Consider the following 72,089-nt stretch of genomic DNA (forward strand, 5'->3'; position numbering starts at 1 on the left):
CGTCATCAGTTTGACAGTCGATCATTATAACCGCCTCAGCGGCAGGACACTGGAGAGACAGCAGCCATGAGGAGGATCGCTTCAGGATCTGAACACCGGCCTTTGCTTTTCTACAACTGTGTCCAGCAGGCAAATATTTTGCAGTCATTGAACCATAAAACAACCCAAAACAGAGTAAAGCCTAGTCGGTGTGAAAAACCGACATTACATTCACAGAGGAAATGCTTATGACTGTTGTAGTCAGATCGGTTTTTCATGTAATGTATGCAAAATCACCCTCAAAGATTATGGGAACCAAGGCACATTTGAAATAATTCATGACCATATGCAAATATTTTTCATAAAGTGCTGGATATGGAGGGAAGTGAACTCATTAAATTAAAATTAAAGTGCAAATGTGGAAGATGAGAAGTGACTCTAAAATTAGCACAGGATTTTCTGTCCAGTGCTTTATCTGTGCAGTGAATGAACCTTTGTCGCCGCAAGAGAGCTCGTAACTAGATTTGAAGAAAGCAATATTAACAGTAGACTAGGTTATGCTCATCATAATCATGGTCTCACACGCCTCTCATTTTTACTGTAATTAGTTAAAATGGCTCTATTATGGTTTATCAGTTATCCTTTTTTAACATCCAGTGTCAATAGCGTAACACTGGCTTACAAGTTATCATCCAGTGTAGTTAAAATACATTTTTTGTAAAAATTAATAAATGAATTCGTAAATAAATAAACCTTGAAAATGTAAAAACGACAGAATAATAATATAATAATAATAATAATAAACATGTAAATCCATTTTTAATAAAACAAATAAAATACGGCACAGTATACATTCCTATATGCAAAAATATGCAGTTCAAAACTGTTGTTTTCACAATGACCTCTTTGCATTTTTCATTTAGTGAGTGGAGTGCCATTCATTTATCTTCAAAATAAATGTTATTTTTGTTAAATCGATTCTGTTAAAATATCAACTTCTAAGTTGATAAGATTTTGTATATATCACAAGCACATCTGTTTATTCCATGCATAAAGACACACTGCGTAATACTGCAAAATATATAAAAAGCACAAAAAGTCTAGTACGGTATATTCCGAGCAAACCCTAAGTAATTAGCATATACAGTAAGAGTACTTCAGCTGCCTGCTTCCTCTGTAATGAACTCAAAGTGAGTGTGCTGATGCACTTCCTGACTCACAGCAGGGCTAATGCATGTGTGTGTACGTCCTGCCGTGTTTGAGACTGCAGCTCAGAGCCCCCGTTACACAACAGGCTCACTAGGCTATTCACACTTGTGTTGCAGTGCTGGAGTCTGCACGCCATCGACCCCGTTGTGTCCTAGCTTAACCGCTACTGAGGGAGAGCTGGTCTGTCTGCGTCTCACTAACACTGCTGCTATTGAATCTGTTGGATATCAGGCATTAGTCTCTAAATATGGCCATGATGATATCTGAATCTTTAAAAAATGTTCACATCTTCAGTGACCTTGTACACCTCAAGTTACTGCGTGATTCTCATTATCTCAATTTGATGTTTGTCTCAAAGTGAAGTCTTAAGAATGTCGCATAAACTCCTGGTCTAAATGTATACATGCATATATAGCATAGTACAGTATTTTCCTCCTTTGAGACGCTAGGATCCACCTTAGTTCCTAAACTCCTGAATACTGCTAATGAAATGTCACAATAGCCTCTTTGACCTTTCCATGTTCAGTAACACTAGACATTAGAGCAAACATGCCCTTTAATTCTGCTGTGAAACTACCATCCCTTGTTTAACATTAAGATTTTGATGGAAGAATCCTGGAAATGATTTCACTAGGGCTGCTACTCTTTGAGTAGGTACTTTTTTGAATATGCAAATTTTTCACGATAAAAAGTTCTGTATAATATGAACGTGTGTGGTGATGAAGTGCATTTGTCAGGTTGTTGTTGTCATGTGACCTACCAGCATCAGTTGCGCTGCTTCTCTGTTATATTCTCCCACGAGGCCTCATGGGATTGTAAAGTGTCCATTAGATGCACACTTCAGAATATCGCCGGAAACAGTAGATCATTCGGGAACTTTTTGCCCGCAGTTCAGCATTCAGACACACTTCTCTTTTCACATACTAATTTTCCTGCTATATTCAATAGTAAGGAAGTATGTGATTTTGGATACGACCCACCTTTCTATCTTTCAGGAACAGGAAGAGAAGCTGAATGTACTGTCAGGAGCATCTCTCTTTCTCTTTTCCAAAGGGAGTGTGCTGTTCCTGGAAGCCCCCTTTCAGCGGGGGCAGACAGAGTCAGCGACATGTCCATCATAACGCATCAGCCTCGAGTCCCAGTATCCCAACATCCCCTGTGCTCTCATTCACTCTCTCACTGTCTGCCAGCGAGCTACACTTCACTGCGTGCTCAAACACGCTGTTTTTCCCCCTGAAACTCACCATTTTATATGTGTACTTGTATAGCTGCCGTGTGAATATTATGTGGCCGTAAAAAGCAGCTAAAATGCAGCATTACATTATTTACACTAATAAAAGCCTGCAACGCTTCTGATTAAACTCGTAGATCAGGTTCGGTTCTCTCTATTCATACTGGTTTTCCCGCTCTCTTTGCACTCGTTAATTAGAATATTAGCAAAGCTTCAACAATAAAGGCTCGTTCTCCGCAACAGCAGCCGTTTAGCGACAGGGCTCTTGTTCCATTACAAAAGAATAATAGATTCACAAGGACACATTTCCTCCAACATATTCAAGATTCAAGCCCCTAGGAATGTATACACGTGAGAAACCCAGACAACAGACATCTGGTGCCATAGACATCCCAAGGCGTTCCTTATCAGCCGTATACAAATGGTAAAGCACTCCTCTTCGGCTGTTGAGAATCTGGTTTGTGACTTGCTTCGAATTTCTGAATATCAGTTTTTTTCATATTCTGTCATTAAATTCCTGACAAATACACATTGTTATTCAAAGCATAGGTGTTTATATTTAGTGTTTTGCATACTGGTATGTCGGTGTCCCTACAAAGCTTCTCAAACAGCAGTCTCCCAGTATGTGAAAACCAGCATTGTTGCTGGTGAACAGCATGGCTGTACTGGTTCATAAATTGCAGAATTTCACCAGCTGTGACATTATATAGTGATATATACAATACAGTTATATATTTCAGTGTTTTTCAAGGAGATGAACCCAATGTAACTCATTCTCACGCTCAATATAACTCACTCTCAAATGTGTATTGAGGGTTACAGTATGGATATTATTCACAGTCTATATTCTGACATTTGCCTGGTCTCCTTCATCCATAACCATATTTATCAGTTGTGGATGGAAAATGTGAGCTTGCATAAAAATGGAGCCACTAAAATATCTGTCTGAACTACTATTAGTTATATCTTTTGTTTGTTAATCTATTCCTACTCCTGCTCCAAGAATTGGGATTTAGGTGGTGCAATGTTTTGTAACATTATGTGAGTCTGGCATACAGCAGGTTATGTAATTCTAGGGCATTTGCAGATGGGTTGGACCACAGAGAAAGATGCTGAATTTGTGTACTTCGTGTTTAATGCTCAGAATTATGGAAACAGTATGTTTTTGCTAGGATAGGCAATGGTGTGTAGTTTACCATGGCTATGAATGCAAAATCACCAAAGCCACCATATACTTGCATGTTTGCATTAAGTATTATTTATTTTCTAGTGTGTGTGTGTGTGTGTGTGTGTGTGTGTGTGTGTGTGTGTGTGTGTGTGTGTGTGTGTGTGTGTGTGTGTGTGTGTGTGTGTGTGTGTGTGTGTGTGTGTGTGTGTGTGTGTGGTGGCAAAAACAGCTGAAGTCTCTGGAGTGATGGACAGAGTAAAGCTCTTTTATGAAATTGAACATATTAATTCAAAGTCAAGGAGATTAAGTTGAGCAGAAAAGCTTTGCTTAACTAGAAAAGGTGCTGTGATTGTCAGTAGTAGAAAGTAAGAATTTGGATAAGAGTCTACCCATCTTGACCATACTCAGGGTGCTCCTCGAATAAGTCTTTACGGCTTGATGTGGTCAGGATCTTAATAAAATAGGATTATCTGAAGCCTACATTTTGGAGACAAAGGTGTGAGTCAAAGCATGTGTTAACCTTGGTTATTTTTCCCCCTAAACGCACCCCATTCTGTCAAAATCTGCCTTTCCCCTCCCCACGGAACATCATTTATGTGCATTTGGATTCTGTCATACACTAATTCATCACTCAGTGGTTCTACTTAGCAGACCTTGACAAGCGTTTTAAAATCCCCCCACGTTTAAATAAAGACACGCATTTCTACAAAGCAGAGCAACCTTGAGTTAGTGAGGAGCATTATCCCTCGTCCATAAAGACATCCTATTCAAACTACTTTTTTCCACACTTTTGTGTTTTAGACTGAAGTACATTGAAGCTGCATGTTCTGGGTGGATTCCAGGAGGATGAAAGTGACAGACAGAGAGCGAGAGAGAAGAGGATGGGTAACTGCATTACCCTTTTTTGTACATACCCTTTTTTATTTATTATTATTATATTTCAAGTATGTTTTCAAACAGTGCCATCAAATGGCCATTTTACTAGTATACTTGCACTTACATGAAGGTGGCTATAATACCATAACATATGTAAAGTAATAATAATATTCACTTTAGTTGATGCTTGTACACATGTGACTAACACAACATTAATTCAGGGATGCAATTATACATTTTCAGTCGGTTATGGTGATGGTTTACTGAAAGCAGTTAGATGTATTTGATCACACAACACCCCTAAACCTACTCCGCTGATAGTTGATGTAGTCAGACAGCGCCATCTGCTGTTTTATAAAGAAAACGTTATACTTTCTCCATGATACAATAGTTTGAGATTCACAAAGCTTAAATGAAACACTTTCTATAAACAAATGACAAAACTCTCTCTTCCTCTGGTTTTCATAATAATGTTGGGGAGATGTCTAAGTCTGGAACCTGGATTTGTCAAAAAAAATGGTTGCATAGGTCACACTGTCTGGTGTCAAAGTTGTCTGTGGAAAGACAAGGCAAATTAACAGCAATAAATAAACAATTTCTGGGCCAAAATGACAACCACATTTGGCAGCACAATAAATTAACACCATTACTTAAATAAATAAATTAAAATAATAGTAATAGGCTCATTTGGACTGTAACTGGTGTATAATATTAACAAATATGTGCACTCACCTCATCTCTTTTATTTATGTTTGTTTTTCCTACAGAAAAAATATATATATATTTCAGAGAGGATGTTCAAATTATATAGTGTTTCACAATCCCTGAAGGGAAAAGTTCTTACCGTATCTGTTTCGTCTGATATTACGGTATATTTCAGGACTGTTTTCTCTGTTTTCCAGTGTGCTGCTGTGCTCTACTGGAAGAAGAAGAAAGCTAGACATTCAAAATACTTTGGAAAGCTTGTGAGCAAAAAAGGCTCCAGTAAGTTTATGACAATTTTCTATATACGTGTGTTTAGTAATCTCAATAAAATAAAAATATGTTGCAGCTATATAAATATATGTAAATATATATATTTAGCTGATTTGAATACCTCTGTCATTCCTCATTTGGCTGATATTGATGTAGACTGGTTCAGACTCCTGAGGGTCAGAATGCACTGAAATAGTTGCAATAGCAGGAGTAAGTAAGAAAGAAAGAAATCATTCACTGTGAAAGATTATTAAAAGACAAAAGAATGAAAAGATGAATAACTGATAGTATTTTTGTACTTGACTTTCGTTTCTTGTAACAGTAACACAAGAGAACTCCAAGTAGAATCCCGGTAAACAGAGCTAAAACACAGGATGTTGTAGCCTTTGCATGATTGTTGGTTGCTGAAAGAAAATACAGACTTTATTAGTAAACTCAAAGTGTTAATTAACTTCATATGTTTGTTTGGTTGTTTGTTTTGTATCTTGGACATTCTTAGCATTTTCATCTACATTATGAGCCTATAATATTTTTTTTTCGCGTTAAATGCACTTTATATTAATGGTTATAAATATCATGTAAATAAATATTATTCTCAGTTAAGGTGAAAATACTGTATATTAACGGTTCAGAGATATTACCTTTGTTTGTTACATTCAAATTTTCTGTGGACATACTTGGAGCATTTGTAGTTGATAAGGTAAGGCTGCTTGTTATAGAGGCCAGAGCTCTGAGAGTATTCTCAGTAAAAACTGCACACTGCCAGTTCATCGGGTCTGTTTCATAGCTGGATAGATTAATTGTGAGTTGTAACTTGTTCTTTTTCTCAGTCATTATTTGCTGTTTGACTAGAACTCCTCTGTTCCTCTCCATCCTGAGCCAGACCAACCTTACTGTCTCAGTTACTTCAGAAAGCTCACAGGTAAGAACCACTGACTGCTTCCTCAACACACCATCAGGGGGCTCCACTGAGACTGAAACCAACAACATGAATGACAACACATTTACAAAACAGTAATTCTTTAAGTCTCTGATAATCAAATGTAGATGAAAAATCTATGTATTTATCACAGATTGATTTTAGAGAATTAACTGATACATTTATTGACTGATTGACTTTTTGCAAACCTCTGATGGTGTGTAGTGTTATTGTTGTGTAGGCTCTAGCTTCTGTAAAACAGCTGTATGTTCCTCTGTAATTGAAGTACACAGGTGAGATGTGAAAGATTAAAACTTGACCGTTGTATTCAGTTGAAGAACATCTCCCTGGTGGGATTGGTCCTTTTAACTGATTTTGTCTTCCTTTTTCAGAGACTATCAGATCAATCTGTGAATTAGGCCTCGGCTCCCAGGTCCACTTCAAGCTCTCAAAAATAGTCCTGTTATTTTTGCAGATGAGTAATAAATCACTATTATTGGAGCTTTGTCTGTAAATGAAATGTTTTCTTAATTTTAGATTTTGGGTAGAAGTATCTGGAAAGAAAATTGATAACCTGGTGAATTTCAGTGAATATGTCTCAGTTAAAACATTTCATTTTTTATCCATAAAGACAACACAAGACAACTCAAGAAGTACATTCTACATAATTATTAATAGAAAAAAAATTATAGATCATTAAGATGATGGCATACAACTCAGAACTAACTATATATATATATATACATACACTTACGTGAAGTGACATTAAGTGTGTGAATCCTAACGGTTTCTACTCTTCCATCTTCCATCAATCTACAGTAATATTTGCCTTCACTGTGTTCATCAACAGTGTGTAAGATGATGTAGGCAGAGTTGTTGTAGATCAGTGTGGTGTTGGATATTTGTCCTCCGTCTTTCTCCCAGAGCAATGTGGAGGATTCACTCAGGAGAGGAACGTCACATCGCAAAGATACATCAGATCCACGAACGACTTTGAGAGATGAGAACGGAGTGTCAGAATCTGTGTAGATTTCTTCTAAAAAATAATGTTTATTAATACTTTAAAACATTTTTTTTTTATTATTCTACAGAAATTCAACCAACCTTCATTTTGGCTCTTAACAGTTTGAACTGGTGGATGTTCTGTACAGAATGAATAACATTTACAACAATTACAATAACAAACTTTGCAGGACAAACCAAGCTGCTATCAGCTGAGGACCTGAACTAAAGAATGTATTTACCAGCATTTTCTAAAACATTTGAACAAACAGAGGCTGCATGTTTTGTAAATAAACCTTTCTTTCTCTCTCTCTCTCTCTAGTGATTGGTAATCACTGACACAAGGCATGTTTACATTCTTTTATTTTGACACTTAATTTGAATTTGATAAAAATAGAGACTGTGAAAACTCCATATTAGTGCATTATATAAATGTTCTTGAATTAATTTTAATTCTATAATTTATCAATTAAGATTAAAATCAACAAACACCAATAGAGGGAAGAATTAAACAATATGTTGTTTATGTATCTTGACAGAAGAATCTCCCTCTTAATAGACTCACCGATAGCATGAAATCGGGAACATAATCCACTCATCAGAATAAAGATTTGAATATGTGTAAGCGGCATGATTCTTCTTTGTGCCTCAGATTAAGTGAAGCACTCTGAAGAGTTTAAAGAAAGAACTAGACAGCAGATTTACTGGGCGGTGCAATATTCAGAAATCTGCCGTCATAGAAAACAATCAGCTTATGAAACAAAATGACCATGATAGATACTGTACTAAAACTAACACATTTTTCAGTGTTATAATGTTAAATCACATTTAGAAGTATTAACAAATACCCTTAAAAATATTCACAGTAAAACCAAAAAAGAAAAGAAAAGAAAAGAAAAGAAAAGAAAAAGAAAAAAAGGAAAAAAAGGAAATCCTCTGTTCATATATCTATTGGATAAATAATGAATCTTCTTTCAGTAAAATCAGGCATGTCTGAACACAAATATTGTTTTTAGACTTGTCTGGTTTGCACATTTAGCTCATTTCCAGAGCAGGAAATGGTTTGCTAAACTGAGCTATCTTGAGGTTTCTCAGTCACCCAAATCTGTGATCTTGATCTAAACTCACAAACGTACTAACTTTATTGAGGAGGTCTATTTTTGAAGCTCAGTCTTTTTGTAGGCACATGCACATCTAAATATTGAAATTTCCTGATCATTGCCCATGAAAAAATATTATATATATATATATATATATATATATATATATATATGTGTGTGTGTGTGTGTGTGTGTGTGTGTGTGTGTGTGTGTGTGTGTGTGTGTGTGTGTGTGTGTGTGTGTGTGTGTGTTTGTGTGTGTGTGTGTATATGTATACATACACACACACACACACACACATATATATATATATATATATATATATATATATATATATATATATATATATGTATGTATGTATATGTTATTTTTTTATGTATTGTTATTTTATGCAATTATCATCATTATAATTTATCAAACAACAAATGTCATTATTTAATATTATCATTGCTATGGTCTTGTTTTTTACATAAAATTTGTTATATTATTTTTATTATTTTTATTATTATTTTAGATTGATTTCAGGCGTCATCTTCATAAGGCCTTTTCAAATGTGTCTGACAACATTGAACATTTAAACATAGTAACAAAACTTTTTAAAAGCTTCAGTGCAAATAAGCAAAGCAATAATTTGACATTTCTTTTAATGAATATCTCATAGTTTAACTTGCTTGAAATGTAAGTTTTTCTCACATATACCAGGAAATACTGTGCTCCATTTAAAACAGTTGTGTGTTATGAAACCACAGTGGGGTTTCTTTCTGGCATGAGAGCATATTGATTCAAGTCTGATTACTCAGAGAAAGTGTTGCATTTATGTTTTCTACTGCAAATAAACCCCAAAGAACCATTGCATACAGACAGTATGGAGAGACACCTGTACAATATCTTTAGAGCATAAAACAAGAATTATCAATCTTAATTCATTCTTAATATACCAAATTAATGAATGAGTTACTTGCTTTTATTAATAACATATTAATTTGATGATTTTAACTCCATCCAATTATATATAATAAAATAAATACAAAAAGGGTTTTAATTTATATTTATTTATTTTACAGACCTTTTATCCAAAGCAACTTACAAATGAGAATTACAAGTGATTCCCACATAAATGGGCAATAAACTCAAATGCTAATACAAAGTTTAAAGGTACAAGACATCAATCTTGACAACAAACACAAGGCAACATTTTTAGCGATGTTGTTTGGCAATGTTGCTGTCAACAGACAGCCAGGTGAGAAACAGGGCCCACACTGATCTAAATTATCCAGATAATAATGAGTTGGCCATTCACAATGGGAAAGTGCCCAAGCAACATCACCCAGCAACATTGTTCAAAAAAGCTGCCCTACAGTATGTATCATTATCTTCAGACATCATTTAAAATCATACAAGCAAGAACAGGAAGGGATAAAGGGAAAGTGAAAGGATATGAATTTTAGTCATTATTTATCTATTTTCTCAGCAGGATGTATTTAAGTTCTAACGGAAGAGACAAATTCAAGCTGTTTCTTGAATCTGCTCTGCACAGGTTCTGTGCTGGTTCCCTGCACTAGTTGAGTAGATGACTGTAGTACTGCAATCCAACACCTGTAAATATTGAAGTGTACAAGCTTAAAGACTGTATTTAGAAATCACAACCATATATAACACATGTATCATTAGCACATCAAAATTACTATTTGAAATGTTTATGATAGAAGGTGTTTCACAGCTAACCTCTGAACTTAAAGACTTGGTTTTAAACCAGCTGTCAGCTCCTGGAAAAATAATCATATAGTCATATATTGGTTTCACTTTATTTTGATGATCCCTTTAACATATTCTATTAACTACAAGTAACATTGCAAGAGTGCACTGAAATGATTGCAATAGCAAGAGTAAGAATGAAATAAACCATTCACTGTTAGAGATTATTAAAAGACAAAAGAGACTATTTTGAAAAGAGGAATAACTGATAGTATTTTTGTACTTGACTTTCGTTTCTTGTAACAGTAACACAAGAGAACTCCAAGCAGAATCACAGTAAACAGAACCAAAACACAGAATACTGTAGCCTTTGCATGATTGTTGGTTGCTGAAAGAAAACACAGACTTTATTAGTAAACTCAAAGTGTTAACTAACTTCATTTTTTTATTTTATTTTTTTTATTGTTTGTTTGTTTGTTTTGTATCTGGAACATTCTAAGCATTTTCATCTACATAATGAGCCTATAGTGTGTATTTTCGCGTCAAATGCACTTTATATTAATGGTTCTAAATATAATGTAAATAAATATTATTCTCAGTTAAGGTGGAAATACTGTATATTAATGGTTCAGAGATATAACCTTTGTTTGTTACATTCAAATTTTCTGTGGACATACTTGGAGCATTTGTAGTTGATAAGGTAAGGCTGCTTGTTATAGAGGCCAGAGCTCTGAGAGTATTCTCAGTAAAAACTGCACACTGCCAGTTCATCGGGTCTGTTTCATAGCTGGATAGATTAATTGTGAGTTGTAACTTGGTATTGTTCTCAGTCACAATTTGCTGTTTGACTAGAACTCCTCTGTTCCTCTCCATCCTGAGCCAGACCAATCTTACTGTCTCAGTTACTTCAGAAAGCTCACAGGTAAGAACCACTGACTGCTTCCTCAACACACCATCAGGGGGCTCCACTGAGACTGAAACCAACAACATGAATGACAACACATTTACAAAACAGTAATTCTTTAAGTCTCTGATAATCAAATGTAGATGAAAAATCTATGTATTTATCACAGATTGATTTTAGAGAATTAACTGATTCATTTATTGACTGATTGACTTTTTGCAAACCTCTGATGGTGTGTAGTGTTATTGTTGTGTAGGCTCTAGCTTCTGTAAAACAGCTGTATGTTCCTCTGTAATTGAAGTACACAGGTGAGATGTGAAAGATTAAAACTTGACCGTTGTATTCGGTTGAAGAACATCTCCCTGGTGGGATTGGTCCTTTTAACTGATTTTGTCTTCCTTTTTCAGAGACTATCAGATCAATCTGTGAATTAGGCCTCGGCTCCCAGGTCCACTTCAAGCTCTCAAAAATAGTCCTGTTATTTTTGCAGATGAGTAATAAATCACTATTATTGGAGCTTTGTCTGTAAATGAAATGTTTTCTTAATTTTAGATTTTGGGTAGAAGTATCTGGAAAGAAAATTGATAACCTGGTGAATTTCAGTGAATATGTCTCAGTTAAAACATTTCATTTTTTATCCATAAAGACAACACAAGACAACTCAAGAAGTACATTCTACATAATTATTAATAGAAAAAAAATTATAGATCATTAAGATGATGGCATACAACTCAGAACTAACTATATATATATATATATATATATATATATATATATATATATATATATATATATATATATATATATATATATATATATATATATATATATATATATATATATATATATATACATACACTTACGTGAAGTGACATTAAGTGTGTGAATCCTAACGGTTTCTACTCTTCCATCTTCCATCAATCTACAGTAATATTTGCCTTCACTGTGTTCATCAACAGTGTGTAAGATGATGTAGGCAGAGTTGTTGTAGATCAGTGTGGTGTTGGATATTTGTCCTCCGTCTTTCTCCCAGAGCAATGTGGAGGATTCACTCAGGAGAGGAACGTCACATCGCAAAGATACATCAGATCCAAGCAAGACTTTGAGAGATGAGAACGGAGTGTCAGAATCTGTGTAGATTTCTTCTAAAAAATAATGTTTATTAATACTTTAAAACATTTTTTTTATTATTCTACAGAAATTCAACCAACCTTCATTTTGGCTCTTAACAGTTTGAACTGGTGGATGTTCTGTACAGAAGGAATAACATTTACAACAATTACAATAACAAACTTTGCAGGACAAACCAAGCTGCTATCAGCAGAGGACCTGAACTAAAGAATGTATTTACCAGCATTTTCTAAAACATTTGAACAAACAGAGGCTGCATGTTTTGTAAATAAACCTTTCTTTCTTTCTCTCTCTCTCTCTAGTGATTGGTAATCACTGACACAAGGCATGTTTACATTCTTTTATTTTGACACTTAATTTGAATTTGATAAAAATAGAGACTGTGAAAACTCCATATTAGTGCATTATATAAATGTTCTTGAATTAATTTTAATTCTATAATTTATCAATTAAGATTAAAATCAACAAACACCAATAGAGGGAAGAATTAAACAATATGTTGTTTATGTATCTTGACAGAAGAATCTCCCTCTTAATAGACTCACCGATAGCATGAAATCGGGAACATAATCCACTCATCAGAATAAAGATTTGAATATGTGTAAGCGGCATGATTCTTCTTTGTGCCTCAGATTAAGTGAAGCACTCTGAAGAGTTTAAAGAAAGAACGAGACAGCAGATTTACTGGGCGGTGCAATATTCAGAAATCAAAAACACTGCCAAAGGCTGTAGAAAATGAGTAAGAGGTTCAACCCTCAAATTGACTTAGAACACAGAAACACTATTATTTACTGTAGTGTGGATGTTAAGTTGAAATAATTTCATCAGGTTCTTAAATCTTATATTAGACCTATAGATAATTCTTCTAACATCCAAACGTGGTTGGTTCTTTACAGAATTGTGTTTTTTTTAATCTTGGAGACATTAGTAATCAGCTATCACAGTGGTCACGGGTGAGTCTTAAACCTTGCAAGACTGTTTTTCATCTGGGTGGCTGTCGATCATATTCCTAAGCACCTGCAAACACTTCTTTAGATAAACAGAGATTCTATCTTATTCCCTTCAAGGTTAAGATACAGCACATCTGCAACAGAACAATACATTCACAAGGAACAAATGTAAGCTGACACATGAACTTCTACTTATGATTCATAGTGAAACTAAATACCCTAGGACTAAAACATCAAACTCTAGATCACTTTGATTCATTTGACTGCATGATTATCAAATTAATTAATAATAAAACAAGTGCATATTTCTTCCCTGGAAACTGGGTTAAATGTTATTGTATACTTGACATGGGTCAAGCCCTCTTCAGTCACTTCTCAGATATCAAATACACTGAAGATAGTCCAGCCAAGACTGAAACGTTTGCTTTGTGTGTGTGTGTGTGTGTGTGTGTGTGTGTGTGTGTGTACAGCAACTTTCTTGTTTGTGCACTTGAGTGTTTGTTGTGATCTCTATGTTAATCTTCCAGAATAAACTCTTGTTCAAAAGAACCATGAACTTTGATTTTTGTTTTGTGTCATATTAAAGAGATAGTTCACCTTAAAAATTAGAATGTTGTCATCATTTACTCACCCTCATGTCAGTCCAAACCTGTATGAGTTTCTTTGTTGAACATAAAATAAGACATTTTGAAGAATGCTGGTAATGGGTAGTTGGCCCCCATTGACTTCCATAGTAGGGAAAGAAATGGGAGTCATTGTTGGCCAAGATGGTGAGGTTCTTCAAAATCATTCAAAATAGTCCAACGCAAGAAACTCAGGCAGGTTTGAAATGACATGAGGATGAGTAAATGATTGCAGAATTTTCAGTTTTAAGGTGAACTATTCCTTTAACTAGCTAATTAACTATTCATTAAAAGAGTATATAGAAATGATGACAAACATCCTTGAAATCTTCTCTTTGTACATATTTTGACTGAAACGGCTCTGATAACCCCATTTTTCTTTTTAATAAATCTTGCTGAAAATAAATATTATTTTTAGACAGGTCTGGTGTGCACGTTTGGCTCATTTCCGGAGCAGGAAATACTAAACTCAAATATCTTGAGGTTTCTCTCAGGCACAAAAAAGGTCTGTGATCTAGAGTGTGATCTAAACTCACAACCTCAACAGCTTCATTGAGGAAGTCTGTTTTTGAAACTGATTTTTAGTATGAGCTACAAACATTAATATCTTGCTCACTCCGAGTATTATAAAGCATTAGTCTTTGTAAAGCCATGCTATATATATATTTATATATATATATATATATATATATATATATATATATATATATATATATATATATATATATATATATATATATATATATATATATATATATATAAAATCTGTAAAGGGCACAATATACTACTTATTCGGAACAATTTTCCCTATTTGTCTTTTATAAGTGTTTTAGGGTTAATGGAAAAGTTAATGCCTTAACATGAAGTTACAAGTACATTTTCTACAGTGTACATTGGAACTATGTTGAATGTAGTGAAAAATTCTATAAATAATGCAAATACAATACCTATTTTTTTAAATACAGTAAAATTAAATATTAATACAGAAAATAAACTGAATACATTCTATTTGAATATAAATTGAAATGTAATTATTTCCTGTGATGCCTAACTTGAGTTTATTGCATCCATTTTTCATTTTCAATGACACATGTTTAATTTATATTTTTTTTCAAGGTGCTTTATTGAAGAAAAAAAAAGTGTAACAGGGCTACATTTATTTCGAATATATTTTTTCTGCAAGATTATTTCTTATTTTCAAGATTATTTATTAACTGTGATTTTTTTTTACCAATTTATGTGTAGTTTCTAGATAAAAGTATTAATTACTTTTAAAAAGTGGTACTGTAAATTTAATTGAACTGACCTGTTGTGATATCCCTCTCTTGACATTAAACAGCCTTCTTTAGGCTTTTCAGGAAAATTTAAGAAGTAAAAAATATACACAATGTAAAAGGTAACAAAAAAAAACATATTTTATTTATTTATAATTTTTGTCCAGTAGTAATATTATTTCATAACTTAGTAGAATAGAATTGAGCCAGAACAAAATATAATGAAGAAGATGAAGAAGTTGAAATGAATGTTAATGTTTGTGTTCTTTGTGCAGATCTGAGGTGACTGTAATTAGACAAGAGATATAAGAAACATTTATTATTATTATTATTATTATTATTATTAGTATTAGTATTAGTATTAGTATTAGTATTAGTATTATTACATTCCTTTAAGCCGGACAAAATTTCATATCTCAAAGTTTGCTATATAAATTACTTTCTATAGGTTTCAGTGTTCATAGAATATTCAGTAATTTTCACATGTATTTTTATCAATACATCATTTTGTATTGTTATTTATTTTATTATTTTAAGTTCTGACTTTTGGTTAGTTGAGACATTTGTTCCAAAACTTAATCATCTTAGCTTCTTCCATTACCGGAAATAGCGTTCTACATTTAACAGTTGTGTGTCATGAAACCACACGGAGGTTTCTTTCTGGTATGTGAGCATACTGATCTAATTAAACTTGTGTTGGTGTTGCATTTATGTTTTCAATGCAAGTTTGCTTACAGACAGAGCACAGTAGTTCATTAGTCTATTGCTTTACTATACCAAAATAATGAATGCGCATTCTATTATTTATACAAAATTCATTCAGTTTTCCATTTTGATAATTCAATAATTAAATCATGTATATGTGACCTTGGACCAAAAAAACAGTCTTACGTGTTTTTTTTTGTTTTTTTGTCATTGAGATCTGAAAGCTGAATAAATATGCTTTCCATTGATTTATGATTTGTTATGATCTCATAATATTTGAGAGATATAATTATTTGAAAGTCTGGAATCTGAGGGAAAAATGCCTTTAAAATTGTCCAAATGAATTCTTAGCAATGCATATTACTAGTGTGTGTGTGTGCTCTTGTTTTTGTTACATATCAGGACACAAGTCTATATAATGACAGGGGTATTCCACAGGTATTACGAGTATCATACAGAATTAGTTTTTTTTTTTTTTTTTTTTTTTTTTTGAGAAAGTAAAAATGCACAAAATTTCCTGTGAGTGTTAGGTGTAGGGCTGGTGAAGGGTTGATGTAGGGCGATAGAATTTACAGTTTGTACAGTATAAAAACAATTACGCCTATGGGATGTCCCCACTTTTCACAAAAACAAACGTGTGTGTGTGTGTGTGTGTGTGTGTGTGGCTCCCAGTGGCAAGGCTCATTTTCTTTAATTTTGTGTGGATGATTAGATTTTCTGTCCAGCACCTGTAGATATTGAGATATACAAGATTGTGCTTACTGTAAATAAATCACAAACATATACTGTAAATACCATCATTGGCAAATCAAATTGACAATCAGATAAATATTGAAATATTTATGAAAGAAGGTGTTTTACAGCAGACCTCTGAACTTGCATGTTACGTTTTAAACCAGCTCTCAGTTCCTGGAAAAATAATTATAGTCATATAGATCAATCCGTGAATTAGACTGTGAATTACTTCAAGCTGTCATATGTTTTGATATATTTGAATACTGGAGCTTTGTCTATAAATGGTATGATTTTACTCTTACCATTTTGTGAATCTAAATTTTGTAATCTGGTGAATTTGAGTAAATACATCTCAGTAAATTATTTTCTAGACATAATATGTGAAAATGCACACCCCCTAGGCATCATGACTTTTTTTTTATTTAATACAGAACAAAAATAACAGAAAAGAATATGCTCACATGAAGTGACATTAAGTGTGTGTGAATCCTAACAGTTTCTACTCTTCCATCTTCCATCAATCTACAGTAATATTTGCCTTCACTGTGTTCATCAACAGTGTGTAAGATGATGTAGACAGAGTTGTTGTAGATCAGTGTGGTGTAAGATATTTGTCCTCCGTCTTTCTCCCAGAGCAATGTGGAGGATTCACTCAGGAGAGGAACGTCACATCGCAAAGATACATCAGATCCACACAGAACTCTAGAAAAGTTCAATCAAAACAGAGTAAACAAATATTTAGTTAATCAATTACATCAGTCACAAACACAATTGTTACTTATATATTAAATAATAATATGATATACATTTTGTAGTTATCTGGCTAGATTTACAATGTCATAAGTACATATCATTGTTAAATGTTTTAGAAAATTGTAAATATCTAAAAAATAATAGATTTTTTCTGGACAAATTAAACTCATTCAACAATAAAAATAAAGCAACATTATGAAAATATAGCTTTTTTGTTGTTGTTATTAGGTTCAGATCGGTAACACTAACCTTGAGATTTGTAACAAAACCCCTCTTTTAACATTGTTATAAAAATATATGATATGCATGGTGTTGTCTGCAGTCTTATTTCTGAGAGCATGATGAAGTATAGCTGAAAGACAAGAAATGAAAGAAACGTGTTTTAGAAATTGACTCAACATCAGACCAAACAGCTACAAACAAATGTGGTATCATGCAGCAGGATAGTCTTCAAATATTGACTTGATTGGTCTTGACTTGAGCAACTACACGACTGTCCTGTTATGCACTGTAAGTGTGCTATTTGTTATGCTTTTTTTCATTGTTGTTCAATGTAATCTAAATTTTTATTATTAAATTTCACCTATTAAAATAATGATAGCATTGTATAGACAAGTTGGTTCAGCTGAGCTATTAAACCATACCTATTGTTTCACCGCTAGATGACTGCTGCCCTCTTCTGGCAATGTTGTAGTTAACAGTTTTTCAAAGAGCACATCTGGAGCTGCAGCTGGAGTTACATTGCTTACACAGTTTAAAAAAGAAGAAAACAATCTATACAATATTATATGTTAGATATTCCTTTTTGTGCATTAATTTGTCTACGGACTCTCTCTCTCACACACATACACACACACAATTGTACAGTCACTCGTTCAATATGACAACTGTGACAATACAGTATCGCCTAGTGCACGAACAAAAAGCCTATTCTCGCGATGTTGTTTCTGACTATATCAAACATGGCGACCTCCGTACCACTGCGAGGTTTTGTTACAGTTTACATGATGTTATTTTAATAAATTAGTTCAGCTGAGGTCCGATTTCTCTCTTTAACCCCAATTTAATGGATATAAGCTTTGAATGTTTTTATTCAGCACTGTATCACGCACTGCCAACAAACTGAGCAGCAGAGACCAGTGAACGACAAACAGCTCACTACTCCGTCCCGTGGGTTACCATGAAAACACATTGTATGACCTGACATAAGTTTCATATCTTTTTATATTTTGAAAACACGCCGTTATATATATATGTGTGTGTGTGTTCACTCTAAAATAGTACAGTGGTTTGTCCTGCCTCTTGGCTGTTTGTAATGTACAGTAATAATTAACTCTTATCATATAGCCCTTGTCGTGCAGACATTTCCTATGAAGATTTGCTCTGAAGTCACGATGACGGAAAGACTGTTTGAAGAGAAACAGCATGCCTCCCTCTATCAAAAATATCGATTTGAACCACCAGATGAGCTAAAAGAGCTTATTCTCCAGTACCTGGACAAAAAGGTAAGATCTGTCGTGTTACTAGAGTTTTGTTCGTCCACGCGTCGTGTTTGTGCACGACTGCTGAATCACTGCATGTTTGTTTGATAACTGTGAGACCCTTCCAATATGGAGCACATGGGCCTACATTATAAAACAATTTTAATATTATTGTGATAATGACAATTAACTTTTATAAGAACATATGCGGTTATAGTTATAGGCTACTACTCAGAGATGTAGAAATATAAATAAAGTACCATTTAAAATTATTTTTGATTGTATAAGATAGCACTTTGGGGTTTATTAGCATTTTACTACGTCTAATATACAGTATATCATGGTAACACTATGGTACTGTGGTGTCGCCAACTGTCCTGTGGGAGGCACTAGTGGGATGTTTAAGGGCAAGAACAAGGAGGTTTTTAGTGTAGTGAAGTGAAGTGAAAGTGACATTCAGCCGAGTATGGTGATACTCAGAATTCGTGCTCTGCATTTAACCCATCCAAAATGCACACACACACTGTGGGCACTTGAGCAGTGGGCAGCCATTTATGCTGTGGCATTCATGATGCCTTGCTCAAGGGCACCTCAGTCGTGGTGTTGAAGGTGGAGAGAGAGCTGTTCATGCACTCCCCCCACCCACAATTCCGTCCGGCCCGACACTAGAACTCACAACCCTTCGATTGGAAGTCCAACCCTCTAACCATTAGGCCACGACTCCCCACTATGTTTGTAAGTTACTTGTGTGCAGTGTTGGGAAGGTTACTTTGGTAATGTAGTAGGTTACAGATTACGAGTTACCTAATTTAATATGTAATATTAGTGTAACTTTTTCAATTACTTTATTAATGTAACTGATTACTTTTTATTACTTTTTGATTACTTTTCAAAATCTTTATTTTCCACTGTTAATCATTTTCAAACATTTACACCATGCAGGGTTAACCTTAAAGTAGTGTTCAACTATGTCAGACTTTCAAAATCTATCATCACTTGAATTAAGATCAAATTTGAACACATCTACCACACAATCAGAGTTTAGTTCTGCCTTTTACTTTGAGATTGATCTGAAGTTTAATGCAGATTTAAAATCATAAGAAATTGTTTAGTGAAACTGTTGTTGAAACCAAATATGTGCATAATTACAGGAAATACTGCTTCTATATAGTAAAAAAAGAATAAATAAAAGTATATACATCAACTCAAATAAGGTTATTTAATAAGCATGTGTCCTATTCTGTGTACTAAACTCCTGAAACACTGCTGTCTCTTTGTATATGATGAAAGTTTTCTCAAAACAAGTTAAATGCTCATGAAGTGATTCAGAGCAGTTCTAGAGATTATATTTATGTGTTCATGTACTCATATTGAGGCGGTAGAGGTTGAAAACACTGCAAGCTTCAGTTGGCCTACGTATGTGTAGTAAGTCTTTGCCATAAATTTCCACGAGGGGTGGATTAGGGAAAAAAATCAGACCAGGAAATCTCAAACTCATATAAACAAATTCATGGACAGCACTATTTTTTTGTATGGACCTGACATAAAAAAAGGTTTAAATCTTTAGTTTGGGGACATGCAAAATAATTAAAAGCTATCTCCTGAATGATCCCGGTTACTTAACTGTAACCTTGTTCCCTGAGAAAGTCTTAGAAACGTCTTAATCGTGACCAGCTGTGAACAATGTGTGAAACACGTCAATAGAATTGAACCGGAGGTAATATAGCCTCTGTTGATGACGTCATCGGAACACGCCTGCACCACGGGGCTATAAATAGATTAGCCACAGGTGCATCAACAGGATATTTTGTCTGAAGAGCAGTCCTGGGACATCTCCAGCACGGAAACGCAGCGCAGCATCTCGTTCCACTTTCTCAGGGATCTAGGTTACAGTTAAGTAACCGGGAACATTCCCTTTCAAAAGCTACAGTCGATGCTGTGCTGTTCAGCGCATTGGGAACGAGAATACCCACACCGCCGTGTTTGAAAATGCTTGGACCCCTGAGGTTGTGCAGGTGTGCTACAAGAAGGCCTCAGACATTAGCTTGTGATGTTGACTCAAGGACATATGAGCCCGGAGTAGAATGAACATCCAAACTATAAAATCTTATGAATGTGTGCAGATAGAACCAACCTGCCGCATCAAAAACCTGCTGTAAGGGGGCACCCCTTGCTAAAGCACTAGAGGACCCGACCCCCCTGGTGGAGTGAGCTCGAAGACCTATAGGCGAAGCTTGACCGCTCGCCTCATAAGCAAGAGCAATAGCATCCCTGACCCAATGAGACATGGTCTGCTTGGTGGCAGCTGCTCCTCTGTTACCCCACCATATTAGGTGAATAGTTGCTCTGACTTACGCAACTGATTAGTGTGGTGGATGTACGTCTGAAGAGCACGCACTGGACACAGTCTAAGATTTCTTCTTCTCCAGCGTTGTGAACGGCAGAGGGCAGAAGGCAGAAGGCCTCTAGAATGACCGGATGTACAGCCGAAAATGAAACCTTAGGCAGGTAATCAGGATGAGGATGCAAAATCACTTTACTATTCCTGGAGCAAAGTCTAAACATGATGGTGAGATGGAAAGAGCCTGTATATCCCCAATTCTCATTAAAGAAGTTATTGCCATGAGAAAAAAAAAACATTTTTAGAGTCAGAAGTTTATTAGTGGCTGATTCTAAAGGTTCAAAGGGGGTTTCAACCAGACCCTTCGAGAACTATAGCTAAGTCCCAAGAAGGCATCTTGGTTTTTGCTGTAGGCCTCAGTCACCTGGCCCCACGAAGAAAGCGAGGTTGCAGAGGGTGGATCCCGAGTGGCACCCCGTCAACCAAGGTGTGGCAAGCCGAATAAACCCTTACGAGTGTCAGGGCATGTGCCTGTTGATAACTTCTCTTGCATGAAGTCCAGAACTGAAGCAATCTGGCAGTTGACTGGATCTACATTGTGTACAACACATATAATGGAGGAAGACTTAGCACTTAGAATGGTGTCAATAACATCCGGCGAAAGCCCGGTGTTTCTCAATTGGTACCCATCAGGGGCCAAATATGAAGATTCCACAGGCCGGGCCTGGGATGGAATATCGTGCCCTCTGCCTGAGACAGAAGGTCCCTCCTCTCCGGAATTGCCCATGGCGAGCCGTCGAGGAGAGATATTATCTCTGAGAACAACACTCTGTTCGGTCAACGTGGTGCCATCAGCAAGAAGCAATACCCTTGTTGGCGAACTCTGGCTAGAACTCCCGGGAGCAGAGAAACTGGAGGAAATGCATATAGGTGCATTTTGGGCCATGTGTGCACCATCGCATCCAGACCCAGGGGGGCTGGGTGACCCAGAGAGAAGTAGAGGGGACATTGCACTGTCTGTTGGGAGGTGAAGAGGTCCACCTCCGCTTTGTAAAAAAAATTCCAAATCTGTTTAACTACTTACAGGTGGAGTTTCCATTCCCCCGTTGGTAGTGTCTGTCTGGACAGTAAATCTGCTCCCACATAGAATGTAAACAGCCCTGATTGACACGAACTTGTCATAGACCCAAAGAAAAGTCTGCCTTGCTATTCTGTTCAGATTGCATGAGCGCAGACCTCCCTGGTAATTTATATAAGAGACTGTCATTGTGTTGTCCACCCATACTAGGACATGACAGCCTCTCAATTGATGGTGAAAATATTTCAGAGCCAGAAATATGGCCATCAGCTCACAGCAAATAATGTGCCAAATGAGCTGTTGACCCTCCCATTCCACTTGAGCTGGATGGCCAACAAAGACCGCTCCCCAGCCCATCAGCGAGGCATCCTTCGTTTGCAGTCTGCGACGACACGGTGCCCCTAGAGTGGGACCCAAGGCAAGGAACTGGGCTCTGAGCCACAGAGATAGTGTACGAAGCCTGAGGCGTGTCACTTTTATTTTCTTTTGAGGATTGGCTCTTGGATGAAATCTTATGGCTTTTAGCCACAACTGAAACAGTCTCATGTGCAACAGCCCCAGAGCAATCACCGTAGATGCTGAAGCCATGAAACCTAACATCATTTGGTACTGATGAGCAGTGCGATCTTGGCCTACCCTGACCTCGCTCATGGTCTGCCAAATAGTCTCAATTCGAGACAGTTTTGCCCACATCGTGATCGAATCCCGGCATAAGTCGTTCTCTGGGCCGGACAAAGAACACTTTTCTTGGTGTTGAGTCTCAACCCTAGAGAAACTATATGAGAAACAGTCTCTGTGTTGTAGTGCCATCTCTTGGGATTGTGCTAGTATTAACCAATCATTGATGTAATTCAAAATGTGAATGCTCTGAGGGGGAGACAGAACCAGGTGGAAAATGACTAGCCAGGACAAAAGGAGGAGCTCCTTCCTAAACGAGGGACTACATCTGTAACATGGATATGCATTTTTAACCACTACAGTTTTAAAACAACGATTTTAAGCCATTGAAAGATGAACAACAGATTGCGTATAATGCGTGCACCATTTCTGTGTGAGAGGAGCGCACTTTATTTATTTATTATAATTTTTTATATTTTATTGGCTTTGAACGTCAAGTACCATCATAAACATAGTGATTTAGGTCTTAAGAGATAGTATTAAACGGATATTTAATAGTATTGGATCCGGACATCAGTCTTAAAGGTGAAGCTGTCCAATATTCCTCCTGTCTTCCATTAATATTAATCAAACAACACTGAGATAATTTTTTTTTAAATAATTTGTCCAGAAAAATAATGTTTTCATCAAAAGCCTTCATTTCTTTTCAACTGAGGAAATAAATAGGTACTGTAAACATCTTGAATGTCATGGGAGGTGAGTAAATTATCAGGAAATTTTCATTTGAGAGTGGACAAATCCTTTAACACCTCTAAAGTCAAGAAACTAATGTTACAAAACCTATGCCAATAAATTATTTATTGTATATTACTTAATATGTGAATAAAAAAAAAGCTATTCTCTCATAAAATGTTTAATAGTAAACACTTGCTTCTCAGAAAGGAAAGCCCCATCAGCTGGCTGTGGATTTGGGCTGTGGAACAGGACAGAACTCTCGTCCCCTGACGGCATATTTTGAGCAGGTAGTGGGTATTGATGTCAGTAAATCTCAGGTGGAGCAGGCAAGAGCAGTGCCAGGGTTCCCTAACCTCACCTACAGGTCAGTAATGCATGGTTCTACCCTTCCTTAAAAAATATTTGATCTGATAATGTAAAAGATATGGAACAATGACCATTAGACTTTTGCATAAGTTTAAAGACCAGATTAGGTTTTTTGAGACAACAGTGTGCAATAAAGTGCTAAAAGATGACTGTGGTCTCGTCCCTATCATGTTTATCATAAAATGACAGAGTAGGCACAGCAGAGGAGCTGCCATTCCCAGACGGCTCAGTGGACCTGCTGACGGCTGCAACTGCAGCTCATTGGTTTGATGCTGAACGTTTCATAAAGGAGGCTACACGTGTCCTGAAGCCACGTGGCTGCTTGGCTCTCTTTGGTGATGGAGACAATATGAAAATACACTATGAATCCTGTGGCAATCACCTTAATAACATATATGAGGAAGTAAGCCTATTCCATATGTTTATATATCAATGAAACAAGAGTATCTAGAGAGCAAGTATAGTAAATTTTTTAATATGTAAATGCCAAAGCTTCAGCTTACTGAATGCATGTTTAGCAACTTTAACTTTTGCAAGACATTTCACTAAAGGTTAAATATGCTCATAATAACTGCTAACTGCATGCTTATATAATTTATCATAGGTAATGCAAATACTGCTGCCTTATACGAGCAGTAAGGTAACTGGAGCCAACCGTAAGCTAAAGGACTTATTTGAAGCCATACCCTTCCCAGATAAAGAGAGGTAAACTGCACTGCACTCAGTGTAAAGAATAATTAGCCATCTGTGTCAATGAGCCTCTACAAAAATCTGCTTGTCACATATTCTTTATTTTGTATAGGTACATGTGTGTGTAAATAAAACATTATATTTTATTATCATGTTATTAAAAGCATTGTATTTTACATGTTTTGTTTTAAATGATGTCATCACTGACATGAGTTGCAATTGTAGATTCTAATAATTGTGTAATAATCTTCTGTCTTTGTAAGGATTGAAATAATTCCAATAAAGAGACAGCTGAGCATCAAGAATGTAATTGGATTTATTCAGACGTTCTCCATGTACCAGGCCTTTCTGAGAGCCGATCCAAGCGCTGCAACCGCACTGCTGGAGAGAACAACATCACGGTAATTACTTCTTTCTGAGAAACGTCTACACTTCAGGCGCTTCTACTGTCATGCAACGTTGACTGTATAACAAAAAATAAGATTGCATTTTTCTTATTAAAGGAAATTATCCTTTTGACATTTATAGATCATGTTGTTTTTCTTGTCACTTATTCTGTTCCAGTATTCTAGAGGAGATGAAAGTGTCATCGACAGAGGCCAAAGTTGACATTATAATGGAGTACTTCTGTGTGCTTGCATGTAAACCTGAGTGACACATGACTCAATCACCTCTACTATCATCCCAAGTGTTTAGCTAGTTCCTACAAAAGGTTTCATCTTACTTTCTTAATTACGTTGTTAGCAAATTCGTGGTCTTACAAACACAGTATTTTTTTTATAATTACACATGAAAGATTCTGAAAATATATTTGCACTATGCATTAAGATGTTTCACAGTGCTAATTAGAATTAATTTCCTCTACAGCATGCAGGCATTGATGTAATGTTGTTTAAAATAACTTTTTTTTTTTTTGCAGTTGTGTAGTTTGTTCACATGAATAGTAAAAAATTCCCTGGATGTCAAATAAATGTTTACTCTTTCTAGGTGTTGTAAACGTTTTATTTAATCTTTCTTAACATCCACACATTCACAAACCTTTTAGTCAATAAGTTTGTTGTTCTTTAGCGTTATCAATATCTACAGATAAGCATTATATCTATACTTTTCATTTTTTTCATGTGCTCTCTTTTAATTTGGTAAGGTTTATCTATTATCATTAACTCTTCTGCTTACATCACTTGTTTCGCAAAAGATCTCATGATTCTAAACTAAACAGAGATTGTCTTTCAAAATCATGCTGAGGTCACATTTTGTTCCATGCCCTGATATTCAGTGACGTGAATGTTTTATATTTTATTAATGTTTTATTCAGCATGACATCTGGTTCGCCTGGAAACCTTTGATCCCTCTCCGGTCATTGAGATGTTTATTAATTTTGAAAGAACTATTGTCCAGAGTGAATGTAAAAAATCTTTGTGTGAGGCTCAAGTCCTCATTAGCAAACTGGGCACATTACAATTGCCTCAAAGGAATGTATTAGCCATGTATAAATTGTATTTGCATGGTTGATACTGTCTCTCAGTGTGGGAAGAAAGAAGCAAAGCGTGAAACCTAAGATGACTCCTCCCCTTTATATCCTCATTAGATTCCCTTAGCCTAGAATGCTGACTGTTTAAAGCAGATGGTCCTCACTGCAGAACACAAGATCCAGGGGGCGTGGTTAGATCCAGATCCAACTCCTCCCACCTTACATACTGTATACCTAAACCTACCCGATTCCACCCCTAAACCTACCAGTCTCTAGCCCCTAAAGATGTGGGTACTGATTTAAATCCCTGCAGCATTCTGACTTGTACAGCTTTCAAAAATGGCTGTACGTTTGTTTGAGGATAAAGAACACGCAAACTCATACTGGAAGTACAGAATTTCTCCTTCTGAAGAGCTCATCGACAAGGTTCTACAGTTCCACAGGAGTAATGTAAGAGTTGAACAGTTTGTTGTTTTTTATTCATCAGTCTGCCATTTGTGTCATTTAATTTACAATTGCATTTATTGTTTACTGCATTTTGTCAGAAAAATTCAGCCAATGACCTGGCAGTAGATGTTGGCTGTGGGTCAGGGCAGGGAACGTTGCTCCTAGCACCACATTTTACTCGTGTGGTCGGGATAGACATCAGTCCTGCTCAGCTGGAGATGGGGAGGAAACATGTAAACGTTTCAAACATCTCTTACAGGTAAGCAAACCTGAATTGCATCTGTGACAGCTTTTGTGTAAATCTTCTGTCGCTGTTTAGCTTTCATCACCCAGACAGTAAGTATACAGTCATTAACACACAGCACTCACATTTAGCAACAGTTCTAATACAAAATTAAATGTTAATCTGAAAAGTTGTGTATCTGAGTATTATGGAATTATGGTATATTCATTCTGGAACTAGGCCATTATGGTACAGTATTTCTTTCATAATAGACATCTGTCATCCTTGCATATGCACACCACATCAAATTAATCAAGGAAAAAGATTTGTTCAGAGTTTCGTTTTTCATATGAATTAAATTTCATTCCTTTATTCCAGAAACATTTATTAAGAAAGACTTAAAAATGATCACGATTCAACAGCTAGAATCTGTGCTGATTTTGGGAGGACAATCTGCAGATTTACACAAAGAAAAAAAATGTTACATGTAATTGAGAGTGCTACCACTATACTCTAAGGTGAAAGTATTTGTCTGAAATTCTAAAAGATTTCATAAAACAATATGTAACGGGCAGGCATCCTATATATTACTATATTAACATCACTAAACTGTAACTTTATTGACATTTAAATGTGTAAATTTTCCAGAGATTTCTGAGTTCTCTGTGTGTGCATGTTTTACTTTAGAGTTGTATTTTTAGAGCAATACATCATTATCATATTTGTTTTATTGCCTTTTTTTATATAAAAAAAGTAAAGTGTGTCCAGACAAAATGAGTCTCATTACTGTATAACAGCAATGACAATCAATAATGTGCCAAAAAAAACGAACAAAACAAAACCTGCATATCAGGCACATAAAATGCATGGACATGAAAATAATGTCTCAATGGGCCTAATGTCAAATATTTCTTGATTTATTCAGATGTGAAATGTGATTATGACCTAGATTTTGTTCTCTTCATGAGTTTCATCCATTGATATGCACATGTTCTGTTTTACTTATTGGAAACACAAAGGGAGAGTCCAGCTGAAGAACTGCCTTTTAAAGATGGATCTGTCGATCTTGTGACCACCATGTCTGCATTCCATTGGTTTGACCATTCACGTTTTCTTCAGGAGGCTCACAGAGTGCTTAAGCCTCATGGGTGCCTTGCAGTTCTCAACTACACCATGGACATGGAGCTGAGCTATGGAGACTGCTCAGAGACTTTAAACCACATCTGTAAAGAGGTGGGAATCATAACACTGGTATTTCTGACATTTCAATGCTTGTCAGCTGTCCAAACGTTTGTGTGTCACACATGAGAACATTTTAGAATTGGAAAAAAGTTGGAAAATGATCAAAAATATCAAAATCTCTGCTCATATATAACCAATAGGTCATAATATTAAATAATTTACTTTAATAACAAACGTTATTCACAGCATTTACTAGACTGATTAAACTTATAGTTCACTGTTTGTTCAGAACATAGTTAATGAAACATGACAAGACATTAAATGTGCATATACGTCTGTTTCATAACAGTTTTATGCAGCCCTGCATCCTTTCCGGAGCCCTTGCCTAGGTTCTTGCCCCTTTGAACTTTACAAGAAAACATACGACTCTCTCCAGTATCCAGTCAAAAAAAGGTAATGTAGTTTTATATAAACTAGCTGTTAAAATATAAATATAGATAAATAAGTAGGTCATGAGAGACAGTTCAAAGTGCAATCAGTTAATTTTTTTTCTTTAAGTTGCATTTGTTATTGCGACTATAACCACAGTTATTACCACATACAGCAACAAGGGCTTGTTATGCCTTGAGGACCTTTTATGTAATGGATGCTACATTATAAAATAAGAAGGATTTCAATTTGAACATTTAAATTTAATTTTATTCATTAAGTGTCCCTGACCTAACTGACTGTTGCTATCTAGGATCAAAAAAAAAAAAAAAACTGTCATTTTATTGTTGTTTATAACATTGGTGGAATATTACATTTACCAATAAGAAGCCGGACTATAACTGTTTTTTTTTTTGTCTCTAGGCAGGACATTTTTTGGGTGAGGAAGCCCGTCCCTGTCTCTGGCTACATCGGCATGGTGGAGACTTTCTCCACTTACCAGACACTCTTAAAAAAAGATCCAGAAGAGGCCAGACGACTCTCACAGGACACTGAACAAAGGTATTAGACTTAGAGTTCTCTTATTTTATTTCTTTGTAAAACATAGGCTACTCCTGTGTGTATCACATCATCTCTCTTTCTCTTTTTCTCACACCATTTTTCCTGTCAAGACTGTTGCGTGCAATGGGTGTGACATCCTCGGAGACAGAAGTTATCGTGGGAATTAAATACTTCTACTTTCTAGCCTGCAAGCCTGCAAATGATTGAGCCAAACATTGTCCCATCCTAACTAACCATACATCAATGGAAAGCTTATGATGTATAAATCGCAATTTAAAAAAAAAAAAAAAATGGACCCTTTTGACTGGTTTTGTGGTCCATGGTCACACATTCGAGAATGATCGACTGTGTTGCTAATTTCCATAGCCACCAAGTTTCATAACATCAAATACAAATTTCCAGACAAATTAGGTTAATCATTTTTCAAAATAAAAATGGAAAAAAAAAAAATAGTTTTTTAAAAATGCATAAATTAGGTAATTCCTTAATGCCTTTACATGTTTGCCTGAATAAACGAACAGACGCAGACAAAAACTGCCCTTTCACTGACCCATGTACAAAGAAGCGATCATTTCAAAGTGTATTTGAAAGAGCGTCCACCAGGGCGCAGTGTTGTCTCGATCATGCAGTAGTATCTGCGCGAGAGAAGCAGGTCTACCAAACATCCACGCAGCTGCCTGTGATGACACGACCAGCAATTCCACGGTACGGTGATTTAACACAGGCTCAATATACAGTTTCAAAACAGAAACAACAGAAACTGAGAGTGACATTTCTGTGTACACTTCAAAATGTTTACTGCAATTCTCCGAAACAGTCCAGTGCTTGCTTGAACCAATGTTTTGAATTAGAATTTTAGCTGTGAGGTTTTAAATCATGCTTATTTCTCTTTTTATTGTATTTGACAGTGATTATAATAGTTCTCTTTTGGGTATGCTTACAAGCCACACCATATATTGTAATAACATGTGTTAGTGGTTTTGGCATTGTGTGCCTTGAGCTAGCCTGCATCATGCAAAAATAGCCCACAAAGGGGAATGGAATAGAATGGATGACAGGATCTGTGTTCAAATCCCTTACCTAGAAAAAGTAATGCACATCAATGAAGCAGCACATGAGATCAGGGGGAATGTAATGAGAATTTAAGTATCTATGCTCATATGTGAGGGCAGTTGATAGTTACACTACACAAACAGTTGACTTTCCTACTTATTCTTATTAATACATCAAGTATTAAATGTGTGATAAATCATAATATCATACATGTATATAATTAGTGTGTGTGTATTTTACTACATACTAAGCTCTGCACAGTTTATCGCCACAATTAAAGGTTAGTTACCAAAACTAAAACTCTGCACTGTCCACCGACCTTCTTCTTCTTCGCCACAAAAAATTATAAAGGTGTTAGTTTCACCAAGTTCTTTCGGAACACTAAAATATTTTGATTAATCTGAGGCTGTTAATCTTAACGTCTTCCACCATTGGAGAGTCTCTTCGAACAAATTAAATATTTTGATTAATTGAGAGCTGTTAAATCTTCGTTCTTCTTCGGAACAAACAAATTAAAATATTTTTGATAAATCTGAGAGCTGTTAAAATCTTAACGTCTTCCACCATTTGGAGAGTACCACGACACATGTGCACGCTTTCCCTAGACCGTAATCCGCATTGTTTACTTTCAGAACAATGTACGCACATAACATAACGTTAATTACATTGATTACGTTCTGGGGAAATACATCATGGTACTCTCCAAAATGTTGGAAGACATTAACTCGGGGAGAAGACTTGTTCAATAAGTTATGATATTTTTGTTTATTTTTCATACAAAAAGTATTCTCGTATTTGCTAAATTTAAGTTGAGACACTGATGTCACATGGACTATTTTTATTGATGTCCTTACTACCTTTCTAGGTCTGGGAACATTTCTGTTGTGTTGCTTCCTATGCAGGGTCAGAGAGCTTAGAGGGTCAGATAACATCAAAAATATCTTAATTTGTGTTCAAAATATGAACGAAGGACTCACAAGGTTTGGAACGACATGCAGGTGAGTAATTAATAACAGAATTTACATTTTCATGTGAACTAACTCTTTAATACTTGATTAACGTGATTCAGTAGTTTTGATATTTCCTAATAGCCAATTCGCTGTCACCCATGGCAACACTATATATTTTATCGGTCCCCTAATTATGGGTAATGGTCCACTGCAGCTAGAGAACTCTGCTCAAAAATGCAAGAGCTCTTCAGCTTTTCAGTGTGTCTGTATAATCTGTGTGAAATCTGAATTAAATATAGTAATATGTAAACAATATGATGAACTAAACCCAGCAGAAACTGGCTTGGATAACTAAAGTGTACTAATTACTGTAAATTGTTGCAGTGTTTTTTTTTTTTTTTTTTTTGCTAGGCTGCTTTGTACGTTGCAATGAACACATTTTTGGTCCCACTTTATATTGAGTGGTCTTAACTACTATGTACTTAAATTTAAATTAATCATTTGGTAATGCACTTACTGAGTACATACAATTAAATTTACACTGTTGATCCATTCCTTACAATTTAACCCATCCTTAACTCTACCCATACCACCAAACCTGTCCCTAAACTCACCCGCATCGCACCTCAATAGCAGCAAAAGTCTTTTGCAATATAATACAATCACAATAAGTACATTGTACTTATTTTTTATATAAGTACATAGTAGATATGGCCACTTAATATAAAGTTGGACCTATTTTCTTCTGTGGCTAAAATAATTATTTAGACAACTTTAAAGAGTGAATAACACATTTTTGAGAAACATTTGATAAAAATATTTATCAAATATATGATTTGCATATTTAAACCATAGATTCCATAGACATACACTGTATATTACTGCAACATTTTTTTCTGAAGACCTGAGTCAATTATTTTTCTATAGTATTGTATGTCACAAATGCTCTCCGTACTATAATATAATAAATTTCTCCCTTTTGTAGGAAGTAAGTTTTCCTCAGTACATACAAAGGAAAACACAATTCTCAAATTCTGCCCTCGTCTGAGTCAATAGGTATAGAATATTATAATTTTCAGTATAGCATGATCAGCAAATAGCAGAATCCTCTTGAAATAAACAGTTTTGCGAAATTAGACACTTCTGGCATATTTTGTTACTCGCCTCCACCCCCTTCTATCTGACATTGAAGCGTCCTAATACACAGTGACCCATCACACCCCACATTCTAATCCATTGTGAAATATTTCATCCTGACTGAGCCGATGGGCCTGAGCTGTTGAATCATCTGCCCCTTCACACACACAGGATCTGAGACCTGGGCTCACCTTTCCTGTCGCTCTCGTATTCTAAATGTGAGCCCTAGTTTCTCATATCAGTGTGAAAAAAGACTAAGTACACTTTTTGCAACACTAAAATTGTTATGAACAGTAAATGGTGAACAGGTTTTTAGAAGAGCACTTTGTTAGATAATGCTTTCATTAAACAAAGGTGATATTTGTGTGGCTCAGTTCCATTTATTGAACATGGATTTTTAATAAAATAGGCAGTGGATACGCATTAGAGCTTATCTATGCCATACACCTTTTAATAAACCCAATGCAGCTATTCTGTTCATAAAGTTAATGAGGTTTTCACTGAAGAATAAACTATGGCTAATTTGCACTGAAATAAGTTTGGGCTGATTTTTTTCAGTGTGAGTGCAATTCTATATGTCTTATGGATATTACTAGAAAATCATATCTTCTAGACAAAATGTGTTGTTTGTTACACAATGTACTCTTTTAAGGTGTACTAATCTCTTCCTATCTGTGTGTTTTCAAATGACAGGATATTGTTTTCTAATAAAAAAATAAAAAAGTTTAAGTTATAATAATGTAATTTCCACCATTCATGCTTCCCTTTCATTCCAAACCCTGTGTGACTTTCTTTCATCCTTGGAATATAAAGGGATATTAAAGACTGTATTGGTCACTCTGTTTCATAGAATTTATAATAAAAGGAAAATCTATTTGAGTCTATTTGCTAGAGCTCTGCCTCATCAGCCCCGACACAATTACATGTGTTACAACAGAAAATCATCTGATTGGCTGGAAGTTTTAAAAGAATGATGACGAAACATGCATAATTGATAAGATAATAGGATTATTCATAAGGAGTGACTCATGATTGCATATCAACAGATGGACCCTAGAAAATCAAATCCACATTCATAATTCATAGTTTAACCTACAGGTGCATATTCATATAAATATGTATTTTCAGTATCTACATGATCTATGAGCTGTGGTTCAAACATTGAAACACATAGTATGCTCATCTATTATTATATAGCATATATGATCAAATCAGTCAGGCTATGGCTGTTGTATATAATTTGCCCAAATATTTAAAGTGTTTTTGATGTGATGATAAAAGTTGTTATTTCTCATTTATCATAGTAAATCCTTTAAAGCATTACATTAGCAGATTTAAAAAAATCATTGTTACTGTGCTTGCAGATTCTAGCATTTTCAGCAGTTCTGCTGCTGGGAATATCATACCACCATATCAGATTAAATGAGAATTGTTTGTGAGGGGCAATAGTCCCCATGGGTAACAGGGCCTCATGTTCATATATCCTGGCAAGGTGTGAAATGAAACACACTACTGAGTTTCTCATAGCGGCTCCACATTAGAGGTAGTTGTGACCTTAGGCTCTGGTTACTACTGACCTGTGATGTACAATTTATTTTACTTGTAATACAGCTCTCACAACAATTCATCATATGTATATATATATATATATATATATATATATATATATATAAACAATAAACACTTGGTACAGACTGCCTCCATTCAAAAGGGAGAACATAACAGAAAAACAAAATGGAGACGGTATGTAATATTGTCTTGTAAGGGTCCTGATATCCAGGACTGGGCATCAGGAGCAGCGAGATAATTCACGAAGGCCTTATGGGATTAGATCATATTTTGAGTTCACAAAACATGTGTGAATTAAGTTTTGTGGAGAAAATGTTTGTCTCACAAAGAAGAAAGTGTTTAGAGCGAACGAAAATCAATTTTGCATTTAAAAAAGTTTTTGAATTTGTGCAAACCTTCAATTTTGCACGTGCAAAGTTTCATTAACTTGCTCACCTGATTCCCGTCCTCAGTGCTCTCTACATGCTAACAGCTTTCTTGCTTAACACAATACAGAGTGTTCCACTTAGTAGCATTTCCTCTGGAAGTCAGGGTCCCAGAGTCTGGAGGAAGAGAGGAAAGGCACACAATCCACGTTGCTTGAGGTCCAGTGTAAAGTTTCCACAGTCGGTGATGGTTTGGGGTGCCATGTCACCTGCTGGTGTTGGGTCACTGTGTTTTCTGAGGTCCAAGGACAACGCAGCCATATACTAGGCTTGAGCACTTCATGCTTCCTGCTGCTGACCAACTTTATGGAGATGCAGATTTCATTTTCCAACAGGACTTGGCACCTGCACGCAGTGCCAAAGCTTTCATTTACATTTATTCATTTAGCTGACACTTTTATCCAAAGCGACTTACAATTGCTATATATATGTCAGAGGTCGCACGCCTCTGGAGCAACTAGGGGTTAAGTGTCTTGCTCAGGGACACATTGGTGTCTCACAGTGGATTTGAACCCAGGTCTCTCCAACCAATGGCATGCGTCTTATCCACTGTGCCACCACCACCCTTTCAGTTCCTGGTTGGCCAGCAAACTCACTTGACCTTAACCCAATAGAAAACCTATGGGGCATTGTGAAGAGGAAGATGCGATATGCCAGACCCAACAATGCAGAAGATATGAAGGCCACTATCAGAGCAACCTGGGCTCTCATAACACCTGAGCAGTGCCACAGACTGATCTGTGACTCCATGCTACGCCACATTGCTGCAGTAATTCAGGCAAAAGGAGCCCCAACTAAGTATTGAGTGCTGTACATGCTCATACTTTACATTTTCATACTTTTAAGTTGGCCAAGATTTCTAAAAATCCTTTCTTTGTATTGGCCTTAAGTAATATTCTAATTTTCTGAGATTTGGGATTTTGCTCAGTTGTCAGTCATCAAAATTAAAAGAAATAAACATTTGAAATATATCAGTCTGTGTGTAATGAATGAATATAATATACAAGTTTCACTTTTTGAATGGAATTAATGAAATAAATCAACTTTTTGATGATATTCTAATTATATGACCAGCACCTGTAATTATTATGCAAGTTGATGTTCTGATCATATTTTTTCCCAAGCAAATTTTACCAATTCCAAACGACATCGATCTTAATAACTACTATTAATCTTGTATTTAATCATTTATAATTGATACATAATTATTCATGAAGGCTGGAAGTGAAAAAGTTCTTATATTCAGTGCATAATTATTTCCAATCGAAAGCTATTCCAATCGAAAGTTATTTTAAATAGTAAAACTATTTCAGAATATTACTGCTCTTGCTATACTTTGTACCAATAAATGCAGGCTTGGTGAGCATAAGATACTTCCTTATAGGCCAATTAGATGTCACAACCTCCATTAACATTTTGTCTTGAACTTCACATCCAGATTAATCATATTTAGAGGTTTTAAAGGTACACACACACACACAAAAAAAAAAAAAAAACACTGAGCACTGTTTAACTCCAAAGAAAACCAATGGCCCTATTTCCACTAAACGTGTTTTTGGTGATAATTGACACTAATTGTCATTACTGTTTCCTGATGTTAAGATGCCTTTCAGATATGTCTTCTTTTACCACTTGCATTTGAAGTTTAAGACTTTGCATTTGAAGCAAAAACATATCAATTAGGTTACTTTCAGATTTTTGTTCTAAATACTGTATAATATTCAAATTTTATATTAAACAAGGGGAATCACATTCATATATTCATTAGTTTGACTTTGTAAAGAAAGCAGAACATAATCTCTGAGTGATAAATCAAAAAGACAAAATTAAGACAATATTATTCTCACTGTAGCAGGGGTGCTTAATGCTGCTTATTCTAATCATTAATATTAATGCATTTTTTATTGTACCCAAAAGAACAATTTCATCTTAATTACCAATGTAATAGCCAAGAGATTGTCTACTTAAAACAATGAAGCATGGTTTACTAGATTAGGGTCTTTAGCACCGCAGGAACCTTTTCACAGTACCAGAATTAATTGTGGAACTACCCACTTTTGGGTGTTTTAGTACCGGACTTTCTTTTTTCGAGAACCAAATTAGCTCCTAATCCAGAGCAGGGTCTAACCAGCACATCTCGTACTAACGTGACATAAGTAGACATTGATTGGCCAGACGCATTTGAAAACGCCCTCACCCGCCATGATTTTAAATGGTGTGTAACATACTGTTAACATTGTGTCAGCTTATTTCGCAAGTGTGATGAATCGCGATAAATATACAGATGCTGAAGTGCAGGCACTTGTAGCAAATGTATCACTGCCAGTTGTTATTGGAGATTCTTAATCCTCCTTTCCGTTCTTTCAATCGCTTTACATATACGTTGACATTCCATTTCCATTATTGTGAAAACTGTGAGACAAACAAAAACACAGCTCCGATCACAGCATCCTCCATCCTCCTGTTGTTAATGTTCTTCTTCTTTGTTAATGTTGTTGTTGAATGCCGTGCACAAATGACATCACTGTTGACCGGTTTACGTCACATCCTATACACACAGTCGGTGTGAATGCAACCTTTTAAATGGTTCTGGGAAATTGTTCACGCAAAATCATTCCAGAACGTTAGTATTGCACATTTAGTTCTGGAACTAAAGCAGTGAGAAAGGCCCTATAAAGATTAATGCATCAGGCTTAATTAAACATCAAGTTGCGGCCTGGAGAAAGCAGTTGGGCTAAAGTTCATAAGAACCACAGATGGACCACAACAATCTGACACATTTTAAACAAACAAAAGCAGGTTGTTGTCTATTCAGGGATTTTGAGTAGGCTAGGTCAAGCTGTAAATGCATTGTCTACAATTATTGTGGCTCTAATTTTCACTTGAATAGCATTCATTTGTAGCCCTAATTGCTTGCCTATGGATCAACTTTTTAAGTTTGTTGTAGTTATTTTTTGATAAAAGAAAACCTAATGACTAGTAGATGAGAAGACAGAAGGTCTGCTGTAAGATAATTGGAAAGTAAAGGCACATTGATGCAGAAATATCACACCCCGTGTTACACAAAACACATCATTGTGCACCAGTCACAAACCCATCATCCAACACTTAAGCGATCTGCTGCCATTTTGCATGTGAACTTTTGAACTTAATTTTTATTTTGTAAATGTGCTAGATTTTTTTTTTTTCTGAGTTCATGAACTTTTGTGTTGAAAGAAGCAGGTTCAGATATGATGCTGCTTTTGTTAAGAGTTACTCGTCTTTGTCCATTGGCCTAATTTGTCTGCCTAGTGGAGTTCATTCAGTACTGCTAAGTGTGTCAAAATTTGATGTTGTTTGTTTAGGAATGCATGTATTTAATTGCTTGTTAGTTCACATTAACCTGGACTTGAACTTTGCAGACATGATTCATAACAGTTTGCAATTAAAGACTCTCAAATTGTTCACTGTGCCTAAAAAGTTATATTCTGTTATTGATAAAAATGGATGTTCTGACATCCACTGTTACAGAAAGCCAGATAATTTATAAGCATAATTTATAAAAGTGTCGTTTGTTTTTCAGTGTATGGACAGACCAAGGTTTTCAATAATTTCATTGGTTTTCCACGGAAAATGTGACCTTTTTATGCTGTTCCATGTTTGTGTAACACGTTTTCAAGCTGTATGTCAACTCCATGTTGTTGTTTTTCAAGTCAATTACCTGCTGCCATTGATGTACAATAAGATTTTTCAGCTTAGCTTACAATGTTAATATAGCTATCTTGCTTGTTACTCGAGTTGACATGAGATGATGAGAAAGTTTGTTGTTTGTGCTCTCTGTGCTGAGAGAGAATGTTGGCACTATCCCGTCAGCGGAAGGTGATTGATGCTTTCAGACACGAACATCCTCTAGGGATGTCAGAGGACTCTCACAGGTCTCTGTCAGAGACCATGTGCAAGAAGTATCTTATAGTCTTCCACTCTTTCTATTCTTATTTTCTCTTTTCACTTAAAGAAGATTTCTTGTGGCAATCTTAGGTTGTTGTGATAAGTTTGCCCTAGTTTTGTCTCTTCAAAAATCTTTTATCTCCTGTGGCATGTACTGTGGGAACAGCTTGGTTTCCTCACTGCCAGAGTCAGCGATTTTACCATCACATGTGCAGCTGAGAGCCCTACATTTCAATAAACTCCACAGCAGGAGGCAGCCCTTTAATAGTTAGAACTCTCATTGCACTCTGTTCTGTGGTATCATTTTCTCCCAAAACATTCACTCTTTTTAAGGCTCTCTCATAGAACCTCAGGAAATTCACAAAACTGTGCAATTTAAAACCTAAATCTTGTTTAAAGGATATAGTAAAGTTTCTCTCTGGCAGACAGTGCTGGCTGCTGTTGAATAGACTTGTGAATGAAGGAGAGCATTTGGCTTGTTTTCTGATTCTAGTTTTGTGGAGTTCTGGGTAAACTGTTGAGGGAGTAATTGAGGAAAGAAAAGTGGATTTCAAGGGATGATGAAAAGTCTCAATTTCTTTTGAAATTAAATGGTTTCTCTTTGCAAGGGAGTCTAAAATCTTTTTTTGTTGTTGTTGAAAGTGTTCATTCTTAATTACTGTCCATGTGATGCATACAAAGCACACTAGTGGTGAGGCCAGAAATTTTAAAGTAAATAGACCGTAGTTAATCAGATCATTTCTTTTTAAATTTGACAGCTAAACATAAAATCATGTTTTGACTGAAAGAGAAAAGGCCTAAAATATATGCCTAAAATGAACATTTACATCAATGCTTTTAAACTTTTGACCATCAAACTGAGTGATCCTTATAGCCTTGCTGCTGAAGTACACTAATATTTTTTTTTATTCAGTGTTAAAGTGTCATTGTCGTGTTCTTCTTTTGGTTAACATAGTTTCCTGGTTTTCAATATTTTATTAAAAGGCAAAGTAAAGTGTATAATAAATGCCATGCTGGTGGCAGTATTTCTCATCTCATTTCCCAGATCACATCTGCTCTGATCAGCTCTCTCTTGACACACTGTCGGCTAGCTCAGCTTCCACACAGCTCAGGACTATGACTCAAAGACTTTATTCTTTGAACCCCTTTGTCAGCATGTTTTTATTACCTTGCTTTTTTTAGATGTCCACCTCTTTGTTTCGTGTGCTCCTTTCTTCCTTTTTTCCTTTTTTTATTACTAGGGTTATTTCTGTAGTGTTTTTCCACTCTGTTCAAGTTTCTTGGCTGCTGTTCAAATACAGTGAGAATTGAGAATTGAATCTGATTAAGTCTTTAGTGCTTTTATCCCCCCTCCATATTTCCTAGAAAATGTTTTGTATGTACGTTAGAGGGTAACTTTGTGTAAGAGCATGCTCTGAGCAAATCATTTTTGTTTGGTTTTTTGATGATGAATATTGAACTAAACATTAGAAGGCTCACCTCCACAGTTCAGAAACATAACCTCAGCTCAGGGGGCTGGCTTGAGATAACAGGGTCTGCGATTATCTCAGCTGGAAAAGTCTGCAGAGCACAGACAACACCACTAACTCCCACAGGGGTCTTTGCTGTGCCAGCTTCTACACCATTATTTATTCTGAGATTGTTTACAGCACAGAAACAAACATTCAAATGGCCTCGAGAGGCAGAGCGGACCTGCTGACTGAGGGATGTGTCTGGTCACCTGCGTGTACTTCCACAAAGTGTGCATGTTTCATACAGCAAGGGCTTGTGTGCTTCAGTGAGCTGTCACGTTTTGTTCAGTGTTTTTTGTGTTAATGTTGGCTTGAGTTTTGGACTTACTAAAAAATGCATTTCTGTATTGCTGTGTGCACCTAAATAAATCATGAGAAGTCAAATTTTTGTGTAAGCTTTTTGTTTTTTTAGTGCTTTAACACTTTTTTTTTTTTTACTTCAAAATAAAAGACAATTCCTTAATTGATCTGTTTGAATCAAATCATTTTAAAGAGAAACTAAATGTTTAGTTCACTCCAAAAGACTTATTACTGTGGCAGAAAAGTAAATAATTGAGTACATTACGAAATGTTATAAAAGTTTTCCAAGAACACCCCTCAGTCGAGGCAAAATCACACAACCCTGCTCTGCATTTGCTCTTCATTACTCACATCTGAGTACTTGAGACCTTGTAAGTATCACATGGCTGGTCAATTTGAGGTCTAGATCTATATGTTGCACAGTATGAGAAAGATTAATGAACTACATAATTAATTCCTCTGGAAGTCTGATTGCTAGCCATGAAGTGGGTGTTTACAGACCCTCTTCAGACCTTTGTTGTAAGACTGGAATCCTGTTAAATGCACTGAGAGATCCACACACCAAAGTCTTTTTTAATTATTCCAGCTCTGCCTTTCGGTGTTTGCAGAGGCTGCAGATTCAGAGGACAGATTCTCACAGTATAATCAGCATATTGTGGATACAGGAGAATAAATTGTGCTTCACACCTGATTAATTACTGTTTAGCCTATAAAATTCTGACATTCCACCTGCAGTCTTATGGTGTATAGATATGTGATTGTGTGTGGAGTTTTATTTTATAATGTCTGATGTTAATGTCTTATAGGCTATGGCGTAAAATAGGCAATATATTTTAAACATGAATGTTTAGTCATATATGTTTTCATCTATGAATGATACACTTTACAATGCAATTATTTTCATGTACAAACAACATAAATTTTAGCATTAGATTTTGGGAAAAGGTTTTTAACAATAATAAATATCTAAATGTGCATATCCATGTGTGACCTTTTACCAAATTTCATTTCGAGATGTTTAGATCCAAGTGATTTCTGATTCAGGAATGAATCATTCTTTTTAGTTGATTCGTTTTAATGAATTGGTCAAACTGGCGTGAATCATACAGTCGTTTGGAATCTTGTCTGAACATTCAAACCAATTATTCACGAAATGCACCGTTTGGAGAGATTTCAAACAAATAATGAAAAGAAAAAAAGGAGTGACAAACACAAAACTATAGAAATAAAAAAGGGCTTGAATTATGCGAGACATATATATATATATATATATATATATATATATATATATATATATATATATATATATATATATATCACAAAAAGAATTGAGAATATATCACAAAAAGAATGGTGTGCACACAATTTAACACTGTGTGCACACCATTAAAAAGCTTGAAAGTTAGATAACAACCAAATACAATTCAGGCTTAATTCCAATCCCATCCATCTTTTTTTAAGATGGCTGTCAAGTGACTCACCTGAGCTCTTGAATGTCTTGGAGATATTCTCTAACTGGAGTTGGAGTTATGATGATTCTGCTCATTTGTTAGGCCTTCACCAAAGAGTACTTTAAAAACACAGTAGAGTTCTTGTTATTTGGGTTTTTAAGGCTGAGTTTTCGAGTTGTTCCTTCATCACGTGACAGACCCATAAACTTTGAACATAGACGATGTAAAAGGAGTTACCCTGGCAACAAATCTGTGTGTATTTTTTGTCTTTATGATTTTAAGTGTACTGACTTAATGTTTTAATGTTTGTTTTGTTTAATAATTTTGTCACATGATTCATTAGGCTATTCATTCATTTTTGTTCGGGGAAGGGTCTGTAAGAATCATTTCACATGTACAGGGTGAGCAGAGCACAAACGCAGGGTTAATTGTAACAATACAAGATTTAAACATTTCCACATAACAAAATTGACCAAATTTCGCAATATTTCCTTGACATATTATCTCTATATAGAGAAAAATGTGCCCATGTTCAAAATCTTTTGAAGATATAGCTGAACATTTATTTAACCATTGCAAAAGTACATTTCTGACTGAAGTAAATTTGTCATCTTGTTTTTTAGTGTCATCTGTTTATTATTTTTATCTCCTTCATAATTATTTTATCTCCAAACTGTCTTAGAGAGTTCTGCTTTGCTTCTTATGGTTTTCTTAAAGAGTGTTGGATTGTGATCCGCGCTCACCTACACACACAGAAGGATCATGAATTCATTTTCTGCGCTGTACACCGCGATGAGTTTAACAACACTCACAGCACAGATTACAGTTCACTGAAGTTTCAAGATGTTTCATATTTTAACGTCTGTAAACAAAGAAATTAAAACTTAAGTATTAGTAGTGAACTTTAACAGTTGTACTCTAAAATATATATATATATTTTTTAAATACTTAATTTCTGTCATATCAAATTTTTAATTAAAATTAGGCTTAAAGTAATGTCAATTGTTTTTTATTTTTTATTTCAAATATTTTGGTGGGTGGTGAAATAGATTATACTTGTCTAGGTGGGTCATGGAATGTACCCCTGTATTAGACAGACTTTAGCTGTTATGACACAGACACAGTGTTACTCACCTATTGAGAAGAAACAAAACAACCTCTGCGTCCAATCACAGGCCTTCTGATCCTTGAGTTCTCTCCAGCACTGAAAAGCTGATCCAATATTTACACGGGTCCTACTTCTTGCCTTAAGCCTTCTTTTGTTCTGCAGACATTTTCCTCTTTTATTTTTTATCCGCCATCTCTGTACTTTGGTAGGGTACTTTTGATAACACTACCCTCAAGCCATCCTATATATGACTTTTTTTCATTCAGACGAATTCAATGGGAGTTATTAAAAAAAAATGTCCTGGCTCTTCCAAGCTCTTTAATGGCAGTGAATGGGTATTGAGATTTTGAAGTCCAATAAGGAGCATCCATCCATCAGAAAATATTCCACACAACTCGGGGGGAACATTAATAAAGGCCTTCTCAGGGAAATCCGCTAACGGTCATATAAGAGTGTAGAGTTCCAGTGGATGACGAAGGTGTAGCATAAGCTCCAGTGAGAAGTTACAGACCCAGAAGCACAATGGAGAGCGCAAAACACCAGTCACGAATTAGAAATACAAAATGAGGATTTAAAAATAAATAAATAAATAAATAAAAATGTTGGAGGACATTGATAAGCCAAAAGGAGACTCACGAGACTATATATTAAAGTTACTGTCCCTTTAAAGCTTCCAACGCTTTGGCCAAAAATATGTTTACATATTTGCAGAAAGTCTGTTAATAAGTCTGAGAATGGTTTGGTGTATGTCTGTTTTGTATCTAGCTTTTTGTTAGTTTTCTTTTGCCTTTCCTGTTCATTATGTACAAAGAGGACTTACGGCAGGGAATATCTCTAATTGCAGTGGAGAGGTGTTATGGGACCTTTGTTGAATGCGCGACATTTTATGTTGCCAACTATGTGTGCTTTATTTTTACAATAGAGGAAAAAGGACTAAGTATTTTAGCACACTTTGTAATAGCACCACACTCTGTGACCTTTTATTTCAAAGTTTGCCCCTTCCTGAATTAGAACCTGAGACTCTCATGTCAACAGCCTCTCATAAATCCCTGAACTACTACGATATGACATTGTTTCTTTGCCCCCGTTTTGCTTTTGTGTTGTTGGAAAAAGAGATTGAATTTTCATTTTGTTCTTGCTTAAAAGCTTAACGCGGTTTTTAGAAAAGTTATACATTCTTAAAGTCAGTTCCCATCATGTGAAAGTCAGTCCTAACCCTCAGGCACAGATCTTTCTTAATGCTGCTTCTTCTCTTTCTTTAAAGAGCTCTTTATGCACGATTGCATTACATTTTCACATTCCACGAATGAATAATTGAGGTCCCAGTGCACAGACTTATAATTATGGTTCCCTCAGAGGGGGAAGAATGTCCCACACGTCTCTGAAGACCTGCCAGAACGGCTCAGTGAGATCCAGAGCTGGGATTTCATGCATTTAAATGCAGTGTATTTAGGGGCTGTGACTGCAGAGCTGTCACTGCAGGCTGCTTTAGGGGAGCGATGTCGTTTTGCCGTACTGTCAGCACTAGTAATGTGTGAGAGCCCTCCACTATAATGTAGAACCATGCATAGTTCAGTGTCAGGCGGTGTTTGCTGAGCGGCAGTGGAGCTTACGTGATCCAGTCCTGGTGCAAAACAATTATGCAGTTCTTTAAGCTTGAGTGGTCTTCACTGCCGTGGGTATTGCACTTTGAAGAGTAGCTCTGAAATTAGTTGGAGTATTTAAAAGCAATTTCAGGATTAAAGTATGTCTGTTTAAAATTTTCCAAATACAAAAATCACAAATCCAGAGTAATTGTGATACCGGTGGAATAAATATTAAGCTGTTGTTTGAGTATGAATATACAGCATACATACAGTGTACTTACGTAGGGTGATATACTATATACTGCATATACATTATAGAGCAGTTCTCATCTGCTTGATTGCTTTATCATTGCAAAATGATAAATCGCAAATTACATTAACACCCAGCTCTAATCTGCTAAACAGCACTAAAAGGCATGAAGATATTAAGATATAAACATTACCGTCATGATCTTCTGTAAATACAGTGCCTTGCAAAAGTATTTATACCCGTTAATTTTTTTCATGTTTTGTCAAGTTGGTTCCTCATGTTAAACTGCTTTAATTTAACCTCACGAGTAAAGTTAACCTGTGGCAAATTCAATTGAATGTGCATGATTTGGAAAGGCACACACATCTTAATAAATGGTCTAAAAGCTGATAATTCACGTCAGAGCAAAAACCAAACCCTGAGGTCTATGTAGAGCTCAGAAACCGGATTGCTTTAAGCCACACATCTGGGGAAGGAGAAAAAATACATTGAAGGTTCAAAGAAGAATGTAGTCTCTGTTACCCTTAATGGAAGAAGTTTGAAACCACCAGGACTGAACGGCTTTGGTTAGTGTGGTGACCAAGAAGCTGATGGTCACTCTAGTTGAGCATGATCATATGCGGAGATAGGAGAAATCTACAGAAGGACAAACATCACTGCAACACTCCACCGATCTGGGCTTTATGCCAGTGTGGCCAAACTCAATCCTCTCCTCAATGAAGCCATATGAAACCACACTTGGAATTAGCAAAAATCACCCAAAGGACCCTTAGATGTTGAGGAACAAAATTCTTTGTTCTGATGAACCTCGATTCTAAGCATCATGTTTGAAGGAAACAAGCTCTGCTCATTTCCTGCAGAGTACCATCCTGAAAGTAAAGTGACAGACAAAACCTGACAGGACCTTAGAGGTGAGGAGAAGAATGACAGATAATCGCAAAATGCCGATGACCAAAGCTTGTCTTATCAAAAAGAAACTGTAAAGGCTTGAAACTGTAAAGGTGCTTTAACTAAATATTTAGTTTGAATACTTATGGAATGTAGTTATTTCAGTTTTTTTATATATATATATACATTTACAAAGTTGTGACAATTCTGTTTTTGCTTTGTCATTATGGTATAGAGTGTTAATTGATGTGGGGGAAAAAAAGTAATTTAAAGCAGTTTAACATAAGGCAGCAATAAAACAAAACGTGGAAAAATTAAGGGGTATGAATACTTTACTTTTACTTTTATGAACACTATATGTACACAGACTCAAGGCAAGTCAAGGCAAGGAATCTGTGAAAAGTCAATAAAGTCAACACTGTATTATGAGATTCTGACGGACATGCTGCAGAGCATACACAAGAGAAAGCCCAGGGGTAACATGGATCATATACATGTATGAGTTTGTTTATTGTTTCTGTCATAGCTGATGGCTGCTCTCATGATGAGGCTAGTCTCGTATATCCGGACGTAATCAGGAAACACTAGCTGATATTGTGTCTCTGACAGCTGCTGTCTGTAACGGAAATGGATAACTCTCATCACTGTGTCAACTTATCTCGCTCTATACTTCCAGTTCATATTTGTGTTGACATTTTTGCCTTTTGTACTCTGCTGGGCACCTCTCAGTGCTAATACAGTTTTTGCAATTTCAATACAAATGATAAATCTATAGATCAAAGAATGAAGACCCATTTAGAGAATATGTCAGCAGAAGTGAATGTGATGAATTTTTTACATCTATGCATAAGCTTCAGTTGATATATTAGCATAAGTTATGCATAAATGTGCCATAAATTAGTTTATAATATAACTTCCATTGCTTGATATTGTTGAATCATAAATTGAAGAGAAATAGGTATTTGTTAGCATACAGTAGCTAATAAATTAACATGTAAATGCTGTTGGTTCTAGGAATATTCTGGGTTTAGTACAAGTTAAGCAGAAATAAGCAAGGGTTTCCTTTAATCATTCAAATTATTAATTTATTAACATTCATTTATCTTTCTTTTTGACATCCCACAGTGGCCACATTTATAATTCTTGTGCTGCAGTCTAAAATCTATCCTTGACCTCCTCTATTATTTCATCAAAGAGGAGCCACTCATGTTTTGCCCACAAATGAGCTTCAATGGTCTTTACTCATTATTCACACTTCATTCCCCTTTTGTTCAGTACGGCAAATGGACATACTTGTGCAAATGACAGGACTACAAGGTCATTGGTTGTACTCCATGACCTTAAGATCCTTTAAAAGAAATGTGTGTGTACCTTGAATGACTCATTGTTTAAAGGGTTCATATGATGCTTTTTAAAAGATCATTATTTTATGTGTTTTGTGTGACAGAATATGTTGGCATGCTTTAATGTAAAAAAAAAAAACGTATTTTACAAATACTCAGAGATGTATAAAGTACTAGAGAACCATACTTGAGTAAAAGTACAAGTGCTCTATCAAAAAAGTGACTTGAGTAGAAGTAGAAGTGCTCTTTAAGCACCACACTTAAGTAGAAGTACTAAAGTATTCAACATTTTTTGTACTTAAGTATTGCAAGTCTATTTTAAAATTTACTACTCAAGTACTGAAAGTAAAAGTAGAAGTATTGTGTTATGTAGCTATTAAAGAAAATAGTCAAAAGTTTGAACATATTGTTTTTACTATTTCAAATGATTAACCTAAAGGACAATCACAATTCCTTTGACTGTAACTTCTTGTAAACAAAAAACGGTTACTAGGGTTAGTTAGCCCAATTTGCAAAATGATGTCATTGATAACTTACCCTCATGTTGTTTCAAACCCATAAGACATCAGAGGGTCATTTAGAATTTTTTGAATCATCGAAAATACATTTTGGTCCAAAAATAGCAAAAACTACGACTTTATTCAGCATTGTCTTCTCTTCCGTGTCTGTTGTAAGACAGTTAAAAACAAAGCAGTTTGTGATATCTGGTTCGTGAACGAATCATTCGATGTAACCGGATCTTTTTGAAACAGTCCACCAAATCGAACTGAATCGTTTTAAACAGTTCGCGTCTCCAATACGCATTAACCCACAGATGAATTAAGCTGTTAACTTGTTTAATGTGTCTGACACTCCCTCTGAGTTAAAACAAACCAATATCCCGGAGTAATTCATTGACTCAAACAGTACACTGACTGAACTGCTGTGAAGAGAGAACTGAAGATGAACACCGAGCCAGATAATGACTCGTTCACGAGTCAAGAACCGTTTCTGTCAGACGCGTCCGATTCGTGAACCGAGGAGCTGATGATACTGCGCATGTGTGATTTAGCGTGAAGCAAACCGACACACAGAGCGTCTGGAACCGAACTGATTCTTTTGGTGATTGATTCTGAACTGATTCTGTGTTAATGTTATGAGCCCATGTGCAGTCAATGCCAATGACACCATTGCATAGAGCGCAAAAGAATCGGTGAACTGTTTTCTTCAACTGGTTTATTGAATCGAACTGTCAGAAAGAACTAACGTTACTGGTCATCCGAAAACCGATGCAACCGGTTCTTGACTCGTGAACGAGTCATTATCTGGCTCGGCTCGGTGTTCATTTCTCTCTACACAGCAGTTCAGTCATCACGCGCAGTCTCGCTTGATTCGCTTAATGATGTGCCAGCTTCATCAAATCTGCCATCTACAGTTCTGGCAGTGGTTTGTAATGGAATGATTCGTAACATTATTATAATTGTAACGAGTAACGATGCAGCACATAAAAAAAATATCGGAGTAAAAGTATTAAACTCAGCGAAAATATGTACCGAAGTAAAAGTGGAAGTAGGAGAAAAAAAAATACTCTAATAAAGTACAGATACCGCATTTTAGTACTTAAGTACAGTAGTGAAGTAGTTCTACTTCGTTACTATACATCTCTGCAAATACTGTATTATTGTAGGTCCTCTATGCCCCGCCTCTTTCAAACGCATTGTTTCTAGTCCCTCCTTCTGACAAAGAGCAGTCTGCTCTGATTGGCCAACTGACCCAGTGTATTGTGATTTTCTGATCACTACAAGCATTCGTCATAAATGTAACACCCTTTTCCATAATTGCGAGCTTCAAAAAAAATGTAAAGACAGTTTATAACTACTTTAGTTTTCCCATCATTTCAAGCCTGAAAGGGGAACGGAGTGAAGTGACAGACACAGTGATGAAGCTCCTATGTGTTTGCAGTACACAAGCCACGGACGGTTAAGACAGCTGACTCCACTGTGTGGCTCTCTCTCTCTCTCTCTCTCTCTCTCTCTCTCTCTCTCTCTCTCTCTCTCTCTCTCTCTCTCTCTCTCTGTCTGTCTCTCACTCACACACACACACACCCACACACGGGACGGGCAAAATCTGCATTGGAACATTGGAACATTCAATAGCAAATACTTAAACTAATAAAAAAACATACTTCCAGTAGCCGATTCAGATGCGCCACATTGTCGTAGCAAAGTCAGAATGACATCCTCTTCTAGGTTCACGAAAAGGTTTTAAAATGTGTTGCTCTTCTGTTGTAAGTAATCTTAAATTTTCCTTAATGCATCTACTCTCGGAAGGCCAAATAAAGTTCTTTTGCTTTCGCCTAGATACACAGCATTTCCCTGACATGGCTGCTTCAATGTATAACCTTTTTTGGTACCAAGACTGGTACCATGGTTCAGTGATTTATCTGATACTAACGTTACTTTTATTTAGTGCATCCCACCTAAAATAAAAAGTTTTTGTTTACATAATATATGTGTGTGTGCTGTGTATATTTATTATGAATATATAAAAGCACACACATGCATAATATATTTAAGAAAATGTTTATATATATATGTATATATATATATATATATATATATATATATATATATATATATATATATATATATATATATATATATATATATATATATATATATATATATATATATATATATATATATATATATATATATATATATATATATATAAAATCTATCCTTGACCTCCTCTATTATTTCATCAAAGAGGAGCCACTCATGTTTTGCCCACAAATGAGCTTCAATGGTCTTTACTCATTATTCACACTTCATTCCCCTTTTGTTCAGTACGGCAAATGGACATACATATATATATATATATATATATATATATATATATATATATATATATATATATATATATATATATATATATATATATATTGGATGCGATCAATCGCGATCATTTGAAAGCACTACTTTTATTATTTGTATACAAATCTCAGGTATCCCATCGTAGTTTTACCATGTACTTGTCCAAAAAATTTGGTATTATCATAGTACATGTACCAAACGAAGCACAACTATGATCATTTTTAATAAGTGTTGAGAGAAATCCCTCCATTGTTAAGGTCTTTATACCAACTCATGCATATGTTAATTTAAAACTCCATCCATCCATCATTGTTTATGACCCATTTATTGTTGCAATTCTAATTTACAATAAATAAGGCTATGACACCAAAATGTCATATACCAGTGATATTTCAAAATTAAATAAATTCTTATAATAAAATGTATAAGAAAAATAAACAGCTATATGTATATGAGTTGCAGCACCTGTTGAGACTTTGATATGAAACTCGATAGAGGGCCTCTGGCCTGTTTTTGGCCTGATGACGTACATGAATATTTATCACAACGCTAGTCTCCTCTATCGTCAACTCTGATATATGACACTGTTGTTCCTGTTGAAAGCTGATTGATTATGTGCACTGCATTACTGATTTATAGTACTAAATGGAAAGCTTTAGTCCAGGGTTTCCCTGATTTTTTTTGCAACAGCTAAATAATGATTTTTTTTTTCTTTTTTTTTTGTGCAACTCACTGTTTCATTGCCATGTTGCTGTCACTGTCACTCAGCTCAGCTCAGCTCTGCTGTAGATGAATTGGCTTATATATGAACCCATCCCGTAGACTTTTAAAGGAGCACCCACTCTGTTGATTGTGACTGCAATCATTTGGGTTCCATTATGATCCCCCTTTTCCATCTGTTATTTTCAGACCATCATCATGTAAATTTGAGCTCTTCTTGATCCGCTACCTTTGCCAAGCAAGGTACACATGAGAGCTTGATCACCATTACTCTTGCCCATGCAGTCACATCCATTTCTCTCTGTTTCGTCACCGGGAATCCTCACAGCTCTTAGCTGGGTTGCAGCCAACCACTGTGTGCAATGAGTGGTGTGCTTGTGTTTAGTAGTCACTGTTGTTCTGAGGCAAAGCAGTCTTTGTCATAGTAAAGACCTTTAGTGTTGACTGTGCAAAATGACCCATTGCAAACACCCCATGCCCTTCCTGTGGCCTGACTTGTGCTGATGTGGAAAGAAGCAAAGTTGTTGCACATCATGTTAAACAACTTTTATCCTCTATTCAATTGGAATGACATGAGGGTGAATATGATGACAGAATGTTCATGAAGAGATGGGGGAAAAATCACATTACATTAGGGATAAATTTACCCCCACCACCCATCCCCCCACCTTCTTTCTGTAGCAGATGGCTGATTAGATTTGGAAAATGAAAGATTACAACTAACACATTGACATCATATTAGGCATTTGCTGCCATTTTCATTTGATTTAGTCACTCTTTAATGGATTTCACAGCTTTTAATTCAGTTGCTTGATAATGTACTCTTTGGCGGAGGCCACAAATGCCTCTAATATCATTATCACTCTGCTCAGAATTATCTGTTCTCTAACATGTGGCTGAAGCCCGTTGGGATCTGTGCCTGTTGGGAGCTGTGATGTGGAGAAATGTGCTTAATTTATTTGCACAGGTTGTTTGAGCATGTTTTGCATGCTTGCTCTCTCTTTTATGTTTAAATGTGCTGTTGGGTAGCGTTTATCTTTTAATACATATTTTCTGTCTCACTCCCTAAACAAATGCACCATTGTTTAAAATGTTTGGCCAATAAAAGGAAAAAAATACACAAACAAAAACATGAGAAGTTGGCTGTTTATGAGTTAGTTTGGCAGATTGTAATTAACATTTAAAGTATGACTGTTGTTTTTCTGGGTTGTAAATGGATGGGAATACTGGAGTCTGAACCCTGGTGTGTGGTACAAAATAACCATGTTGTATGGAAAAATAACAATGAACCTGTGGGACATTCTCCTGGCAAGATAACACGTTTCCCACATCTATCATTCACTTTTTTCCTTTTTCAGCCTTTCTGACCATTTACTTCCCCAATGCAGTTCATAGAGCTACAGTTTTTTTACGACCTACCATTTAGGCATTAAATAGTCTGGCTAATATGAAATGTATGTCTACATTCAGATTAGTTTCCATATCTTTTTTTCCTTAGGGTATTTTAAGCTTGCAAATGAAAAACATACATTTTAAAGTAATCCATAGCCTCCATAAGCAACCTTTAAATATTTTGTTTCTGTTAATGTGGTGATCATCTTTAGATTGTGGACTTAATTGGTTTAATGCAACTTAGTCAAACTGACTATTAAACATTTAAAAGGGAACTAGCTGGCTTCAACCCCTTTTTAATATATCTCAGCTGTTTAAAGAAATATAGTGTGTATTTCTGTATTATTCCCTTTAACTTTGAATAAAAATAAAGTGCATTTTAGTTTTGTCACGTCATTCATTCTCTGTGGGGTAAAGAATTTGATTTTATAAGACAGCGGTGTTCTATTTACCAAAGGAATGGGTTTTGTGCAGCACCCAGTGCCAGTGGAAATTGGTGCAATCCTGTTGGCAGTGCCTTTAGCTGTAAACCATAAGTCTTGCAGTTTTATCTCCAATCTCAGGTCATTATATGATTGATTGGGTGATGTTGATCAAGAGGGCCATTGATCTTGCTTTCACCCAGAGCTGCTGCCAGTAAATTTGCCGCTGACTTTATGAAGGCATCAGTTCTGTAATTGTGCTCTATAGCCAATTAATGGCGTTTAATCAGTCATCAAGTGTTTACTGCTCTATGGATTTAATGAGGTTTTAATGTGTTGTAAACTGCTTTAGAAAGCTCTGTAAATCTTGAAAGTTAATATGTGTGGTAACTGTGAACAAATTAGTGAATTTAAAGTGTAAGCTACCAATAGGACAGCTCATTGCACATTATTACCAAGCATTATTATCACATATTATTATTATTACATTGATATTTTATGATGATGACATGCTTGTTTTTATGTTCAAGAAGTTAATGAAATAGGAATTAAATGTTCATTATTATTAGTGGCAATCAGATGCTATTTCAATATTTGTATTATAAAATACTTTCAACATATTCTCAGTTATTGTTAAATTAAAAATAAAAATGTGCAAAATGTACTTACCCTCAGGCCATCCAAGATGTACACAGATGAGTTTGTAATGTTTACTGGATTTGCTGAAATGTAACTTTACATTGCTTGCTCACAAGTGGATCCTCTGCATTGAATGGTTGCCACCAGAATAAGAGTTCAAACAGCTGATAAAAACATCACAAAAATCCACAAGGAATCCACACAACTGCATTTGAACAATTAATGCCTTGTAAACCGAAAAGCTGTGTGTTCTTAATATATTCAACAAGATGTTTTTAACTTCAAGCCATTGCTTCCAGCTAAAATATGAGTCATCTATTTATAATTAAAACAGGAGGGAGATATGCATAGATTAAGCATGGTTTACAATCAAAAACAGCCTAAAACAATTATAAACAAATATGTTGGTGGATTTTGATGTTAGAAGACAAGAAGTGAGATATTTTGACTGAAGGGAGCATTATTATTGATTATGGAGTGATATTTTGGCCAGAAGCAACGGTTTACTGTTAAGACACCTTAATGAGTTGTTTCTTATATACTTGCAGCTTTTTACTTCAGAAATCATTAGGAGGACTGGACTGTTGATTACCTGTGGTCTATTTTGATGTTTTTATGAGTTTGAACTTTCATTCTGATGGCATCCACATTTTTATTTTTGAACGGACTATTCCTTTAACAATATTAACTTCTCTGTAATTAGCAAACTTTGAAACTTGCTCGTTTTGCTTGTGACGCCACACCAGAAATGAAGGTAATGGCAGTGCTTCCAGGGAAACTTCTTGTGGAATCTGCAGTCACACACAGAGGTGCACATCAGTGTGTAAATTTATGCAGTGGAGTTCTGGTGAAGTATTATGCAGAAAATGTCATTCAGAAAGATATTCATTGATCTCTAAGTCTCACAGTGAGAGGTCTTCGTGAGTAGTTTCGTAAAATATTGTCATAAAATGTTTAAACTGAAGGGCTGATGCTTATAAAGGAGTGCAATTTCAACTATGTGTATGCTAATGCTATTAAAAGCTAAGCTGAAATGTGTGTTTGAGCTAAGTATATATAGAATCCAAAGGGGAAGACAGACTGACTGAAAAGTTGTTTTCCTGCTGGCTGTTGGAAAGGTAGTACCGATGTTAATCAGACATTTTAGCTGGTAAAGCCTTACTTGATTTTGTGACTGCAAATACTCAGGAAAATGGCGCTATTAATAAATTTGCATTTACATTTATTCATTTAGCAGACACTTTTATCTAAAGCGACTTACAGATGAGGACAGTGGAAGCAATCAAAAACAACAAAAAGAACAATCATATATGTTAGCAGACGCGTCTTACAGTGCATTCAGGCTATCAATTTTTACCTGCTATGTGTTTCCTGGGAATCGAACCCCCAATCTTGCGCTTGATAACGCAGTGCTCTACCAATTGAGCTACAGGAACACTAATAAATTAATATATATAATAAATAATATATAAATATTGTTCATACATTTTTTATAACCCCTAACATTAAGTATTAAAGTTAATTAGTAATTTATTATGCAATGTTTTCATAATTACTGTTATTTTCTTTTTACTATTTTTCTAGTTAAAGGGTTAGTGATTTTCAAAAATGAAAATTATGTCATTAATAACTCACCCTTATGCTGTTCCAAACATGTAAGGCCTCCTTTTATCCTCGGAACACAGTTTAAGATATTTTAGATTTAGTCCGAGAGCTCTCTGTGTGTACGGTATACTGTCCATGTCCAGAAAGGTAAGAAAAACATCATCAAAGTAGTCCATGTGACATCAGAGGGTCCGTTGGAATTTTTTGAAGCATCGAAAATACATTTTGGTCCAAAAATAGCAAAAACTACGACTTTATGCAGCATTGTCTTCTCTTCCGTGTCTGTGTGAGAGAGAGTTCAAATCAAAGCAGCTGGATTTCCGGTTCGCGAACGAATCATTCAGTTCACCAAATCGAACTGAATCGTTTTAAACGGTTTCGCATTTCTAATACGCATTAATCCACAAATGACTTAAGCTGTTAACTTTTTTAATGTGGCTGACACTCCCTCTGAGTTAAAACAAACAAATATGCCGGAGTAATTCATGTACTCAAACAGTACATTGGACTGAATCTAAAATATATTAAACTGTGTTCTGAAGATAAAAGGAGGCATTACATGTTTGGAACAGCATAAGGGTGAGTTATTATTGTTATAATTTTCATTTTTGGGCGAACTAATATTCAAATAATAATTAACTATTTGGTTTGATGAATTACTTAAGTTGATTTGGTTAGAAGCCATTTTTTTTTAACTATATGACCTACAGTATCTACTACTTGAATGGGGAAAAATGCAGTCTACAAGTTTCTAAAACCTGCCATGCTTAAAGTTGTGTCCCAAATGACATAATTATATACTATGCATATATAGTAAGCACCGTGTACTCAGCTGTCTAGTGTATGACCTTAAGTTTTTTTTCTCATCCAGCATTGGAGCCTGATAGTGCCTTCCCCTCTGGTACCTAATTAAAGTTGTGACAGCTGAGTGCATAAATTGTCCTACATTCCACTTTGTTTTTCAGTTAATTAAGTGCATCATTCATTTGAAGTGCAGTATTTGCAGTGTGAACACATACTCCACATTACAAAACTGTATTTTTCAGGCTGGTCATTTATGTTCTATAGCAAAAAGAACAGTAGTGATGCATTTACCAAAAATACTGACTGAATCTCTACATTTAAACGTGGAGACATAATTTAATACAGCTGCCATACTGACTGCTGAGATTCCTGCCATTACAGTGACCAGTATTCTGACATGGCTGCTGCACTTCAATAATTGCACATTAACTTTTTATAAGTGTATGCTTATCAATACTGAAAGTTCCCTGTCTTCTGAATCAGCTGTGATTCATGTGAGAGGTTCAGTGGCTTAGTTGCATCTGAGGGCTTTGACTGTACATCAAGGTTAATTAGCCCTCTGCAATGTCAAATCCCCATCAAAGGCAGATGGGGAATGGGTCATAAAAAGACCTTTTAAAACAACTGCAGCTCATTAGACCATCCAGCTCTTGAAGGTAAATGGCCGTCTAATTAAGGTTTAGTGTATTCCTGAGCCTCCTATATCTGTTGATCATCTGCTAATAAACACACAATAATCCTGGCAAAAAGGGGATAAATTCCAGGTCAATTTGATCGTATACTCAATAAAAACGTTAAAATATTGCTGGAAGTTTATTTTTAATGTAATTGCTGCATGAGTTAGAGCTGCAGACACGCTAGTCTGTTGTACTTCATTGTCTCACATATTCTGATAGCCTACAGGGACTGATCAAATGGTTTGCAGCTTATTTGCAGTTTTCATGATGCTTTTAAAGATGCTTAAAAGTCTGAATTATAAAACAGATTTTTAAGGTCTTGTTGACTTAAATGTCTTTATATACTCATCTAAAGCAGGAGAAAAAATTATTGTTTTCTCCACTGAATTCTTATCGTCTTAAGTATCTAAGCTGCTTGTATCAATTCCCTGGACAGAGCTTGTTATATTGTCTTACACCATGGAGAAACACACAATAAGCTTGATGCTTGGGAAGGTGGGAAGAAACAGTAATTCATGGATAAATTAAGCCATGATTTCCAATATATGAGAGGTGAGGGGAGGTATGTTATTACTTTCCTAAGCAATCAAACTTATGATTTCCCAGAAACCAACCACAGCATGGCCATTTTGCAGAAAGCGTGATCTTGATATTGATTTGCTGGTTTTTTTTGTTTGTTTTGTGTGTGAGATTTTAGCACAAAAAAAAAGAAAAAAAAAGAGTTTTTTTTTTTATTATTATATTTTATTAAAGTAGAATTATGCATTTGTTGTTGAATTTTTGTTTTTAACAGACTTCACACACAGCTTGTAAAGATTTATATACAAAAATAAAGTTGTTAGATTTGTAAAATATTTATAGTTTTTCAGCTTGTTTTATAGCATTACTGTTCATTGTATTATTGAAGTACTAAAATCAATAATGCACTGCACTTTTATGTAAATCACAATAACACTGATGAGGTTTAAAGAACAAGGCTTCACTGCTTGGGATTTTCACTGCTATCTTTTCATCTTGTGTATGCGGGGACCCTTGTCCTTGTTCTTGCCTCTTTTGTAAGTCACTTTGTTTAAAAGAATCTGCTAAATATGTAAATTTAATGAAATGTTAATGTTTAAATGTTAATGTAAATGTTTCACATCTGTAATCAGTCCAATGGAAAGGCAAAACATCATAGGCTGGTGACATCATCCACCAGGAAGCTTAAAAGCACGTGCGGCAGTACCAGAATTAGCCTTCTGTCATATCAGCAAGTGTTCTGTGTGTCATTCTGTGTTGTGAGTCTTATTTAGCGTAGTTTGTCCTTACACAACCCATAATAAGCTCCACTATGTCCAAAGCACTAAGAAAGACTAAACATAAGGAGGGTGAGTCCATTTCAATTGTTTGTTCCTCCCTGCCCATGCTATATCAAGGGTGGGGATAGACACAGTCTATGTGTGTCTTTTTTTGGGCTCAGAGCACGCACAGTCAACTGCCCGCATTGTGAGCGTCTCCAACTGTGTTTGCTTCGTTCCTGGAAGGCTCTCTTTGATGAGGGAGCCTTCACCAGCGTTTCTCTTGGTGCTGGTCCTGCTTCCACCGAGACAAACGGTGACTGCATTCATGATGTCGACAGTTAGATCTGCTGGAGGCAATGGAGACGAGCACATCCGATATCTGGGTTCGAAAGCCTGCAAGGCAGCTACTTCCTCCCGGGATGAAGGCTCGGCGCTATGCCTGTCGGTTGATGTGGAGAGCATCGATGAGGTCTCGCCCCCTCTATCACCCCAGTACGAGGAGCTGTTGGAGGTGGTGACTCTTGCGGTAGCCCAATTAAAAATCGATTGGCCCACCAATAGTCAAGCAGACCCACAGCGAAGCAAGCTGGAAGAATGCTTCCTGCTGTCGAGGCCACCACCTCCATGCCAAAGCCTGACATTTTTCCCTGACCTGTCAAGGTCATGGGCTAAGCCTTTTTTAACCCGCCTCTTCATCCCTGCTGATTACTATGGAAATGTGGCAGGTTTGAGTGAGTGCGGTTACAAGGTGATGCCCCAGGTTGAACAGACGCTAGACAGCTATCTGTCCCCAGGCACGGCATCATCCCTGAAGGCTCCGCCACTGCCCTTCAAGCCTCTGCGTACAACGTCAGTGCTGGTGGGCAAGGGGTATGCGGCAGGAGGTCAGGCCGGTGCGTGTTTGCATACAATGTCTTTGTTACAGACGTTTCAGGGAAACCTGCTTAAGGAGCTGGATGAGATCGAGGAGCTAAGCTCTGATAACATCGCAGAGTTGAGGAGGAGCGCTGATCTCACTCTCCGCGCCACCAAGGAGGCCGCACGTGCTATTGGGTGGTCCATGGCAGCTATATTGGCAGCGGAGAGGCATCTCTGGTTGACCTTGTCAGACATGAAGGAAAAAGAGAGCCCCGCTTGATCCTTCGGCATGTTCGGCGACACTGTCAACTTAGTCGTCGACAGGTACCAGGAGGCCTGCAAACAAGATTTTTTATTTAAACATAATAATAGCCGCAGAAATGTATTTAGTTCAGGGAAATATGTAGGCTATGTATACAGCTATTACAATGAAACGAAATATTATATCAATTGATTCTTTTTATTTTCATTTTAACATAGAAATAAATTGAAAACAGACCAAAGACAGACCTGTTAGATTCACCCAAAACGAATTAGATTTTATGTTGAACCACTAAAGATACATCATTTTTAAATAGGCACTGTCTTTATAAATAAACCACAGATTTGAGTTTTAAACAACTACATTCTCTGAAATACTTTTAGAAATACATTTCATGAAACAATGGGCCCTATCATACACCTGGCGCAATGCGACGCAAGGTGCAGCGAAAGTGTGTTGGCTAGTTTCAGTCCGGCGCCGTTTGCATTTTCCCCGTCCAGCGCCACGTCGTTTAATTAGAAAATGCATTGGGCGTGGTGGTCTAGAAAAGAGGTGTGTTCCGGCGCATTGCTTATGCATTGCTATTTTAAAGAGCTGAAAATAGACTGTGCCATATTCCAACTCAAACCTGGTCTACAGTCTAAAGTCAATGTGCAGTATTTTTTTTTGTTATTTAAAGAGCGCATTGGTTGAAACTGCGCCTCTGGGCGGGTCCACAGTGCACGTTGACTTTGTTTATTACACAGAGGGATGTGCATAACACAAATATGCCAAATATGAAAAACAAAATGATTACTTTGTAAAATAATTTAAGGCTACATAAATATAAAATGTAATGATGGATAGTCATTGCATGTATTAGAATTAGGCTACCTATTTGCAATTCAGCCTAATATATATATTTCGCTGGGCTTTGGTGGAAGCCTCCTTGTCCCGTAGATGATCTGCTTGCGCGCTTTAACTTTGAGGACGAGCAGATCGGTTTCTTCGCTTGAGAAGTGTTCAGCTTTTCCACCAAGAAATTCTACCATGTAAATTGCAATCCACCATGGCGTGATCGCATCTCACTTTTAAAGGGAATGGGAGATGACACTCTGGTTGGTTTATTGAATGTTATGCCCATTACTCATTAAGAGAATAGGGACAACCCATTCCAAAAATGTGCCCCGGAGCACGGAAAGTTTTTCCGTCGTTAAAATAGAAAAAGTGGATTTGGACACGGCCTGAGTGCACCTGCGCCGTACACTTTATACTTTGCATTTAGATCATTAAAATAGAGCAAAATAACAGTAATATTTTGAAAATGATAAGAATAAATGGTGGTTGACATCACAATGCTGCAAGAACTCAATGCTCCGCTTCAGCGCACAGACTTAGCTGCCTCAATAACACCAGAGGTCAGTCTCAAGAGACTGATTCCCTTAGTAGATTATTAAGCAGCATGGAAACTACTGCCAAATGTATTTCAGTGAGTCCTGCACATGCTTGAAAAAAGGTTATCGCATTCAGTTCGGCTCTCCACCGCCGAGATTCAACAGGGTTATTCCAACTGTAGTCAGATCCGAGCAGGATCTGGTTATGGAACAGGAAGTGAGTACACTATTAAGGAAAGAGGCCATCAAGGTGGTTCCTCCTCACGAGAGGGAATCCGAGTTTTACAGCTGGTACAGAATTTCACAGTTCCAATGAAGGATGGGGGTGGGGGGGGTTTGGGTCCGATCATAGATCTGCATCAGTTAATGTGACTGAAATTCAAGATGCTCACTATCAAGCATGTTGTATCTCAAATCAGGTCAGAGGACTGGTTTGTCACGATAGATCTCAAATACGCATACTTCCATGTCTCCATCTTTCCACAACACAGGATGTTTCTGAGGTTCGCTTTTGGGGGTGAAGCATACCAATATCAAGTACTTCCATTTGGCCTTGCACTCTCACCCCACACGTTTACAAAGTGTGTGGATGCTGCTCTGGCTCCACTGTGACTGCAGGGTATCCGCATACTAAATATTATCGACGATTGGTTGATTTCAGCTTAATCAGAGCAGATGGCGTTTCAAGATTGAGATGTCATTCTTGCCCACATGGGGGAGCTGGGTTTGACCTTGAATGCCAAGAAAAGTGTACTTTCTCCATTACAGAGGACCACTTATCTAGGCGTGGTGTGGGATTTAACCACGATTCAGGCACGTCTGTCTCCTGCTCGTATCGAGTCGATGCTCACGTCAGTCAAGAGAATCAGAGAAGGCAAGTCACTCACTGTCAAACAGTTTCAGAGACTGCTGGGTTTGATGGCAACTACGTCCAACCTGATACCTCTTGGCCTGCTATACATAAGGCCCCTACAGTGGTGGCTCAAGGCCAAGGTATCAAGGTCATGCGGCGATGCATCCGTGCCTTAGACATGTCGAAGAAACCTTGGTTCTTGACTCAGGGCCCAGTGCTGGGAGCTCCTTGTCACTGTGTAACGCTAGTGAACAGGAAGTGAGTACCCTATTAAGGAAGGAAGCCATCGAGGTGGTCCCTCCTCACGAGAGGGAATCCGAGTTTTACAGCTGGTATTTCATAGTTCCAAAGAAGGATGGGGGGGTTCGGTCCGATCATAGATCTGTGTCAGTTAATGTGACTGAAGTTCAAAATGCTCACTATCAAGCAAGTTGTATCTCAAATCAGGTCAGAAGACTGGTTTGTCACGATAGATCTCAAAGACGCATACTTCCATGCCTCCATCTTTCCACAACACAGGATGTTTCGATAGTTGAGGCTATAAACCTGGCCAATGAGTCCTCTGACCTCTCCTCACTGATGGGAGTCAAGGCTCATTCCACACGAGGTATGGCGGCTTCGAAAGCCTTCTTAGCAGGTATATCCATGCAGGACATCTGCAACACTGCTGGATGGTACACACCCTCCACCTTTGTGAGGTTCTATGCCTTAGCTAAAACACTACATGCATCTTTACAGTGTGTTTTAACTTGTCTTTGTGGATTGATTGCTTTCAGTATATGCACTAGCATGTTTCCTAAGTTGATTAAACTAACCCATGTCTGACTTTTTTTCCCTGTAAGCTTGGGTTAGAGAGAGACTGAAATGTCCTTTCATCTCTTTGATCTCAAGGCTGCACTCATTTTTCATGAACTCTGTTCAAAGTATTTATTTAGACGTTAAACAGGTAGAAAGGATGAAAGCCAATCTCCTGGTTGTTGGTCACATCCATTTATTACAGTACAAAATCCATAATTCCATGTTCACGTCCGTAATTTTTCATTTGAAAAGTCACCTTAGTTAAATTCATCTCTGGCAGCCTCAAACCAAAAATGAGTGGGCCAAAAACTATTTGTGTGTGTATGTGTGTGTGTGTGTGTGTGTGTGTGTGTTTTAGCCAAATCTAGGCTGTATCGCCTCATTAAATCTGCAGTAGTGGAGATAAGTGCGCTTGTGAATTGCTCGTCTCACCACAAACCCTTTCATAGTTATCTGCCATGGCAGTCGCTACTGATAAAGCTGTCTTGATTTCAGTTCCCCCCGTTTGCTAGCTCACTTTTGCAGCCTCTCTGAGGGCGAGCTCAGATAATGGAGGTGAGGACTATTTTTGGAGCCTGGAGAGCCACCGTTGTTGTCAGCATTAGCAGCAATTCGGATCTATGTCTTACAGCAGTATTTAGATTGCTCACAATGGAACTGGAATTGATGAAGTTACTATCACTCGTATCCCTGTCAACATTTTCACATAGGTGCAGTATTTTCACCTCTAATTTGAGTAATTATATCATACCTGTTAACATAATGAATATATTCTAGCGAAATACATGCTGAGAGTTTATTTCTCTCTCATTTTTATACTGTATAACATGATTAGCTTGTACGAATCATCTATGCTTTCCAGTCTCTTTCGGTTCTTTGTTTGCTTGGATCTGTTCCCAAGGCCCTCTAGATGTAAATGCATATCTGTGTAGTGAAATGAACTCATTTTATCACATCATGGTGGATGTTGCTTCAGGCCCTTGGCTCTGTATTTTAGCTTATTAGTAAAACATCTGCCAAGTGCCTCATCTTTCTGAGCCATATGCTGACAGGATGATGTGAATAATGCAGAATAATGCTGCAAAAAACGATCAATAACTATTGATGAGGAGACCCCCTTTTCTTCAGTTTTAATGAAGATTTAAGTTTTATGATTGACTTTTGCATTTAGATGAACAATTAATATATATCTTTTCTTATGCTTTTATGACTTTATGATGCATTCCTTCATTTAAACATTTTTTCCCCATTGGCGTTGACCTTTATTAAATTATTTATTATTTAGCAGCTGTTGTGTCTTTAAGACTGGTTATCTAATAATTAAATATAATCTTATAATATTTTAGTTCTATATTTTCCTACTAGTTAAAATGGTGGTACATAAGTGTTCTTTCATTTGATCAGAAATTTAAGTGTTAATTAAAGGGGTCATCTGATGCCCATTTTCCAAAGGTTGATATGATTCATTAGTGTCTTAATGAAAAGTCTGTAACATAGTTTTGTTGAAATTTCTCAATGGTAGTATAAAAAAAACTCATTTTTACCGTCAAGAACAGCTCTTTTCAGAGCAAGCCGTTTTGTAGCATTTTCCTTTAAATGTTAATGAGCTCTACTGACCCCGTCCCTCTCTTCCCAGCTGCTTTTAGAGAGACTGTTTACTTTAATCACATTCGTCTTGAAACTTGCTAATTAGCACATAATTAGGAAAGGCGATTTGCAAAGAATCATAAAAAAAAAAACTTACACTCACTTTTTCTGTATGGGATGCTGGATCATGAATGATTCACACTATAGATACATTTAGGCAGATCAGGGCACATTCCCTTCAGAAACAAATGTAATCCACTGTGTCTTCAGAAGCTCAGATGTCGGGAGTAAATGATGACCACCATATTCATTACTACATCACACAACAAAACACCTCAATCACTTAGGAGCCATTCTTGTCTACATTTGTCCTGGTGGTGAAACAATGGCAGATTGACGAGAGATCACTCAGAGTGGGTCTAAGGTAAGACACCAGTCCATTCTGTGCTGAAACGCCACTGTCAATCAAACAGCCGTGGGAGGGGCCTGTCTGTGTGATGTCACAAAGACTGGCATCTGAGATTGGCTCGATTTGAAAAAAGGGGTAAAGATTTTAGATTTAAAAAACACTGGGTGGATTTTTATCATTATAGCGTGGTTGTGTACACACACTGTCAACAAACATTTCAGTTCAAACAACTTGTAAAAGTTTATGTAGCATCTGATGACCCCTTTAAATGTTTAATAATTATTCTGCTCTGTTTTTACATCGCGGCCTGTGGTGGAAATGAGAGATGAGAGCTGGGGGAGGCTTCTTTACTCTCAGTGTGATTAACCTCTCAGCGCTGAACGGCTGATATGGATTACTGTGAAAGAAATGGAGGTCATGGCATCTGCAGTCACACAGATGCAGTACGCTGCTGATTATGGCTGAAAGCAGTGGATTAAAAACATGATTTTTTTGCAGTAAAATGGTTCAGTGCTCTGGGCAGCAGTGTGTGAATTGTCAGAAATGAACTTTTTTTATTTTACAGAAATGTTTGTTCCTTTGAATTTAATTTGGGTCATCCATTTATGCCAGTTTCCCCACATTTAAATGTATGTCACTATTTGTCACTTTCACGTCATTTATACAACATTTAAATAGCACTTTATACAGTACAGATTATTTGTTTAAAAGCAGCTTCACAGTTATAAACAAAAAAATGAAAATGTCAGTGTTGGAAGTTTATTAATTATGAATGACTTCAGTTCAGCTCTAGTACAAAACAGCTCTGCAGAAGACAATAGTGCCATTGTTCAGCTTAATTCAGATTCAGTGATTCAGGTCAGTTCAGTGACACTGTCAATGCTGAAAGGTTCATCAATAATGCAAAAACTTTATTTGTACAATATTTGTAGTTATTGTAATCTATGCACTTTGGATTAATTGCGAAAGCACATCGATGTTTTTTTTCAGTTTGTGGATATCATGTCTGAGGTGATTGCATGTGTATGTTTCCTGTCAGTTTCAGTCAAACTCTCAGTGCTCCCAAAAGCTTCGGCCCACACATCCTACATATGACATCACCAATCATCTGTCTGCCCACGAGCTTATACTGTCTCTAAACTCAAACTATCAACATGCACAAATTTACCCTGTCACGCTCATCTCCTACTAGACCCAATTAACAGGACCAGCTGCTCTGTTTAGGCCTACTTTATATGGACATTGTTTTGTTTTTTAAAATCAGTTAAAAGAAAATTTTATGACTTAACTCTCTTTTGTTTTCTTGTTCACAGATGTCATATTCATGTTACAAATATATGGTTTTAACCACAGTAAACACTGGTGCATCATACTGTAATACATTTTAAGCATCTGTTTATGAAGTGGCTAATACATTAGCCATTTTTACATATTAGAGTGGTGTGTCTGTGTGAAGCATCATTATATCTTTCTACATGATTGATACTCCATAAAACACTCTGGTGAGAGAAGCTTTTGGCATTGTCTTTTAAATCATAATTTCTGCCAGTTAGCAGTTTAACTTGTTACCCAGATGAACTCAGTGTTCTATAACCACATGACCAGTCTCCAATAGTCTAAAGGTTTGAAAACGTTGCTTAAAGATGTAGTCCGTGTGGTACTTGAGAGTATCTCGGAAGATGTTAAGTGTCAGTAGTTCATATTAAACATTTACCACTCTTTTTCTCTCTCTCTGCCTATTTTCTGCCTATAATGTTATAAACATTTTTTAATAGCTTCTAATAAAAGATTAATACTTTTTGAACAACACCAATTCTGGGGATTTTCATTTTACATATAGCCTATATTTCTGCATAGACCTGCCATGGATGGTTATGTAAATGCCAGTGGAAAGAATTCCTTGCCTTCCTTTCCTGCATCACCTTTCTCTTCTTTACTCTCAAAATCACTCCCATTATCTCCTAAGAGTCAAGTTTTCATTTAAGCATCTGTAGCTTCAGAATAAGCATACTAATTAAAAGCAGTTATAATACTTTCTTCCCATCTTTGAAAATCAAGTAAATGTTGCATTGCTGTGCCATGAGCCAGATCCATTAAAACCGTCAAAAGTGTTGTGCTCGTTAAATGCATAGCTGGGAGTCTAATTAATTAAACAGAAAGAATGACATTCAGGGTATTTTGCAGGCAAAACTGAAGGCTGAACTATTAAATTATCATTTGCAATAAGTTTGGCTGTGTTTCTCTATTCACAATACGTTTCAGAATTGCAGATAATTTGGTAGGTGTTGAAAAAAAGTCTATTCCTTTTTAGCATGAAAGATGCTTACCCAGAAGAATATACAAAGATGCTTCATTTTTGGGCATGGAATAACTGGAAGAGAGCTTTGTTTTTAACAATGGCGTGCAGTGTTTTGAGGGAATGAGGCAGAGAGCTCGGCTGTGGGATGTTAATGACTTCTCATTCAGGTGGCCCATTCGGATTGCATGGGCATGTTTTGTCATGCGCCCCAGCTCCGACTTTAATCAGGAGGAGGACAACACTGCTATCAGCCTGCATATTTATCATGGTTTGCAAGAGCAACTCCAGTTCTTCTAACCAGGACAAACAGAAATCTCCTCTGTTGTTAGCACAACATTAATATTTAAAGTAGCAACGACCTTATGATGAATAAATGAAAATTGAGTTTTAAATAGATGACTGTTTGATAAAAGTTTTAATAAATTGAAGGTTAAAATCTCATTGACGTTAATGACTTTCAATAATATATATATATATATATATATATATATATATATATATATATATATATATATATATATATATATATATATATATATATAAAGATTACAACAGATACGTAAACTGTATTAGAGACTAAGGTGACATTAAGGGCATTTTAAGATTTCCTGTATTCTTTTATTTTTTTTATTTTTTTTTAGGTTTCTGGTATATACCAAACTACCTTTTACAGTACCTCCAATATCCAATATTTGTATACAAAAATACACTTTTGATTGAACAAACTACTTACAATACTAGAGTCACAGTGATGAATAAATGGGTGTTAAACCACAAATTATGACTGACAGCTAATTTTCAATCTATTCCATTTGATTTATTGATTTCAGTCCAAATTTTGTTTTGTTTGTTCCGATTCACAGATTCCAGCTCTATATAACGAGTGTACTCGTTCAGCAGAACACTTGAATGTTTGTTTCATTAAGTAGTTTCAGTCCTTCTCCTCAGTGGCGGGCCCTGCAGCACAGGCGTTCATTTAGAATCGCACATACTGTATCTCTCGAATAACAGCTCTTTAGATGCACACACTTCTGTCATTCATCTGTGACTCACTCCAGCAACATAAAATTGGAACCTCATGTTCCACTGTTCATAACATCTATCTAAACACATACAGTGGCATATTTTCTTAGTTCATTTTGAAAAAACGGGGTTGAACTCAACTAAGTGAAAGTTTAATAGTGTAAAATTCTAGACCAACACGCTAATTTATGTATGCGTATATATGTGCATTTTTAATACATTTCAATAAATTAATTAAAATCATTTTTTGTTTGTTTATTTTGAATATTACATCCATAAAATGATTTCAACACAGTTATTTAGCCTATGTAACATGTTTTGGGTTGTTTTTAGCTGTCTACCTGGAAAACTATTATATTATAGCCTGTAGTAGTGAATGGAACAGTCAGTAGGTGGTCCATCTGAGGCTAGGTAACTACAAACCACAACTTTTTTTTATTTTATTTTATTTTTATTGTTTATTACTTCACACATGAGGAGGTCACGTGAATCTGTGTCTTATTATTGAGTGTTAACATCTAACTGTATGAGTAATTTTGGTCCAACTACAGCTGTTTTATTAAGAAATGGTGTTGTCAGAGAGCTAATCTTGAATAAGCCTAAGCAGGACTGTGTTTTGTATTTTGACATTGTGTTGTTATATCATATGGCATTTATTTTAAGGTGAAGTGAGCATAATTTGTATTCATTATGTGTTATTTGTTATGTAATGTGGTATAATGGATTAGGGCAACAACTTCCCTGTGTCTTATTTTTAGGAACTCCTACATCTAAATTTAATTCTGCCTGAGGTATCTAATCAGTGTAATCAGTACCGCCATGCAACATGTTCTCAATGATACTCAAGGAGCCAAAGAAAACACTGTAATTATATCTCTGATTTGCTTTCATCTTGAAGTGATGTTTTCTGAATTAGTATTATTATTTACTCAGTGAGTTGTTGGATATGTGAATTAATGTACGTTTAGGTCATGTTTAGAGTAGTCTCAGTATTCTTAGATCAGGTTATTTCCATTTAAACTCTACTATTGAACCAGCGGTGACCTTTGGCTTGTTGTAAAACAGCAGGAGTCTTCAGAGAGCATTGATTCTCTAAGCTGACAGTATTTGGTGTTAGGGTCAGGGTTTTAGTGCCATCAGAACTGTGGAGCACGTATTCATGTGGCTTCCCTATGGGAGTACTTTCTATTGACCACAGTGTTCAGTTTGGTCGATGAATGCTTAGATCTCTGTTAGAGATGCCTGAAAAAGCTTTTGAAGAGACAGATCTCAAGCAAGTGTAGAGTGATGATTATCTGTTTAATGACAATAACAAGCTTTAGTAGATGAGAATTTGTTGTTTTTTCTTTGTTTTCTTTTTTCTTTAAAAGGTATTAGACTTTCTTGATATGCATTTCCAGAAGCAAATGGTGGTGTTTACAAGGCATCAAACAATAAAGCATTTGGTTAGCTCCGGTTTTGGACTTTGGTTCTGCATAATTAAAAGTGCAATTTTCTAAACAGATTTGCAATCTTTTTGAGTCTAGGAAGTCTTGAATACCCGGAGAGCGCTAACTGCTAGCATTCACATTCATCTCACGGCAGTTACTTGGCCAGTGCTGTAGTTTGCAAAATGCAATTAGTTCGGGACTAATTGTTTTTAATATATGACAAATATGACTAATTTCTTTGGTGGTGCAGGAACAATAAGATGAATGTGCATATATTTCCCCGTCTGCTGCTTTTGATGTTACAGGTGAACAGTTTAGGACTGTATGCATTCTTGTGGTGCCACCAACCCCATGTTTTGGAAACCTTTTCTATGAAACAATCAGTAATTTCAATACTGTGCTTGCATTTAGAAAAAGATTACCATAAGTGTGGATGTCATCCTCATTTTTCATCTGTTCTTTATTCTGATGAGAGTGTTTTAGCCAAAAACCACAACAAAGCATATCATTTACTTGGACTCAAAAAGTATTCCAAAGCCTTATTTTTCTTTCTAATTATTTGCTTTAATCATCTTATGTTTTTATATAAACAGTCATAAAAATAGCCACTAATCAAGCACTGGAATTTACATGACCATGAAACGTACAATACAATGTTCATTTGGTGCAGCGTTGTTATTTTAGCCTGTTATTAATGAGGAAAATCAGCCTTGTGAGACTCACCGCTGTTGATTCATTAACAGATATTAAGAAAAACATGTCAATAGCAGGTGAGCGCCCTATAAATAATTTATTTACTAGTTATGTGAAAGGCTCTCTTTCTTCAACCTCGCCCAGCTCTGACTGCAGTGCCCTCGCTGGACACGATCATTTCTGCTCTATTTAGCTGTAATTTGTAAATCGCTTGCAGCAAGGCAAATTTAGGTTGAATCTGAACAGTCCTGTTTTTATTAAGTGAGCGTTTTTACTTGACTGGTGTTTAAATGATGAAAATGACTTCGAAATTATTGACTCAGTGAAGGTTTTGTTTTTCTCTCTTCAGATATTCTTGCTCCATGAGCAGTTTTGTTTTCGGCTCAATCATACTTTTTTCAACTCCATGCTCTGGAAATGGCCTTTCCCTTTAGCATCGTTAATCCTTTTCCTGTGGATTATGTGGGAGAAAATCATCCTTTGTAAGATTGTGTTGTTAGTGGTGTTTCTTTTTTTTTTTGGAAGCACTTAATCATTAATGCATTCTCATTTGTTTACGCTCATGTTCTCGATTGATGGTTTCATATTAAATTGACTATAAAGTTCACTGATCACACAAGACACAAAGCTCCAGACATCACTAAACTAATACATAATCAAGACTGCTGAACAAATAAATACAGATTTGCATTTAAGTCTCTAAAGAGGATTATAATAAAGCTTTTATTTGTTCTGATCTCTTGCAGACTTCATGTTTCTCATTAGGTGTACACTTACGTCATACATTAGTTCATAACATCATATGTAACATTCATGTAATCGCAGCTCGGTCTGTGCACACTAGCCCTTTACTGGGAACCCAGTGTCTAATGTCTAATGAGTGGTATGGGACAATTACCTTTCCTCTCTAGGGGTGAAGTAGACGTGTGTGTTTGCCATGAATATATGTCTGAACGCACGTCCTCTTTTCTCTGCACTTTTATGGTAGCTGGGCTACATCGTGTTTGAGAAATCATTAAGGATGCTTCAAATTCACTTAAAAACACATCAGAAATTTGTATTACTGATGTGCATTACAAATTACTGTATGTTCCATATATCCATATATCCATGTAAGTCACGGGGTGAAAAGCCACTCGACAAGAGGTGCGTGAATTAAATGCCCCGGAGGGTGGATTTATTGAAAAGTGTTGGGTTCCTGGTGAAGTGTCCTGATCCGCTTTCAGCTGGTTGGTGCTTCCCGTGTGCTCTCCATGCTCTTCGGTGCCATCATATATATATATATATTGGCCCATGTATGATGATCTTTAGACCAATTAAATCTTCTTACAAACATCTATATCACTGCACATACTGAAATTCAGGGGGGGGGGGGGGGGGGTAAGAAAAGTTAGTATTTGTTTATTTATTTCTTTTACTATACTAAGTTATATACTGTACATCACATTAGATGTTTAATCCTTTTGTGGCTGTATCCTATTTACTTAGTTTTCCAAATCTGTCAGTTCTCTGGCTATGTATTTTCATGGGTATTATGTATAATTTTGCCCTGAGGATGACACAGTGCCTGAGATCTCCTTTTGATTTAAGCTCAGAACCCATTCCCACAGGCTCATATTATCTGCTTATTAAAATTGCTGTCTATTTTTGTGAAGACAAGAATAGCATTCAAATTAATTGGCCCTGCACTTGTTAGAATGTTCATTAATGTTTTGACTCATTCAGTCTGGTGTGAAGAGCATCATGGGAGCAATATACTGTTTGATGCCCCCAACATTTTACCAACTGGGGATGGTTATAACTTTATCCCTAAAGCCTGTGACTTTGACAATCTAGAATAAACATGTCATCACGAAAGCAGTTCAGTCTGTGTTTGAACATTAAAAGCACCTTTAGGTAAACCCATGAATGCTATATATATATTTATTAAGAGAGAGAGAGAGAGACAGTCAGTCAGTCAGTCAGTCAGTCATGTGGTTAGTAAATTATCCTCCAGATTAATACCCATTTGTACTGAGACTATTTAAAGCCCCCACGTGCCCGGCTATATGTTACATAAGGAGGAGCTGACTGTGGGAGGAGAAATAGTTTCATGAGGCGGACTGTAAAGACTGGAGTTCTGTCATCCTTATCCAGGCAGTTTGACTCCCTCCGTATGCCAAATTAACTGGCCTTGATGTTTCTCTCTCTGTCTCTAAGGCATCCAAGAGTCAAGTGCCCTAATTATGCTGCAGCAGAAAGAGGCTCTCGTTCACCCGGCCTCAGTAGACAACACAGTTCATCAGTGCTGGTGGTTTTCTTTAATGAGGGAAATGTTCAGCCAGGGTTATCAGGGGTCTGTCTGATGTTAGTAGTCCAAATTTTACAGACTGTCCCCTGATATGTACCACCAGCATTATCGATTGTCCTCAACATCATTTTTTTCTTTGCCGCTCTGGTCTCTTATTGTAGGTACTGTACAGGTTCAGGCTCTCAACAGGATTATAGGCTAGTGACAAATGGTCAAAAAGTCCTTTAGTTTTCGAGATACCCCTACCGGAGGTAGAACTAAACCCAACAATGTTTTTCTTCATCTCTAAGGTCTCCCATATATGAAATGGATTCTTGGCTAAAAATATTTTACTGCTAAGATTGTTAAATTAACAGATATTGTTATACACCACAAAACCAATAAAGGACTAAAATATAGCCTGTCCGTATGGGAGTTAAGGCATATAAACTAATGCAGATCAATCACACAAGCTCTGAGAGCTTTGAAACTTGACATGTTTGTAGTCAGGAAGTTGATTTAACTACTAGAAAAGACTGGATGTGAATATCTTGATGTATGGAATAAATAGACACATGTAAACACATATCTAAAATAAGCGGACATGCACAAATTTAATATCTATGCAGAATGTTTTCATTTACTTTGAGCTTGCTTTGCCTGGCATTATCATAGAAACACATATGATGGCTTGTTGGAAAGGTGGGGTTGTGCTGAATCCAGCAATACCAAATATGTAAATATATGATAAAAGAGAAGTGTTCTGTCACTCAATGTATGAGGTGTCCAAAATGAATGAAAATGGAACACTGACATAATTGAGTCCAAACCCATTCATTATCAGTGGTGAGAAGAATGTTGAGAAATTCAAATATAAGAGACATCAAACAATATTTAATATGGCACCTTGTACTATATGGAAACAAAGATTGAAATCGAAAGATAACACCTTACCATAGCACAAACAGGAGACCAGGAGTTTTAACTTAATTAAATTTTTAATAAAACTATAAATTAACTTCACACAATACAACTTAAATTATTAATATGTAAATATATAATAAAAGAGAAGTGTTCTGTCACTCAATGTATGAGGTGTCCAAAATGAAAGAACGCTGGACAAAATAGCCTCAAGTCCAAATCACATTATCAGTGGTGAGAAGAATGTTGACAAATTCATGGTTACTGCAAAGTAACTTACATTAGGTAAGTGCTGATCTATATTTATGATACATTTAATAATGATACATTTCATAAGGCACAGTATACTATACAATTCATATGAACCACAGATCCAATTGAATCAGGTTAACATTGGAATGGAACACCTTTATTAAAATATCGTCACTGACGGGCAGAATCCTCGCATGTCCAAATTTTGTCTATTTCATATTTTTTCACAATTCAATGCTATTGGTCAAACCCCACGTGGTAAACAATCTAAAGTGTTGAAAATAGATTGAGAGCAAATCTCTTAACTCCATTGGACACT

At 36.2% G+C, this 72,089-nt stretch overlaps 4 protein-coding genes across 13 annotated transcripts; 2 read left to right on the forward strand and 2 right to left on the reverse strand.

Moving 5' to 3' along the window:
- Positions 1-4,502: 4,502 nt before the first annotated feature.
- Positions 4,503-8,039, reverse strand: LOC113108778 (uncharacterized). Of its 7 annotated transcripts, none has more exons than XM_026272089.1 (10): positions 7,925-8,039; positions 7,462-7,500; positions 7,112-7,348; positions 6,567-6,911; positions 6,080-6,412; positions 5,738-5,842; positions 5,560-5,625; positions 5,308-5,382; positions 5,196-5,224; positions 4,503-5,017 (listed from the first exon to the last, which is right to left on the reverse strand). In XM_026272089.1, exons 1-10 carry the CDS (start codon positions 7,989-7,991, stop codon positions 4,949-4,951), a joined length of 1,365 nt encoding a protein of 454 aa, XP_026127874.1. In that variant the 5' UTR covers positions 7,992-8,039; the 3' UTR covers positions 4,503-4,948. The 7 variants fall into 7 exon arrangements, with proteins under 7 accessions (XP_026127874.1, XP_026127871.1, XP_026127869.1 ...); XM_026272086.1 differs by having other exon boundaries at positions 7,112-7,390; XM_026272084.1 differs by having other exon boundaries at positions 5,308-5,379; positions 7,112-7,393.
- A 1,462-nt stretch (positions 8,040-9,501) lies between these two features.
- LOC113108779 (uncharacterized) lies at positions 9,502-12,862 on the reverse strand. Of its 3 annotated transcripts, none has more exons than XM_026272092.1 (8): positions 12,735-12,862; positions 12,270-12,308; positions 11,922-12,203; positions 11,283-11,627; positions 10,832-11,128; positions 10,438-10,542; positions 10,185-10,225; positions 9,502-10,055 (listed from the first exon to the last, which is right to left on the reverse strand). In XM_026272092.1, the coding sequence occupies exons 1-8, from the start codon at positions 12,799-12,801 to the stop codon at positions 9,966-9,968; spliced, it is 1,266 nt and encodes a 421-aa protein (XP_026127877.1). In that variant the 5' UTR covers positions 12,802-12,862; the 3' UTR covers positions 9,502-9,965. The 3 variants fall into 3 exon arrangements, with proteins under 3 accessions (XP_026127877.1, XP_026127876.1, XP_026127878.1); XM_026272091.1 differs by having other exon boundaries at positions 10,796-11,128; XM_026272093.1 differs by lacking the exon at positions 12,270-12,308 and having other exon boundaries at positions 10,796-11,128.
- A 5,324-nt stretch (positions 12,863-18,186) lies between these two features.
- LOC113108780 (putative methyltransferase DDB_G0268948) lies at positions 18,187-25,524 on the forward strand. Of its 2 annotated transcripts, none has more exons than XM_026272094.1 (7): positions 18,187-18,422; positions 18,577-18,734; positions 23,686-23,846; positions 24,038-24,251; positions 24,453-24,553; positions 24,802-24,939; positions 25,103-25,524. In XM_026272094.1, exons 1-7 carry the CDS (start codon positions 18,410-18,412, stop codon positions 25,191-25,193), a joined length of 876 nt encoding a protein of 291 aa, XP_026127879.1. In that variant the 5' UTR covers positions 18,187-18,409; the 3' UTR covers positions 25,194-25,524. The 2 variants fall into 2 exon arrangements, with proteins under 2 accessions (XP_026127879.1, XP_026127880.1); XM_026272095.1 differs by having other exon boundaries at positions 18,591-18,734.
- A 350-nt stretch (positions 25,525-25,874) lies between these two features.
- Positions 25,875-29,302, forward strand: LOC113108782 (putative methyltransferase DDB_G0268948). Its single transcript, XM_026272096.1, has 6 exons — positions 25,875-26,459; positions 26,555-26,715; positions 27,699-27,912; positions 28,211-28,314; positions 28,714-28,851; positions 28,962-29,302. Exons 1-6 carry the CDS (start codon positions 26,349-26,351, stop codon positions 29,056-29,058), a joined length of 825 nt encoding a protein of 274 aa, XP_026127881.1. The 5' UTR covers positions 25,875-26,348; the 3' UTR covers positions 29,059-29,302.
- Positions 29,303-72,089: the final 42,787 nt, after the last annotated feature.

Source organism: Carassius auratus, chromosome 9 (genome assembly GCF_003368295.1).
Source record: "Carassius auratus strain Wakin chromosome 9, ASM336829v1, whole genome shotgun sequence".
NCBI lineage: Eukaryota > Metazoa > Chordata > Actinopteri > Cypriniformes > Cyprinidae > Carassius > Carassius auratus.

Coding starts and splice junctions, on each gene's coding strand:
- LOC113108778 (XM_026272083.1), bottom strand. CDS start 7,991: ATGCCGCTTACACATATTCAAATCTTTATTCTGATGAGTGGATTATGT. Junction 7,394..7,461: donor TGTTAAGAGCCAAAATGAAG/GTTGGTTGAATT, acceptor ATTATTTTTTAG/AAGAAATCTACACAGATTCT. Junction 5,225..5,307: donor TATCAGACGAAACAGATACG/GTAAGAACTTTT, acceptor TTTTTTCTGTAG/GAAAAACAAACATAAATAAA.
- LOC113108779 (XM_026272091.1), bottom strand. CDS start 12,801: ATGCCGCTTACACATATTCAAATCTTTATTCTGATGAGTGGATTATGT. Junction 11,628..11,921: donor CACACTTAATGTCACTTCAC/GTAAGTGTATGT, acceptor TTTTCTTTCCAG/ATACTTCTACCCAAAATCTA. Junction 10,226..10,437: donor TTACAAGAAACGAAAGTCAA/GTACAAAAATAC, acceptor TTATTTTTCCAG/GAGCTGACAGCTGGTTTAAA.
- LOC113108780 (XM_026272094.1), top strand. Junction 18,735..23,685: donor TCCAGTACCTGGACAAAAAG/GTAAGATCTGTC, acceptor CTTGCTTCTCAG/AAAGGAAAGCCCCATCAGCT. Junction 24,554..24,801: donor CCCTTCCCAGATAAAGAGAG/GTAAACTGCACT, acceptor TGTCTTTGTAAG/GATTGAAATAATTCCAATAA.
- LOC113108782 (XM_026272096.1), top strand. CDS start 26,349: ATGGCTGTACGTTTGTTTGAGGATAAAGAACACGCAAACTCATACTGG. Junction 26,716..27,698: donor GTTTCAAACATCTCTTACAG/GTAAGCAAACCT, acceptor GGAAACACAAAG/GGAGAGTCCAGCTGAAGAAC. Junction 28,315..28,713: donor CAGTATCCAGTCAAAAAAAG/GTAATGTAGTTT, acceptor TTTTGTCTCTAG/GCAGGACATTTTTTGGGTGA.